This window comes from Achroia grisella, unplaced genomic scaffold (assembly GCF_030625045.1).
Source record: "Achroia grisella isolate CSIRO2021 unplaced genomic scaffold, CSIRO_AGI_Agris_v1 utg511, whole genome shotgun sequence".
Classification (NCBI taxonomy): Eukaryota; Metazoa; Arthropoda; class Insecta; order Lepidoptera; family Pyralidae; genus Achroia; species Achroia grisella.
The window spans coordinates 2,156,501-2,228,589 of record NW_026712905.1 but is presented as its reverse complement, the minus strand read 5'-3'; the positions used below and the strand labels follow the sequence as shown (position 1 = coordinate 2,228,589).

General features: G+C 30.8%; 1 protein-coding gene across 1 annotated transcript; it reads left to right on the top strand.

The window, feature by feature from the left end:
- The first annotated feature begins 18,293 nt into the window (after window positions 1-18,293).
- LOC131846564 (uncharacterized) lies at window positions 18,294-69,942 on the top strand. Its single transcript, XM_059195899.1, has 5 exons — window positions 18,294-18,467; window positions 18,956-19,145; window positions 52,388-52,571; window positions 69,122-69,327; window positions 69,716-69,942. The coding sequence occupies exons 1-5, from the start codon at window positions 18,294-18,296 to the stop codon at window positions 69,940-69,942; spliced, it is 981 nt and encodes a 326-aa protein (XP_059051882.1).
- Window positions 69,943-72,089: the final 2,147 nt, after the last annotated feature.

Here is a 72,089-nt window from a genome sequence, read left to right as displayed (position 1 = left end):
ACAGCTAATTCAAAGCGTGTAGTGAGCAATAATATAACATAATAACAAGTAACGTAATGACAGAAAACAACAAACAACATTCAAAAAACAATTAATGCTACTGTGAAAAATATGAACTTCTGGTCGCTCCGAAAGCATCGATACAGCTCGATAAGTGGGAGCAAACCGGGTAGTGAATATGTGAACTGGCTGTCTTGATGGTAATCGACACGTGCGCAGTAGCAGGTAGCATTGTGATTGGCGGCCTCGGTAGTCTAGCGGTTTAGAACACTGCTTTACTTCCTGTGGTAGCTGGTTCGATGCCTTGCACGATGCAAACATTTTTATTCATAAGTATGATTGTTTGTATGGGTCTGAGTGTTTACAAAGTATATTATGTATAAATAATTGATTATGTAAAAAAAAATGTGTCTATGTATTTATATCAGTTGTATAGTACCCATAGTACAAGCTCTGCTTACCTTGGGACTAGATGGCGCTATGTTAATTGTTCAGAATTATTTATTTATTATTTGTTAAATAAAAGTTCGGCAACTTATCGGTAACTTCTTATAGTTATTGGTGTTCATGGACGATAATTACTTACGATCTTACGTGCTCTCTTACGATCAGGCGTGCTGCTAGTTGCTTTGCCTTATATGCTATAAAAAAAAAAACATTAAAAAAACTGAGAAAAATGAATAGGATTTTCGAGTCGATTCTCTTGATTTTATCACTGTTATTATAGAACAGCAGTGAAACACTCGAGATTAGATATAACTGTAAACATTTTTATCTTTCATTGGTGCAGAATAAATAGGACTTACAATGGAATCGGCTCAATAGATGTCTTAGAAAATATTATATCAGTGTCGTTATACAATACCATGTCAAGGTTTCAATTTAAGCAAAGTAAGGTTTACTGTATTGATTTACAATCTGTGCCTGCAGATTCGTCCGCGTGTTTATAGCCTATGTGTTATTCTGATATATAAGCTATATATTATTGAAAACTTACATTAAAACCTATAGTTTATGAGTGAAAGAGAAACAAACATCAATCCATCCATCCTTCCATACTCATAAACTTTTGCGTTTATAATATTAGTAAGACTTTTTAAATTCTTAGATACCGCTAAATGGAAAAATGATATACAATGATTATAAGCGCATATTAGCCTGTCTTTCCTCAATGTTCAAATGATTTCTATACTAAAATTCGTTATTAATAAATATTATCGTATTTATAATATTAGTATTCAGATACAAAATACTAGAATAATATCTCTATATTGGAATAGTCTGCCGCCATTTTTTTAGTATATACATAGATATGGATTTTAATGTATCTCATCCATACTAATACTCATATTATAAATTCGAAATGATGTCTATCTGTCTGTTTGCTATCTGTTTACGTTTAAACGACTTAATAAATCTTAATGAAAATTCATGTGAAGATATATAATAAGATGGAGTATCTTTTAGCAAAATAATTGCGTTCTCGTGATGATATTTATGATATATTGTCTAAAAGCAAACGAAGTTACTGGTAACAGGTAGTTACATATCGAATCAATCATTGCGGACAATGAGGGCATGGATAACCGATTCGTCGGAAATTATTTTCTGTATGTTTATTTGTTTTGTTCGATTTTGTCACAACATTTAAGATTATTTTAAGATAATTCTGAAAAAATAATAAACAGGAAATAAGATATTTATATTATTACTAGCGGATCATCTTATATAGTAGTAGTTTTCCTATTTGTTATTACAACCCAATATGTATATTATCTATGAAATGCTATTTACGCATGCGTAGGTACTTTTTATATTTTTATGCAGTAAACAATGTTTAGTACATATAGACCAGTGATTCCCAAAGTGGTCTTAATATCGATCCCCAGGGGTCTATGACAAACTGCAAGAGGTTTACGACAGCGGTCATCTTATTGTTTTTACTTTATGTTTTTAACACTAAGCTTTACTACAGTTAGAAATTTACAAAAAATCAATACCAAGTAAGAATGGGGGGTCTACCCAAAACTCAAAAATATGGCAAGGAGTCTACGACACAATAAAGTTTGGGAACTTCTGATATAGACTGTAGTAGAATAATCTAATACATACACAAGTATAAAATACACATTATGTGTGTAAAGTTCCAATATACCTATTATATAATTTCTAACATGAATGTTTGTAAAGATGGATATACATTTGTTACTCTTGTACGCAAAGACTATTGGATTTAGTATGAAGTTAAAAGCACTACCGTATTTGAACAAATATTGTTAGCACATATAAATCATATGTAAGATTAAGAAACAGAACAATTTTTTAACTGAATGCAGCAATATATCTAGCAACAAAGAAGACTGTAATATAAAATATAGTATTGTATATGTAATATTACAGTATATAAAGCGTATGAAATTGGATATACATAGAATGAGAAATAATTAATATGATCTTTTGCAAATAATAATTCAAAGAAAAATGATGAAACGGTGGTGATGAACCTTTATTAGGAGAGGGCAGCAGAAGAGGACACCAGCAGAAGAAAAAGAATATTAGACCTATCATATATAACAATAGTAAAAATGACACTATTTAAAAGTTCATAATATAAATTTGTTATTTCTCTGAAAATAATTTATATTCCGCTAGTATTTTCATAATGAATATAAATTTATTAAAATTCTTCAAAATTATTATGTGTGTGGAATAAAATCATTATTATTGTTATGTGACATATGAGCTCAGCCTGACCGGATTAGAACTCTACTAATTTTTGAGACGAAGAAGCTGTCAGAAAGTTTAATATTTCAATCCAATATGTTCATTTTAATCTACAGAGTTAAAATATCAATCAATAGATTGTTAATATTTATTTTAAAACAAGTACTGCCCACTTACATTTTTATCTTTGGCATAGAAGCTAAAGATAGTATTCTAATTATATTTTAAGATACGTAATAGATTCCAATGCCTAAGTGTTCGTTATACATCATTCAGCACAAGTGTTTAACCATGACATAAATATGTTGCAAGTGCGAGATTATTGTTACGAGCGGAATTCTTAACTACATACTTGTAAATTATTCGCAAGATCCTCTATCTTGGGTTCGAATTCAACTGACATATTGTCGTCCTGTTAATTATTTATACAATACGCCTGACATAACATCACTTTGTGATTCTGAACTATTTTTGTTGTTTTAAAAGCAATTACAAAAGTTCTTCTGTGTCATATATTATTTCCCAGTTTTTACAACATTTCTCATTGACACTCTGCTCCTATTTGCCGCAGCAAGATGTTATATAGCCTCCCTTCCTCGATAGATATCGATTATCGAACACTAAAATATATTTTCAAACTTGACCCAGCATTTCTTGAGATTAGCGGCAACAGCGTTCATCCAACGAAACAAATTCTTTAGTTATATATTATTATTGTTAAAGAGTTTGATTAATTATAGTCTATCTGTACCAAGAAAATTCTAGCAAAAAGTATTTGTAATACATATATTAGGGCACCATACTGTACTTGTGTATGTTGTACATATGTGACAAAGATCTTATAATTACTAGTACATGCTTAGATTATAAATGTTTAATTCAAAATTCCCAAAATTATCGTAAAATCCGTAACACGTAGAAAGAGTATAAAAATATATAGATAAAAAATAGACAGTACAATTTAAAAATACAATTTATAAATATTGTCCAATCAACCTAAGTCATTCAATTAAGAAATATGACCTCCTTATATTAATAAGATGATTTTTTCTAAATAATCTTATCACATTTATATTGAACTAGCTTTTGCCCACGGCTTCGTTCGCGTTAATTTGTCCCCTTAGACGTGGAATTTTTCAAAATCCTTTCTTAGGGGGTACCTACGTCATAGTAGCTTTATGCATGCAAAGTCTCAGGCCGATCGGTTTAAAATTGACAAAGTTTCATACAAACTTTCATCCCCTATTTTATCCTCTTGGAGGTAGAATTAATCAAAATCCATTCTTAGCGGATGCCTACGTCATAACAATGCATGCCAAATTTCAGCCCGATCCGTCCAATGGTTTGGGCTGTGCGTTGATAGGTCACTATGTCAGTCACCTTTGAGTTATATATATTTAGATATACAAAAATAATATGAACACATCATATTAGTTTTGTTTTAGTATAAACTATACGAATCATAAAACAAACACCTTATTTTTCTTACTGTCTGTTTATCGATTGTCTTGACATGTAAATGATAAATTATCATTCATATCGATTTTTATGATTGATTGTTTCTAATAAAACTATAAATAGACAGAATCTAAGTTATTTTAGAGACCGATATGATCATTAGATATATCAAGAACTAGTCATATTCATACAGCTAAACAGATTAGTTATCACATCAGCGATGGCCGCGAGATACTCTTTAAATTGATACCAATATGGCATATTTTTATATTTATTTAATATTAATTTTATATCCTTTTGAACATAAATTACTACACTCTAGTTCTATTAGTACAATATTTATTCAAATTAACGAAATATAAGCAGTTTTGAATAGTCATATTTTTTTTATTCTACCACTTATACACTACGCACATTCATGACATGAAGAATCAGAAAGAAATTTACGTGTTGCTCTTTTAAATAAATGTTGTTAAAGAATTACTTATTACCCTTTTTCAAGAATTTTGTGTGACCAAACTGCAATAAACTGCAAAGCAAATTGATATAAATAAATAGTTACTTAAGTAACAAGATAAATCAATTATAGTTATCAGAGCAGACCAGTCTAAATAAGTAAGCACCTGTTCAAGAGTATAACGGGTGAGCCAGCCATCACTGTACTCAACCATATTGTGAAAGAGCGTAAACACAACAAATATTAAAAAAAAACTGAATAATTGTTATAATTCTCAAGAGCGCTCACAGAGAAGTAGTCAAATGAAATATAAAAAACAAGTATAAAAATAATACAATATTTATAAAAAGAATGGTGTACAAGCAATACCCATTTTACCTGCCCCGTACCACCTTGTGACCGCCTGTCTGGACATTTAATAGAGCATAACTGACTTATGAAGATGACTACTGTGTCCTAAATTAATGTATATTATATTCTTAGATGATTGAATCTTATATTTTAGAAATTTTATTTTATATTTTAATATAAAAGAATTAATTTAAAGTCATAGGTAACAGCTAGTTTCTAATAAATCATTCATCACAATACAATCACTCTGTCCCTACGCATGCATTTTCTCTTTATTTCATCTCCTTCCAGATTATGTTTTTGATATAAAAGATGATCTATATCCGTCTGCTGATATAATTTATATTCATGCCTCATTATTGCCATATTGTTCACTCCAGAGACATCATTGCATTGCTGCGGACTTACTGCATCTGGAAGTCGATATACAATATATGAATGACTTGATATGCATATATTGTAATTTACAACATAGTCTATAAGTTTTTTACTAATATAATATCCTAAATAAAAAAATTAAGTAAGATCCGTTTAGTAATTAGTAACGGTATCAAATAAACAGATACACATTCGCATGTATTATGTTTGTATGAATAGATTTTCAAACACATCTCTCTAAAGCTATGATTAATTAATTTAAAGTATGTGTAAATCCATTTGCCGTTGCTATGCGCACTTAAATCCCAATTAACTCGGCTCGTTATCGTGATACAGTTAAGTCTTTATTATTACAGATAAGGGATAGACTCATTGATTAAAGTACAAGACTCCAGAGGACATTCTACAATATCTATGGAACGTAGAACAGCTTTCCGATTATTATTATATGGGTAACAAATCTAGTTTGAAATATATGCAAATATTTGAAATGTTGCAGACGAACTTGTGCTGGTCCATTAATAGATTTATATTTTAAAAATATTTAGGCAAGTCTTTCTTGATTTTCTTCATTTTTTGAGAAGATTTTGATGATGCTTTTTTTAGTTGCGTGTGATCCTTATTCGCTTTGTCGATAGTGTAGTCGGCATTTATGAATTAGATGCAACCGAAGTAAGCATTCTAAAAGGTCATCTGTCTTTTGTAGGTACTTCAGTCACACCTAGTTCAGTTGTTAAGTAGTATGCAAGCTGTATTTAGATTGAATTGGATTAATACAGCATAACATCTTAATTCTTCAATATGGCAATGCAGAAGTGGTATCACGGGCGTCATGTGATGTCTGTGATACAGTTCATGTGTATAGGCGAAGGTTACCACTTACCATCCCATGAGTCGTCAGGTTAATTCTATATTAAGAACTATGAAGCAAGTTACAGTCATCGTATATATCGTACCTTGCCTATTAAACATTCGATATTTTACAATACTTTCTACTTGCCCATCATATGTGACACAGAGTTTTTTTACGTCTAATCTCAGATACCTCTTATGACCTCTTGAGGATGAAAAATATGGTGATATATTTTGTTTTTACTCTTTCCATAATATAGAAATATATTATGTAGGCGCCTCTATTATGTCATTAATTTGTTTTTAAAGGCATTGATAAAAAAGTGCTGCGTAATTGCACATTATATAGATTACTTCCTTATCAATAATGATGTTACACATTTTACAACTCATTACTCAATTAATATAGTACATCGGTAATTATGAAGTAATGTCAAATGCATTTAAGCATAAAAATAACTGAATTCTGCGCCGTTCTATTCGTTAATTTGTAAGAAGTAACTTAAAATATTATGTAATAATGTACTAAATTTTATTCAAATTAGTACAGTATTTTTTGCTTAAAAAGAGAACAAACATCCATCTGAATAAATTTATGCGTTCCAATATTGTCAGGTTTTATATGCCTCGATTTTCTATTGTTGTAAAAGCACAATAAGGCAACAAAGTAAAACGGGCCAAGAAAAGGTATACTCAAAATAAAACCATATGCCAAGCCATGTGGTCAATTTGGTTAAGTTCTAGAATGTAAAAAGTATTTTAATTATGGAGTATTTTAAAAATGGAAATGTAGTTTTCTATTAATATGTTGTATATAAATAAATAAGTATTACTTGCTTATCGTCTAACTGCTACCTTTCCCAACATACAAATAAATCATTATTTTACGAACTTTCATTCAAATAAATAAGTGAAAGTAAACCAATCGGACCCTGAAATAGTATCAGCCAGGCAGAAGTTAGTTTTCAGGCGCTTCATAAGTGCTTTCGTGGGGTTTTGGAGTACACTCTGCGCTCGCTCTTCATTTCGTGGGTGATGCTGTAAAGGCCACAGCCAACATCATTAGAATAGTTCCTAAATAAGTAAAGACTAAAAGTTCAATAGCCAGAAATGTTTCATTATAATTTCATTACAATCTTTTATGTAAATTGTATTTTATATACATGTTCAGATGTAGATACATTATTATAATGGTCCCAGTATTATTAATATGTAAAATATTATTATCAGATGTTATATTATTCATGAGTTCCTTAAACGTGTACAGTTAATTAACTGCGCAAAAGTAGAGGTAGATAACAATGTACTTGTTTTCATAATAAGGTATTTTATTACACTGAAATTCAAACACTATGCATAACTATTAAAAAAAATGTATGTTATATATATTTTTAGTTTATGGATAGCAAACGAGGCAAATACCCACGTGATGGCTGTTACCACTATATCAATTTACCATCTAGTCTCATAACAACCGTTTTGCAGTTTAATTTCGTTATTGTACCATTCGAAGATTCTCAAATTGATGTCGGTTTTCTTGTATCACAAAATATATTTAGTTCCTACAAAAATATATATTTTATATTACAGTAAAACAACAGAAAGACAGATTGGGTTGTCCTTACTAGACAGGACCCATTTCAGTTAAATTTAGCAGTGACCCTGAGATAATTTTAGATGAGATTTGTGTTTCACACCCAGTTCATTGACATTGCAATTGTAGTCTTTAAAAATAATTATTATTAATAAAAAATAAAATAGCCGTCTATGCTGAAATTACAATAATAACAAAATGTGTAGTATATTTTCCATTATAATAAAAATTGAGATTTTATTAAATTATGTTGGTAATTTATTCATAAAAGTCATAATTTGACTTTTAAGAATTTGAATTTTAAGACAATTGGATCTCCCATCCAAAAATTTATTTACTTTTTACGTTGAAATTGATATTTTTGATTTATAATTTTTTTTCTTAATTAATATTATATATATATATATATAATTTTAATGAAATACTCGATAAATATTTGTACGCTTCATATAAGCAGATTTTGTAAGGGCCAAATTCTTCATCTTCTTTCATTCTATCTTGTACTGTATCCAAAATGATTTTACAACAATTATTTTTTTTTTGCAAGAATTCCCTTTTAAGTAAAGGCCTCCTCCAGAGATGCCATGTGTTTATTTTCCGTGCTGCTGTAACTCAGTCTCGACCACCTGTGTGCGTAACGTCGTTTGCCCGTCTTGTGTGTGGTTTCTTTCTACAACCATCTGGTCCTGGCCACATTGTGGTCTGTATAGTCCATGTATCATCGGTCACTCGGGCTACATGCCCAGTTCACTTCCATTTCACCGATAACAAACGGAAATCCCATGGCGGGAGCCATGAACACTTGGAAACATTCTGATCTTTTCATACTGGCAACCTGACAAATCACCTGACTGCACAAGTTTTTATAAAGGAGTATCAAAATAAAAAAAAACCAATATTATCCTATAGTTTCATCATTTCATCTAGACTTCAACTATAAAATAAATAGATAAATATTTATCTATAGATAAATAGTTGGATTTTATTAAAAGTTTCGTGCATTATATGCTTTTAATCTTGGGAAACATTCGAGGTTAGGGAACACGACATACTGCTATAGAGGAATAAAAATTAATTTGTATATTTAATTTTCTTGTAAAAACCAAGGTTTATTTGGTTTGTGTGGGTCGGCGAGATAAGTGTTGTGTAAATGTTGTGGAAATTAATTGTTTATTTTAAACAATAATAATATATACATGCTAATGTAATTTAAAATGTCCTAGTCACTACTAAGTTAGCATCATTCTCTTAATACAGCAGGCATCCCTTTTTTAACGTTAGCAAAATCTAATTGTTTGAGCCAAGTATTGCATTATATTTTTTACAAATAATTTTGTTCGAAAACTAATTTTAGTGTAACGAAACCGTAAAGTTGTGGGATTGACACGACTATATTTCCTTATTTCTATCCTATTCTCGCACACACCTTTGTTATACATGCGACTATAAAGTACTATCCGTTCGCATCGGAATTTTCATCATTCTCTCGCGCGGCGTCACGCTTAACGAGAAGACAGTTGACATACAATTCTCGTCTTTATTGCACCGCTCAAGTTCCTGTTTTTGTTCTTATTGTTTGTGATCGGGAGACCCTGAAACTAAAAGACACCGCTTCGCAATTCCCGGGCTCGAAGGTACCAAACTGTCTTTCCTACCTGAACTGTCTCTTCGTGTTCCATCCTGCAGGGAGTTCTTTAGTTCCAAAAAGTGCATCATGTCAAGTCGCGTGCATGCTAGAATATTCATCCAAATTAAAGATACAGTAAAGTTTTGTGTTTGACTCAAAACTTTAGTAGACTTAATCTTTTCACTCCCACAAGATCGAGATCCATTCGCCTCAGGGTTTGAGGTAGACGAGCGAATACTGTGGGACTCCTATTGGTTTATTGCTGGTTAGAAACTAGCAGAGTATTCCTAATCTCTCTTTCCGCCGCTGTAATGACGGCGTCACGGGAATCCTAACGCGATCCCGGCGGTTGTGTCCCGATAAAGTTAGAAATTTCTATTTAAACTTTTTTCACGGTTGTTTACAATTTTAAACAATATAAAAATATATATTTATCATGATAATATTATTTAAGAGCTCCCGATACACTTGTACCATGTCGTTTTATGGAACATATTGAAATAGTAAAGGACAGTAACAAAAATTTGTCTGCCATAGCTTAACAATTAATCAGACAATAAATCTTAACAATTGAATAGACTTGGGGCCAAATAAGTAGCAATTTCATCTTTTTCATCATTTCATTCAGAAAAAAGACACCTAATTCACAACAGCCTCTTTAATCAGTAGATAAAGATTAATAAAAGTATGAGCACTCAAGTCAAGGCTTATTATGGTAAAATAAAGCATGATGGTCTAACAATCATATATGTATATATAACTGGTGTATTAACAAGTTACGATCAAAAGATTACGTGTTAATTTCTTCTATTTTGCTACAATCAGTGGATATTTAGTTTGGTAGCGAAACACGTATTCTATCAGACAAGTAGTAATGGCGGGATATAACAAATTAACACTCCAGTAGGTGATGTAATGAACTTTTACGAAATAACATCTTTTTCGTTTGGCGGGAAAAATAAGCATTTTCCGTATACTCAGTCCTCTGTGCATATATATGGGGTAATATGGGACTACTGGATCGGATTGATGAATGAATGAATGAAATGAAAAGCATTTTATTGTTCCTCTAACAGAAAGAATAATTAAATAAATTAATATGTACATCAAATATAAAAAGAAAAAAAAACATAATTATAATATAGAGGTAACAATGAGATTTATCTATTATAACATTTTTTTGCTTGATGATATATAATTTTGGGATATAGGAAATAGTTTTATAAATATTAAAGGATTTTTTCTGTATTTATTATATAATAGTGACCCGGCTTTGAATGCAATACAAATCTTTTAATTTCTCGGTTAGTTCTATACTATTAACACGCGTGTCTTATACATATAAGCCTTCTTCTTGAATCATTTTATATAATACTGAAAACTGAATCCGTAATAATAAAATCTGTTGCGTAATTTAAAAGATATAAGCGAACAGACAGCAACAATGACAAAGTCGTCGTTTTTTACTATGTAAATATTCTAGCATTTTATTATACTTATTTTAGTATTTTTATGTTATTAATGTAGTATAATTAAGATGGAGTTCGCATGGGTTGCATAATATAGTTAAGGTAAAACTAATTCGGAAAAATAATTCACAACAAGTAGTCATTGTAAATTATTTATTGTATATTTAAAAATTGTTATTTCAAATATATTTATTACATATAATCACTATACAATTTCGTTGAAAGGTTCAATCATTCGATTACCAAATCGTGTTACTATAGTGCTGTATAAGCCGAAACCAAATACGCGAGCTGAGTAACAGGAAAAGTCTGTCTTGTAATGTGTTAGAATATTATTCTAATGTTACGTCAACGGTAACAATTACCTTCATCCTCAATTTCTCACGTATTGTATAGACGGCGAAAGTGAATTACAAAACCTAATATTATACACAATGTTTAGCATTATTCTTGAAAATGCAGGATATTATTAATCTATACATATAAATAAAATTGGAGTGTCTGGTTGTAATATTGAAATAACCGTTTTATACTACATGCATATGAATATAAATACGGTTCATACACTAAAATAACATTTTTACCATTTTTGTCTGTCTGTCTGTCTGTTTGTTCCGGCTAATCTCTGAAATGGCTGGAACGATTTTGACAGGTCTTTTTTGGCAGGTAGCTGATGTAATAAGGATTAACTTAAGGTACCTTTGTAAAGTTAAATTCCACGCGGACGAAGTCGCGGGAACGGCTAGTGGCAAATAAACCTTTATTAAAATATGAAAATCATTATTATTTATTGTACATAAGCTGACCCAACATCGTCCCATCTTAGTGAATTCGCGAACTGTCTAAAAGTAAAATAGTTGTTAGGTTTTCTCAGATTTTCTAAGTATATTTTTTATTTTGTTTCGTAAGAAACTTCTACATAGTATTAGAAAGCAATAAAGAATTTTATTAACTTTAACTTCTCAACATGTGACGACATATCGTAGGATTACGATGTTATATATTCGTACCCAGTAATTTCACTGCCATATCTCAGCATTCAACCGAAACACAGAAAGAAGGTGATTTGTGCCTAACTGAATTAGGTAAGACAAAGTTACCTTGCAGACGAATTTCTATTCTAACTCTTGTGTAATAAGGTATCAATTTCAGCCAAATTGCTACATAAATGACTAGCATAATTGTATTGAGCTGGATTCAAGTCTATATGAATCTCGATTATAATTTCGTTACATGTATTTCAGCCACTCAAAGTGTATACATGTAAGTGCACGTGACCGTACTACTACATGGGACTTATAGTCAGGGTTGACACTCTTAAAACTCATAACCTTGTATGAAGAAATATAAAATCATAACATATATACATAGATACATAAACTCAATTTGGCTCTTTAACCTCGTATATTATATTAAATATAATCTACAATATGTATACTTATACTATTTGTATTTCATCATCATCATCAGTCCTATGTAGTCCACTGCTGGACATAGGCTTCTCCTAAGGCACGCCACTGGGCACGATCTTCAGTTCTTTCTTCCAGTTCTTACCCACAACTCTGTGTATGTCGTCACTCCACCTAGCTGCTATAAATGTGTACTAAGTGTACTACTATACCAATAAAAATTCTTATCTATCCATCTATTTTGATAGAATACAGATAGGATACATCTATTTTCGTAGGTCAAAACCTCGTACAAACATTCATAGTTGAAAATATCATGGTAAAAAAGCCAAAAATCTCGTATTTGTAGAGTTTGCATCCCTACTTTTGGTTCATATTATGCCCGTCACGTTGAGTCTAGTGGCTGTGTATAACATCTGACTTATCTCAAAACTCCCCTGTAAATATTACATAAGCCAATTGAATTTTCATATATGATTAGTACCTACATAAGGCTTTCTGAAATATCACATTTTATGTAAATTATATTTATTATTTATTAATTTATTAAATATTAATTCAAGTTTTTAACATTTTTTGAATTCTCAATATACTCTTACTGTTCGACGATCGCGTTGTATTTATTTTAAAGTAAAACATTGGATACTACTTGTACTATATTTATTTTACTTTATTTATTCTACTTTGTACTATACTTTACTACTTGTACTAATATATTTACTTACGCAGATATAGGCAGGCTTCGACAGATACAGCTATGGGGCTGTTCACGTACTAAGAATTCCATAAGTTTTTGAGTGAAATCAAACCGAGGGTGAATTCTTCACTAAAACTTATTTTTATAGACATGAAGTTAAAAATATTCCTTAATTATTCGTTAATGGATAAAATTACTTGTTTTAATACTTTTGTACATATTATGATTAGTTTTTGAAATGTGACGTCACGAAATTTAGCGTCCCTTCAATACCCTTCTCACGCAATGTCATTTTTTGTTGACTATCTCCTTCCCCCTCAACCGAACGATCAAATATAGCGCCAGTGTTAGTATTATTAACACTAGTTTATTGTTTACTCTTCATGATTTTTGAAATAACTAGCAACTACTGCAAACAAAACTTCTCTCTCTCTCTCTTTGCCTAGCCTCTTCCCATTTCCTTTAGGTCGCCCGCCCGTCCGCTATAAATAACGGACTAGCGAGTCAGTATGGGTCTTCCTCGTCTCTATGGGCCGGAAATAAGGTTCAAGACTTTTTTGGTCATATGACTATGTTTTCGCCTTGACATGGCCTTACCACCTTAGCCGTGTCTTGATGAGTTTGTCTTCGATAGAGCGGATTTTAAAGTGGCTGAGAATGTGGTTATTCGTAACTGTAAACAAAGTAAATTTTCGCAAACATAAAAGTTACCTACAAGTAGCTACAACGTGCAATGTTTATAGGAACGCCGATTATTGAAATACCAAACAAATATAAGAATTCTTAGCGGGACTTTTTGGAGGGTAGTTATATAGCTGCTTATATAGCTGTTGAATTTATTTAACGACGACCTCTGTGCTTTGAACAACAATCAAAACTTGTGATAGGCACGAGTTCGATTCTCGCACAATACAAATAGTACTGATGAGTCAGATACTCATTTAGAATTGATTGGGTATTAATTTTATGTTTACATACTAATATTATTAATGTAAACGTGTATCTGTCTGTCTATAAAAGTGATTAAATTAAGTTTATTTGAATAAAGGATTTTCTATCCTACTTGTTACCGACAGATTTTAATATTTGACGTGAATATAGATTATATATCGGGGTTGGGGTTTTTTTTTATTTGTACAAACTTCTGGATGGTTATGGAAATAAAAGGCTTTATTATTATTATTATTATTATTATCGGGGTTGGACATAGGTTCTCGAAAGCTATATTTTAAATTATAAATATCAAATAGATTTGAAGGTATAAACTAGTATTATTTTCATATATTTTAATTTTTCTTTCATACATTTCATACATTTTCCTTCATCATTATGTGTTTGTTATTTAGTTTTCTTATCACCTGTTTCATATTACCTTTTCGATATTTAAAACCATTTTTCTCAGGTTGCCTTGAAAATAGTGCTTCCAATAGTAAGGATTTTGTAATTATAAATGTGCCTTTTAAAATATTGTTTATGTCTTTTCTAATATACTATAAGTATTTTTTTTATTAAACAATAATTACTGTATGTTACAAATAAAGCATATGTATTATACATGTTCATAAAGAATGTTCATTTTAATTTTCTATTATTTATTCAGAACCAGTGTCTTAAAATGTAATTGAAAGTACATTAATTAATCAAAGCCGATTTTCATTATTCTTTTTTTATTATTATTTAAATTACATCTACGAGATCTGTACAATAAAAATGTATAATTCACATAAACATCCAATACACCAGACACATTAGTAAGTCATCAGACTCCTACCGAATTGAATTTGTTTATGCAGTTAAAATGGATTACGTACATTTAAAATAGAGCTGTCATTAATCAGTCTTGTAGGAGAGTTATGTACATCAAAGATAGACTCAACTAACTTAAACGATGCTATATTTAAATTTACAGTCATTAATTTAATTTTTGTTTTGCATTTCGGTTTCAGCGCATTAGAAATAACATTGGATATATATCAGTAGGTCTACACGAACTGCTCGTTGGCCACTTATATGATTATACTTTTGTTTGTTTTTTTACAATTCATATACTGCCATCTAGTCCCAAGCTAAGCAGAGCTTGTGTCATGGGTATTAGACAACTGATATGAATACATAGATAATTTTTTTTGTGAATACATACATAATATACATAGAGTACTCAGACCGATACAAACTATCATACTCATGAACCTGCGGCCATCGGAAGTAAAGCAGTGTGCTAAAACATTAGACCACCGAGGTCGACTCACAGCAGTAGCCTTTGGGTATTCAGTCTTCACTCAGTCAGTCATTCAGTCTTTCAGTCATCTGCATGGATACTTCAGTCTTTCAGCTTTTAGCAGCTTGCACAGCTCACAAAAGCTGTGTATGAATGAAATAACCTGGTCATTGTGCTTCTCACAGAAAAAAAGTAATTAAGTACACAAATATATAAAAAAAACATAATTACAAAAGATACAGTGGTTGTGTATCGGTTGTAAGGTGAGAAAAGGCGAGAAAAAGGTGAAATTATAGTATAAGAGGCATTACATCAGTCTGAAATGATAAAGCATGATTTGTATCACGGACGTCACATGATAACTCTATGCTTGCTTGTTTGTCATTCTAAATACATAAAAATGTTGTAGTACGTTTTTATGTATTCGTCATAACTAAGTATTAAATTATCATTGAGTGAATACTAAAAGAAATAGGGATACTTCAAGTTCAATATGGAATACATGTTGAACCTTTAGTACTTATTGAGGCGAGATCAAAAGCTTCATGTGAATGTAATGTAAACGAAGTTTCTCATCTGTAACGATATACGTACCTATTATGATGTCTGTAAATTATTATTAGTATATGTTTGAGAACGCAATATCAGTTCAAGTGTGATGATAAGATTATACAATTCGATTATTTTACTAAAATATCGAAAAGAAAGAATATATTTCTATCTTACATTTTTATAGGATGATAATCTTTAATAAGTTTACATTTTTAAGTCGAAATATGTGAATACATTAGGGTCAAATTCAGTCACTATAATTAAATTACGCAATAAGATTAAATCAGTCGTAGTGTGAAAGTGAAGGTATGTCAGTGGTGTTGTTCTTTCCGAATTTATAAGTTCAGTATTTTTTGAATGGATGATATTGGAATGATGCTCCCGCCTGCGCTAACGGTTTACGCTGGCGGTCTAGTGGAGGATGAGCATGAAACCGTGTCAGTTAGCCCATCATGACAAATTCACCAGGATTTCTCATGATGGTCTTTAGGAGGAATCGCGAGGTCAATCTGACGCGGTATATTGATAGCAATGAGGTTATTACTCCACATTACTAACAATGCCCTTCCCTATATTTTGCATTGAATCTTATATACATTCCGAGAAGATATTTGAAAAAATGTTAATAAAAATTATGTTATGTAAATTGTAATTTGTTTTATATCCTTGAAATGACAAACAATCTAGTAATTCACCTGATGGTAAGTTGTAAACGTCGCTGTTATACATAAACAGTACTATGACGTCGTACAACTAAATACATTTTTTTTTATGTTATACATAGAAGACACAAACTAGCGACCATCGGGAGTAAGGCGGTGTGCTAACTCCTAGACCACCCAGATCGTCCAAATAATGGGATACTGAAAAATCTGCTATATATTTATATAGTAATTTATTTTCCTTTATTCTAGCAAGTGGTATGACTCGTAGAAGAGAGGTTTGATTATTAGGTTTTTGTAGGTAAATAAACATTTGGGGTAGACAGAGATAACCGAGTGCCAATGCCCTCTATTACGATTAGTCATTTATTGAAATCAAATCTAATCTACGATCATAATATAATCTAAATTGAATTAAATTTAATCACAAATTTTTACAATGACATCATGTTTATAGTTCCGTACTAGAATAAATTTTACCTAATATTACTTACAATTATATAATTATATTAGATACCTACTATATAAATTTGTGAAATATCTAATCTAGGTTTTTGTATCACCTGGTCGTTATCATATTGCCTCATGTGACCTAATGACAAACGTCTATCGTATTGTGACCAAAGAAATTAATTATATATAATGTTATTATCTATGTTAAACACCTGGTGGATGATGTGGAGGTAGCTCTCTGGGGTACTCTGCGATAGAAAATACCCATTCACACTAAGAGTAAGTGTATATAAAGCGGCAGTGCGCTTAGCCATGACGAGCCATGAGCACTAGGAAAAAAAACTGAATGCCGCAGAAATAAGAATGCTTAGGTGGGCCTGTGTTTTTAATGGTGGACATCAAAAACAGCCACATTCATGACAGTTTTAAGGTATACCTATACTGGAGAAAGATTTGAAGAGCCGCCTAAGATGTCATGCAGCAACCATCAAACCATATGACAAGAACAGTTCGTGACAATGTAGTAGTAGTAACCAGCTCAGAAGACACATCAGGAATGGATGTCTGTTATTAATAGGGACCTAAAAAACGCCGAATTAACACCCTAGACGACCTAGGACAGTCTGTACAGACAGAAGATTGACCAGACCTGCCAACCCCAAATAAATGGGACTGAGCCTAGCAAAAGAAATTATCATCTATGTTAATTCTACAAATATTTATGCAAATCCGCTCAAGTTCGTTTTTATAACATATTTCATCGATGATGTTCCTATTGATTCTAGCGTAACATTAAAAAAAGGAAACGAAGTGGAAATTGCGAAAAACTGCTAGAACTACAGATTAGCTAGCCTTCCCAACTTCGGAAAGGTGTTTCTATGTTACTCTATATAGCTCCGTAAAAAATGTATCTGGGTATAAAGCATGACATCTTAGTTCTCTGGAATGCATGCGTCGGTAGTATCACGGGTGTCACATTATAATGTCGTGTCCACTCTTTGAATTTAAATAAGAGACTAAATAATCTCGTTATACTATAAATGGACATTTTTTCATTATATTTATTTATCATCGTTGTTTATATATATGTTTGTATGTAAGTTTGAATGCCGTCTGGAAATGATCATCAACCTGACATGGTACACGGCTAACAATGGGAATAATCACTAATTATCAAAGTAATATGGTATCAGCTAACAGGCAGTATTTCTAATTCTCTTCCACTTTACGTTATACATTTTGTGCTATAATTGCTTATAATTAATTAACTATAATTGTTCTTTGTTACAGGAATACAGTGAAGTGAGGCGAATATTATTTACATGTGAAAATTGAAAGTGTACTTAGTGAACTAGTGATGGGACCCAATGATTGAAATGTTATATCGATAAAATGTGGTTGTTTCTGTTGTTCTTGTGCGTGCTAAGTGTTGGCCACTGTCAGAATTGTAGAGGGGAAGAGAGAGTTAGGGAGTGTGAGAATGTGTGTGACCAGGATGGCATATGCAAGGTCAGAGCCGCGCTGCTGCTGCCGAAGAATACGGAGTACGTCGCGAATTTACTTATTGTAAGTACTTATTTTTTTATTGACACATTTCAGTGACTATTTTTGTATAATTGGAAGTGCAAATCGGCAGATGGCCTACCTGATGGTAAGTGGTAACGGGCGCCCGTTACCACAGACATTATGTTTTCTGTTTTTTTCTAGTTCTGAAACGGCTGATACTGATTTTAATGGTGAAAGTTCCATTGCTAACAAATAGCCAATGTTATAAGTAGTAACTCAGACTACTGGTATTTTAGAATGTTAGTTTATTTTAATTCAATGATAGGAAAGTCGCGGGTAACAGCTAGTAATAAATAAGCTAACTAGATTATCTGTTTATGAGAGTCCTTTTAATAAAATTTAATTCTTTTAATATAAAACTAATCTTTAGTAGAAAAAAAGGAAAGAAAGACATAAAGCCAGTTGTATAATTATTAATTACCGATTACCACGTGTAGTTTAGTATTTTAAGATTCGCTAGTATTCTTATGGTTATTCTTATTAAACAGGTGGAGACAGTCATAGAACTGGCAATGCAGCATGAAGCGGTTCAACAGGCCTTCCCCACCGGCCTTATATTCGAATGGACGACCTACGATGTTACAGACTGCGATGCGGCTTACGCAGTCATATCGGCCATAGATGCTTACAACGATTGTGCTCATGTATTCTTTGGACCTGCATGTGATTTTGCACTAGGTGAGTCGATATAATTTACATTTTGTCTAAATATTTGCCCAATAAGTAATACGATACGGTTGGCAACACTGAGTAAGTACTCTGTGCAGATCACTTACGCCGTGTAAGCTCTGTGATTAAAAAACTATATAAAACCTTTGAACGTGTAAATGAAAAAAAATTTTCTATACACAATAAAAAAAATACTTCGTTTAATTATCAATGACTAGCTGACCCGCGCAACTTTGTCTGCAACTTACAATTTAATTAAATAAAAAAATATGAAAAGAGATGAGACCTAATGGATTCGCCATATAGGTGCTGTATATCGTCTTTTTTTGTGCTCCATTTTCCACCTTTTCTTTTTTCTTTTGTATGTAGTAGATTATTATAATTTTAGATGTTTTTTTTATGTAATTATTATATTTTAAACGAAAACAAAAATATTATTACTATATTAGAATATTTGCCCTACGAAATTTCATATTACTCCCACTCTAGTTATCAAACAAAGATTTACGTATAATAGGACAAATGTAAGGACAAATGTAAGTACAAAATAAAACAATAATCCGAAACAAGACGAAATATACAAGCAAAATTCAGTCAACAATATCCTTAGGCTCGGTAAGCAATGTGGATTTCGAGATTGCCTCTTGTTATCTAAAATGGTCATTGACATTCCGGGAAAAATTAATTAACCACACAGTGAGTGCTTTTTTATTTAAATGTTATGTATATATGCTTGAATAAGGAGTTTTGTAGTGTGTAAAATTATTCACTATATCTATTATCATTTTAAAATGTTCAAACAGAGATCAAGGGTCCTATATTCAATAGTATAAAAAGTAGTAAATTTATTTTCAGATTTTCGTTTCATTTCTTGATGAAATTCGTTTAGATTTAAGAGTAATGCCAGTGGCACTCAATGAGGAAGTAGCCATTATTATTGCTAAAAGTTGCATATAGATGGCGTGATTGGTATCGATGGAATTCTTCATAGTTTTGCAAACGTTATAAAAAACAAAACTGTGTTTTCAAAAATGTTTAATCAATTTTTAAATAGTTATATATACATGTTAAAATGAAATAATGCGTTTAGAAAAGTAATTTTCATATATTTACTCATTTTGTTATTTTCCAGTACTTAATTACACTTTAATCAGTGCTAATACGGGGCTCAATGTTTTCAAAATGCTTTCATAGATGGCATTGTTGTCATTTGTATCGGCCTAATTAAATGTCTTTTTTATATTTTCCAATAATAAGCACTTAATATATTATTATTGTAAATTAAACATATAAAAAAAGTTTAAGTAAATTAAAAATAGCCGAACAAGCAAGTAATACTATTTCCAATAATACTTATGTATGAAGTGTTGTCATATTAAAAATAAATACATGTATTATCGATTTTTTTGAATAATCGATAACAGGTAATTTTAAACTTTCGTGTTTAATATACATTATTTAAATTATTAACCGGGTCTTAACATATATATATATATATTATTTGCCATAAAATTATTCGTGTTAAGACCCGGTTAATAATTTAAATAATCGATAACAGGATTTTATTACAGCGCATTATTCGATGATGCTTTTAATGAGTCGTTGTGAACAGTAAATTTTCATTATTTTGTATTATAGCAGTGTTCCGTTTCAAAGAACGGAATATAGTAGTACATTATTAGTGTCGTTGGTTATTTACATTTGTACTGAAAAATCGAATACATAATAATTTTAAAATATCGAGTATGAATCGTAGCTGTCTTCGAATACTGGCAACTGATAAGATTAAAATAGTATTTAAAAAAAAGAGAGAAATCGACCCTAACTCGAATACCATAAAGTTGATTTTCCTTTCTCATTAATATCATAGCAGTTTGTTTTTAACTTGCGTATGACTCTGTGGTATGATGTTTAACGTGTATTGTTATTGTACGGTGCATACATGTCAAAAATTATCTTTTAATGTAGGTACATACATTTCTTTCATACATTTCATACATTTCAAAAATGAACTTTTTATGTAGGTACATACATTTCTTTCATACATTTCATACATGTCAAAAATTATATTTTAATGTAGGTACATACATTACTTTCATACATTTCAAAAATTATATTTTAATGTAGGTACATACATTTCTTTCATACATTTCATACATGTCAAAAATTATCTTTTAATGTAGGTACATACATTTCTTTCATACATTTCATACAGGTCAAAAATTATCTTTTAATGTAGGTACATACATTTCTTTCATACATTTCATACATTTCAAAAATGAACTTTTTATGTAGGTACATACATTTCTTTCATACATCAAAGATATTATTTTTGTAGATATCGAAAGTTATGTATACAAGTAATTCTGAATGTTATCAAGTTCAAAATAAGCACACATTACTGGCTTAGATAATAGAGTAATATTACTTGTAATAAAAACATTTGTGACACCCATATGTATACAAATTACATAGTAAGTACTTACGCCCGCGCCGTGATATATAAGCGTACAGCGCATGCGCGTCGTGCGGTAACCACACCGACCGACCAATAGGAGCGCGCCTCTCGCGCATCCGGAAAGTTCGCGACTAATGGACGGTATAGTAGTAAAGCAATGAGTGTTCCAGTGACATCATTATAATATTTTCTCGTTAAGTTTTATTGTAATATACACAATTTCGTACTAAGTAACGTGTTCCCCCGTTACACATTTCTATAATAGTAATGAAAAACCTAGATCGACCCTGTTCACTTCATCTAGGATTGAAGTTTTAAGCTATTTAGCTTAATTAATATTCCTTCTTTTGAAACCGAATTTCATTTCATTATAGATATAAGAGAGAGTTAACTGACCCGTGTGTGACCTTGTTTTGCTTTATAAATTAACTAGCTGTACCCGCGACTTCGTCCGTGTGGAATAGTGACCTTTATCAAATAAATAATAAATATTTAATAATGTAACTCGAAAAATCCAAAGAAAAAAGTTTCATCGTACTAGTTTTGAAAATGACGAATTTTTTCATCATCGTCAACTTTCATCTTATATTTCATTTTACCCTCTTAAGGATAACATTTTACATACTTAGAATGTCATATTTATTTATATTTAGTCAGCAGCCTAAAAAATATTTTTAATTAAATTATAAGATTATAAATTAAAGCTTTAGCTTACAAGATCTGACTTTAAAAATGACGATATTTTCATATAGCCTTTCATTTCCCCTTTCAACCCTTTTTCGCATTAAAAAGTAGCTTTTCTCACAGTCTACATTAACTGTGTACCAAATTTCAATTAAATAAGTTCAGTAGTTTTGGCGTGAAAGCGAGACAAACAGACAGAGTTACTTTAGCATTTATAATATTTGTAAGAATATCGCCATTAAAAATAGGGGTTGGTAAAAGACGGGCCAAAATTTAGGCGTGTATGTAACATTATAAATAAATAAAAAAATGTCCATAATACAAAAAAAAAATTCAGGGTAGTCCACCCCTATGACTTAGGGGTATAAAAAATAGATAACAACCTTACCTCAGACCTAGCAAGTATACATATCAAATTTCATCAAAATGTGGGAGAAATATGGCAACTAACACTGTGATACGAAATTTATATATAAGATATAAAAATTCTCATTAGGGAAAAGAGGGGTACATCGTAGAATACAGGAGGTATAGGTATACCAGTAAATTCATTGTATAAATATGTCTCTTACACATAACGATTGAAATAAAAAATCATATAGCCCGATTTTGATACGTACGAGTATAAACGTATCAAAATCGGGCTATACGTATATTAGAATACGCGTTACAACATATCTTCGTCGAGAGAAAAAAATAGGCATGGAATGTAGAATAAACTATAACATAATATATACATTGGCACATAAGCCATATCTGCAGGGTGTCGGCTAACGATATTATACCTACACATTTACATTGAATCTTGAATCGTCCCTAATGAGGTACACGATACAGTTACCTACATATCTATTATATACCTATCTTTTTTTTAACAGATGTCATGTAGACTGAATTGACTGCCATCTATTTTCGTGCTTTGTTACTAAGCACCCACTAGTAATCCGAACTGCTTCAGATCTAGAGACATCTAGCGGCTACGTCGGCGAAATAAAATAGCCCGAAGAATAGCCCGAGTTAGGAAGGAACCATTTTCTTGTATGGGATGGGGTATCTGTATGTAATATTATGTTATCTGTGGTAATGCCTAATATATGGAGGACGATTACCTGTCAGTTGGGCTGGCCGTAAGTTAGTTTGCCATTCCAAAAAGTGTCATTATTTAAAATGTCTGCGTGTACTTCATATCCATAGGCAACAGTTTTTTTACTATTTAATAAATATTACTATAAATAAAAGTACAAATTTTTTAAATTTGCAATAAAATTTTATTGCATTTATAGAGATCTATTGAACAGGACCGATCGTCGTGGGTCGATGATTTGGGGGAGGCCTTTGTAAGCAGTGGACGTTTTCCGGACTGAAATGATGATTATTGTGATGTGATGATTCCTTCGCGAATCTCTTGGACAATTATTGTATAGTTGTTGGTTGTATAACCAATATTGTTTCTCGTCAGCCTTTTAGTATTACACAAGGAAAACTGTAAATAAAACCCTCTATCGAGCCTCGGTGGTAGTAGGCTAATAAATTAATTAATAACCCTCGACTCAAACATAGATAAGATATCACACCGGCCCGAAAATAACACGAAACGCTATCTAATCCCAAAGTAAATAGAGCTTATACTATAGGTAGTAAACAATAATTTATTACTTATTTATTTATATAGGTTTTTGGAGTGAAAGGTGGACATGTCAAGTGTATCATTTAACACGACGGCGACAATTGATAAACCTCTGACAATCCATCATCGTCTGCTTCTTCTTTATCCCATTTATGGTCAGCACTATATGTTTTCTCTTCCACTCTTCCCTGTTTGCAGTCATCTTGTTATTTAATTTTCTTACTATATCATCTTTCATCTATCTCTTTTTCAACTTTCCTCTGCACTTCTAACCATTCATATTTACATGTGACACCTTCATTAAAATATTATATGAGCCTCTGACAACCCATCGGGGATAGAAGCTGTGAAGATATATAGTTTAGTTTAGTCTACTTAATATAAAAGATAGAAGTATATACATTTGGCGGAATAAAAGAGAAAGAAATTCAAAAACTCAAACATAAAATTATTTGTTCACATAGGACCTTTTGGTCTCTTGTTCACATCATATATTTTTTCACTATACCTTCTACTACACGTCTAATTCGGCAAGCAATTTGAGCTGAAGCTGAAGAAACTAAATTGGTATATTTATTTTAATCACTTTCAGTCTTTAAATATTACATGGCATTTAAGTATTATATATGTCTAACATATTTAAAATATGAAATCCCTTGTCTTAACGTTGCACAAGGTTTTCTCCCAAATACAGGCTTTAAATAATAAGTATTTAATAAAAAAAATTACAAAATTTTAAAATTCATTAAAAGGTAGATACAAAATATATTTTATTTATATATTTCTCAATATAATACCAGTTCATTTTTCTAAAATATTATATATATATTTCTGAATATAATTCCTGTATGTTCATATTTAATTTGAAGAGTGTAAACAGTTGTCAGAGACGGATAGCTGACAAAAGCAAACTCGAACCCATATCCACATCAATCTTTCTGTCATTCTAAATCCTTTAAACCCAGTAAAAGTGCCACACACAAATGATTTTTATATATATGGTAAACAAAGTACGTTGTTTGTTTTTTAATCGATATAAATATCAATGGTATATACCATGACGTTGTATGGGATAATGCCATACGTGCTCAATATTGTCGATAAATGTATTTTAATTATTGAATTAGTATTATAAAAACAAAAGATTTGATTACTTATTTGCAAACTCTTAATAAACTATATACATATATTTTTAAAGTTTTAAAGATATTCTTTGTATTCAATTCGCTGATAATGTATTATATTATCGGAGAGGAATATTGGGTCGTATTTATTAGAAAGAGTATAAGTCGTCAGTGTCAACTGTCAATTGTTAATGGTGTAGTGAATAATACACGTAGCATAACTAAATTTATTTGGACAAAGTTATATAAAAAAAACGTAAGAAGACGATCTTAATTAATCTATATTTAATATTTTAAAGCTAAAGAATTTGTTTGGTTAAACGTACTAATCTCAAAAAATAATGGTTTGAATTTAAAAAATAATGTAGGATTGCCCTTTTTCGATGAAGGCTATTTGACATCACGCTACGACCAATGGGAGTGGAAACTCAATAAAAAATGGTACAAAATCGAGGAACATTTATTTCTTGTGAGAGCAGTCGAAGTTGGTCGGGTCAGCCAGTTTGTTATACATATTATACAGCATTTTAGGTTTCTTTTATATGTTTGATAGTTTAATACTACCACAAAGAATTACTCTTTATTTTACTCCAATTATAATGTTTATTCACCATGACATTACTCACAATAACCAACGCTCTTAACTCTGATGCCTAATCACTAGACACCTTCTACCACGATATCGCAGACAAAATCGCAGTATATACGTAATTTCTTAATAAATAGCGTAAGAAAATGCCGTAAAAATAATGTTGGAGAAGTATATTTTTCTCTGCATATAGTGACACCGGTAATGTGATAACGGAAACTACAGTGGACCAACAAAGCCACAGATTCATGAAACGAGAGTGCTCTGTTCTGTGCTAAGCACCCCATTACTGCACGCATCGTGTTACGTGTCTGCCGCACATTTCCATTAAATATTATACTCGAATAAAGGCCGAAATTGCCTAATACTTCGTAAAAGGTTTTCAATGCATATGTTGTAATATCAAAATAATTACAACTCAGGATAATTCTCACACAACACTATCTACCCCAAGTTAAACAAAGCTTCCGGTATGGTTACAATGACATGACATTACAACTGATAATAATATTCAAATAATTTTTTTGTAAAAACATACACAAAAAGCAGCTAGACTGATACAAACAATCAGTAATGTTTACATCGTGCGAGGAATCGAATCCGCGACCAATGAATGTAAAGCGGTGTGTGCTACCACACATCCCATCAAAATATTATATACGAGTACCTACGCAACTTCGTCTGTGTCACATTTTTCCTGTATTTGAATATATCTTACGTAAAAAACGATTTACGACGTTTCGACTAGGTTTGCATTAGCCGTGGTCACAAGCTGACTGGAGTTAAGACTTGGTTGTTCACCGGGTCTTACCCGGTGGACAATGTTAATAATGTGTATTAAACACGAAAGTTTTAAAAATAATATTTTTATTGTCTTTTACTTCTACTTATTGGAATAATTGATAGTAATTATTAAATTAAATATTGATAGTAATTATTAAATTAAATATTTAATAATTACTATCAATTATTCTTGATATTATTGTTTTTGTTCTCTTATTTATTAATCCTATATTATAGAATTCTTACTAAACCAATTTTTATTTCTAACCCTACCAAACTGCATGCACGAATAAATACAATGGTTTGATTTTGTACAAATAGAAGAAAGGTGGCATAGAAAAATGATAGGTCGTAAACGAATCAATTCTGGGTCCGTACAATATTTTCATTGGAATATAAATGTATGTTTACTGGTTTTGGAGGGTTAGATTCGGCCTTGTAAAGATTGAGAACCTATTTTATAAGGTTACTCAGAAAACGAATGTGTTATTTTTAACTGAATTTACTGATCCTGAAGATAAAACTATTGTTACGAAAAACCAGTACATTGTAAGTTCAGGAAATTATCGAGCATAGTTATAAAATATTTAAGTAAGTAAGTAATTATGTATGTATTTATAAAGAGAAATATCTAAGTATTTATATCAGTTGTCTGTGCCCATAACACAAGCTCTGCTTACTGTGGAACTAGATGGCGCTGTGTTAATTGTCTTATGCACTATGTAAAGAATTTAGATACTGTTTTCATTATCATTTCAAGAATGGCTTCAATAGGGTATAAGATATGCATATGCATGCGAAGCGAAGTTGGATAGATAGTATAAGAAAAAATAAACAATACAAAACACTCTAACCTAACTACCCACTCGCTTCTTATTGTGAATTCGCTTCAAAAAGTTTCAACGTTTTTGTTCGAAGAGTTTGCGGACAGATTTAATTTGCATTAGGAGTATAGGTTAGGTACTTAGGTCTTTTCCTCTATATTTATTTTAGACCTTGTCTATCACTCGCGGAATTTTAAACAATCTTTCATTCATTAAAAGCTCTTCCAGGAACCTTAAAATTAAAATTCATGGCATTATTTTACTTTTTTGTTTTATTTATTTTATAATTTGATTCTATCACTTTATCAAAGCGTCTGTAATTGATAGTGGTAGTCAATTGTGTATGTCCTTATTCTTTTCAAATATTAATTAATATGGTAAATTTTAATGACGATTTCTTAACTTTATGTACTAACTGTTACTGTTTTGTTACTATAAGATTTTTTTCATCATCTTCGTTATATGTTTATTATTATATTAAGAATATGCAGATTCAATAGTAAATATTTAGTACTAATTATAATTACCATGACTTAGAACAGATTCGATCTTTCATAACATCAGAATCAATTAAAATGAACATGTATTTAATTGAATTTATTGAACCAATTAATTGGATTAACAATAAACTGTCGGCTCACCTGATGGTAAATGGTAATCGTTGCTGACGGCCCCATGTGACATCCGTGGTAAATATCATACGCTACGGCCCATACGCATGGCTAAATATTGAAAATTGAACTCAACACACTTCTAATTTGACTACCATATACCTTACCCTTCAATCGAAGCACATGAAACTGCAGGATAAGAGGCATGAAATCTTAACCTGTGCAAGGGAAACATTTGAGTGGTATCACGGGTCACGAATGCAACGACTGTAGTGCAGTATATAGTAGACTATAAATGCGTCAGATGCGCCGTTAGCTTGTTTTTCCATTCCAACTATGATACATAATATAAAAAGTTGTACTGAGGTTTAATTTATGTAACTTTACACATCTATAGATTTATATATATATATAAATATATATACAAGAGCTCGCGTAGTGGTCGCTATTCGACAATAACTAAAATTATTAATATTAATAAGTTTGAATATTATAAGGGTTCTATTGTCAAAGATTGTATATACTTCTATAATGACACGCACTGGTAGTTACACATGCAATAAATAAAAGCACAACACACACCGTATGTATGCGTACGTGTGTGATTTCATGTATTTTTTTATACATAGTTTAAAGAAATAATAGCATTCTGCACGCCTTATCTATATAAACTAGAAGTGTTCCAAATTTCATACTCCTCCGTTTGCGAAATTTTCATATAAAGGCGCATATTTTTTTTATTTCACGTATTAATACATATATAGATTACTAGCTGTGCCCGCAATATAGTCTGCGTAGAATAAATGTAAAATGCTTCTTAAGGGTAAAATTTTTAGAAACTTTGAATGTCATATTTATTTTTATTTAATCAACAGCCTACAAAATACTTTTCAAGTTTTTAGCTTTAAAAATGACGATACTTCCATACAACCTTTCATCTCCCCTTTTCAACCCTTTATGACATTTTTTCGTATTAAAAATAGCCTATGTAATTTTTCTGGTTCTAAACTATCTGCGAACTAAATTTCATTTAAACCGATTCAATAGTTCTGACTTGTAAGCGCGATAGGCAGACAGACAGAGTAAGTTTCACATTTATAATTATTAGTAAGGATGAGACATATGTGTATTATATAGTAACATAATATTGCGTAACAGTACTAAGCACATATGATCATCTATGTGAAATAGTGTAACAAGCCCTATTAACAAGCGTGTGACATATATTAATGTGTGGGTGCCGACGAAGAGCAATCGGGACCCTTAATTAGATTTTAAGCCTTCGTTTTGTTAATGCAACCCAAATTTGTAAAGGAATCCTTGTCACACTAAACCCAAGCGGATCTTAGGATATCTATATGGACAATCTTTTTACACGATTACAGAGATTTGATTGATGGACGCTATGCACGATACACCTCTTTTTATATTACTAGCTACTCACCCTGGCTTCGCATGGGTGTACATGTATTATATATATAAACCTTCTTCTTGAATCACTCTATGTTTTTAAAAAATCTGCTTCAAAATCCAATGCGTTTAACCTACTTTTCAACATTTAAGCATACATAGGTACGGACGGACAGCGATAGCAACTTTGTTTTGTACTAGGTAATGATTTGTGTTTTTATTGTCTATTAGTTGATATAGAAAAATGTTAATTGACATTCTTCTGTTATCTGCTTAACTTATGATTTTACCAGCCTAATATATGTACATACAGTCCTTCGCTCACATCCTATATACTACATTTTCATAATATATTTTTAAATAAAATAAAAAAAAGAATAAATATACTTGTCTGCCCTAGTGTTTTTTTCTCTTATGAATGATGATGAAATGGTGCAGCCGCCTGCGTTAACTGTTTAAGCTGGCGGGGCACCAGTGGAGGATGATAAGATGAGGATAAGATCAGGTCAGATAGCCCATCGTGGTAAATTCATGAATTTATCACAATGGTTCCAGGCGGAACCACGTGGTCAACCTAACATATTACATGCAATGGGGTTATCGGTCTCTAGTGTTAAATTTCATTACTATCCGTTTGTTACTGTTTGTAACAAATATACTAACAGGTACACTATCGCATTTGTAATATTAGTGTGACAGACCACACATTACCACAGATTAGATAAACGTTTGCTCTGACAATTCATCATTATCATCTGCTTCTTCCTTATTCCATTTATTTGCTCTGACAATTGAATGGCGAATCTGTGTACAGCAGGACCGCCAATACTCACTGAAATTAATTAATATTGAAAGAAATCATAGGATTCAGGTGTTTCAGGAACTGGATTAGGATAGCTATACTTATATTAGATAGATAGATAAACTTATTGTCCGAAATTAGCCTTTTTAGCACGGTCACTGAAATTCTGATTTATTGTACAGAGCTGTCAAGACTATTTTACTTTTACTCGAGTTACGTTTTTATTAACTCCAGTTAATTTCCTTTCAGAACTTCTTTAACGACTCTAGAATCTTAATTACAAGTATTTTAATATAATTTAACTTTTTTCTATTATAAATATAGATAAATATCATTACATAGAATAAACCAAAGTCGCTGTCGCTGTCTGTCCGCCCCTATGTATGCTTAAATCTTTAAAACGTGGCAACGGATTTTGAAGCGGCTTTTTTTAATAGGTAGAGTGATTCAAGAGAAAGGTGTATAATACATGTACCAGGTGTACATATATTATACCGTACAGGCGAAGCCGGGACTAGTAGCTAGTTTATTATAAATCTAAGATAAACTACTCTAGTGAAGCAACACTGCATTATCCATATGCAAAATATTATAATATTACATAATATATCATTGCGTTTAGTTAGTATACATAAATAATTTAATAATACCTATCTTTTAGTATTTAACTATATACATTTGGTTGCGACCCAAAATTTCTTCAAGCAATTTCCGGTAAGACGTAATAATATTACCCCGTCACGTCTTTTATTATGAAGTATTCATTATGATTGGTTATTGAAATTTAGACTTTATGAAAAACATTGTAAAGTTTGAAAGTAAGAAGTTTTGCTAATATTAATGTAGTTAAATTCATTAACATCAAAAGACATAGCTATAGTTAGAATCATCATAAGAAAAGTTCTATAATCTAGAATTTATTACAAAAATATGAATAATCATCATTGCCTTGCCTATATCCAATTATTTGGCGGAGTATGTCCACTTCTCCTACTGATCATTTTCAGCCGTCATATTTGAACTGATTCTCCTTTTATACATATAATTTTTCAAAGAATTCTTGAAATAATATAATACATAAAAACGATTATAATTGCTAAAGTTTAACAAATTTTATATAAATATTTATTTAAAAAATAATTCGACAAATATAATAATCGATGAATTTTCAATAAACTAATTTTAGGGACAATATAATATAATCTTTTTCATTAATATTATCATAACTTTATTAAGTATAATTGTAGTAAATATACCTTAATAGAATTACGAATCGCATCCGTGTTCATATCATAAAATAAATATTACTATTACAATTAAATATTACAATGGAACTAAGTATAGGTATTTAGAATAATAATATTTATATAATCTGTAAGTTGATTATTCTCATTTGATGGGATCTAATTCAATTTATTGTTCAGGCTAATGGTTAATGGATGCTAATATTAGGTCCGTTATAAATCAACTTTTGCATGGACCTACCCTTTGAACCCCACCAGGTATAGCGAGGGCTATTCATTTCATATTTATTATATAAAATGACCCTTATAATAAATTATGTTCCTTCGAAACATGTAGTGGAATAATTATATTTAACCTACTTAAATAATGAGGATTATGTTTCTAGAATGTGTTGTAAATGTGATTACATGTAAGTGTAACGTATGACCGCAATTACTTCAAATATTTTAATAATAATAATATTCTTGGACAATTCATACAGCCCCATCTAGTCCCAAGATAAGCAGAGCTTGTGTTATATATGTTATATTACTAGACAACTGATATAAGTATATAGATACTTTTTTTTTTGTAAATACATACATATAGAATATAATATATATATATATATAGAAAACACCCAGACCGATGCAAACAATCATACTCATCCTCGCGACCATCAAAAGTAAATCAAGATAAATCGCTGAGGCCGTCACACTAATGATCATTTATAAGTAGTTTATACTAATATTACAAAGAGAGATCAGATTTCGTTCTGAGTAATTTTGAGTGGGAAACCACTACTTCGATTTGAGAAATTCATTCGCTGTTTAAAAGATATATTATTTATATCTTTTAAAGTAACGATATATTATTCCAAAGTAACGATATTCTGTTAATACATATAATGTTATATATACAATGGAATGTATTCTAAAGAATTGTTCAATATGATACCTACGTCTACCTTTTACCGTCGTACACCTCGTCATCTACAGGGAATTCATCCGCAAACGCTGCAACCTAAGTGGTCTCGGGCAATACTGTTTCTGAGAAGCTTCCTTCCGCGTTCACTTAGATCGTGGAATGAACTACTTGCTGAGCTTTTCTCGAGAGACTACAGCATAGGGTATTTCAAGAAGATTATATTAAGATTTCATTAGGGTCGGCAACGTCCACGTGATATCCCTGGATTCTCAAGACTTCATAGGCCACGGTAACCGTTTATATCAGAGGGACTGTAGGCTTATTTGCCACCGTCGTAGTATAAAAAAAAATGTTTGTATGTACTTTGTCTCGCCTATTTTTGCCGCCAAGCAGCCTACTTAGCAAGGCATATGTATATTATAAGATAGTGAAATATATGGAAGAAGACTTGATAATTTAGCTTTCAGGAATGAGAATTACAATTTATTACATGGAATTATATATATAATTTATGTCATAAATTATAATTTACTAATTAATGCTATAACTTATAAACTTAAATACATATTGAAGAAATTACATAGATCGTTGTTTGTTTGTCACTTCGTATATACATGTGCCTTCTTGTTTAGGAAATTTATTTTTACAGATATTATTAATACTTTAATATATATGTACATATATTTAAATGAGAGTTAATTTGATAGCCCTGTCCAAAATGTTTTAGATATGTTCTTTAATAATATATTAAAAAATTATGTAGAAAAAATATATCTTTGTAACGATAGTAAAATTGTAAATCGTAAATGAATAAAAATTATAATTATTATATAAAAAAATCCTTCCTGCGTCTTCCACGTAAAAACACGATAGACGGAACTAACATTCGTATAAGAAACCATTGACGCGAGTGCCTCCATTGAACTGTTCTGTTGGAAAATAATTGCTAGCAACAAGCAATCATCCAGTGACGTATTTGTTCAGTTATCGCTATATTAAATCTGAGTTACTTGGAATATTTTTATATTTACCGTTTGGAAGTCAACCTGTTGGCAAGCTATATGATAGGCAGTGATAATTGTTATTTTTGTTAACTATATACGCAATAATTGAATTACTGTCTTTTTATGTATTTGGAATGTCAAATAAACTGATGCATCACCTTAAGGCAATTTTACATTTTCGTATGACGATTACTTCTGAGTAAAATCCGATGTTTTCTCGTGGGAATTCTCAAAACTATTTTCCTATTTTTCCTTAGGAATTTTGATACATTTATTACGCTAATTGCAAACCTACGCAACCCAAGGACTCCGACGATGATGACGATAACTGTAAACAGACAGACCACCGGCTGATAGTAAGTGGTAAATAGTGAGAAAACGCCTTTCCACAAAGTCTTCCACACCAGAAACCTAATATGACATCACAAGGTTTACTAAATTGTTTTTAGCGGGTAAAAATCTTATGCACACCCCTCTCACCCCACCTAGGCACCCAGGGTGTGTCAGGGTGTGTAAGCAAAATATAGTAAATATTTATGTTACTAAGGTTATGTTTGTTTATGTAAAATATCATGTTTCTGAAATCAGTGAACTGTTAGTTATTATGTGTCATTCAGTTCCATTTGATATTATCGAAACTATACATCTGTAAGACATATCTTAGTAAATTTGATGTAAATACTTGAAATATACAAGTTGTTGTAATTGAGTTGAGTTTTCATAATCAATACTTGAAACTTAATAAATATTTATAAAACCACTCGATTAATTTGTTTAAAATTGTTTTGAGCGTTTGTGAATTGTTATTTAAACGAAATTTAATTTAATATGAAACAGATAACCGGGTACTGTTGTGGTGAATGTTACAAAGTTTGTTTACAAAGATGGAATTGAAATGCAAAATGCTTCTAATACTATGTATATAACAAATATATTTATATCGTGTATATCAGAGTTTATGTAGACTGTTTTGGGAAATTACGATACTTTACGATATTGAAACGTTCAAGTGAAGAGCTTATTCGTTCTTAAAAGGTCGCTGACGTACTTTCAATTCACCTTAGTTGCAGGTGCTCATGGGCGGCGGTAATCACTTACTATCAGCTAAGCTGCAGACACGTTTGTCCCTCTGCTATAGAAAATCTTCGGATTGATGCAATATGTTGTCCATTATCTCAATTGTTAGGAATAAAATATCGTCGTGTGTTTTTCCAGATTTTTGTAGCCATGCACAACTACATTGTGGAATCACCTCACAGCAATAGTATTTTGAAACCAGAATATTGATTATTTCAAGAGAAATTTTTGTTTTTTGTTTCTTAAAAAGCTGGCAAATCACATGCCATTCCCTGATGTTACATGATGTGTTGCAAGCTTTCTATACAAAAATAAAAATAAAATCGTAAAAAAATGTTTTAATTCAATTAATTCCATTCGTATTGTGGCACATGTTCATATAATACCGGTACCGTAATATTCAGGGTACAGTCTCAACATAGCCCCTATGAGGGCACGGCAAATTTAATACAGGTACATTATATGACGCCATTAGTGTAGGTACCTAACCGTTTAAGAATTTATTAGTTTTACCCGCGGTTTCACCTGCTTACAATTAGCCTGTGTTTTCTGATATATAACCTATATTATTGTAAACTTATATCAAAATCCGTAAAGCTTTTGCGTAAAAGAGTAACAAAAGTCCATCCATCCAAGGTCCATCTAATATTATATGTATATATATGGATGGATGTTTGTTACTCTTTCACGCAAAAACTGCTAAACATATTTTGATGAAACTTTACAGTAAAATAGCTTATACACAATAATAACATATAGGGTGTAAATTTCATGCGGGTGAAACCGCGAGCACAGCTAGTATTACATACATTTTGGACGTTTATAATATTAATAAGATTATTGAATAAATGTGTTTATATATAAATATCATCTTACATCACTACTATTATATATAAAAGCCTATTCCTATTGAGAAAATATGTAACCAATTTTCGAGTTGTTTCGGCAATTTTGTAATTAATTAATAAGCGTAGCGAAAAATTCTTTGAAAAACTTATTATTGGATGTTTTCAACATTGGATTGGTGAGATTTCTTTCATCGGATTGAATGAACCTTTTATTATAACTTGTTCGTTTATTTAAATTTATAATTCAATAGATACCTAGCAATAATCTGTAGACTGAATGATATAAAATTGAAAATAGGATTGAACAATAATTATTATCGCAAGTATTGGTTACACATTGTATTACTATTTTTAAAAGTGGTGTCTATCTATTTCCTATATTATTAGAAGAAAATTAAACGGGACTTAATAAACTTTAATGATTACAAAAAATATAAATCTCATTAAACATATGTCGGTCTAGTCTAAACTTAGAAATAGAAATAGGTACTAATATAACATTAGTACTATTATCCCAGATGAGTTAGTCAAGCAAGGAACTGTAGTCATCAGAACACAACATTTGACAAACAAACAAATCCTATAAGGCAATCCTTGTTAGACAAATGATAGGAACAACGTTAGAGTGTATAACTGTATACTCATTCGTTTATTATAATAATCATTCCTTATATACTACTTACTTACTAAGTACATTATTCATCCTTACAATCCAACGTTTTAGAATCGAACTCGGTACTTAAATCAGAAACTATTGGAGATCATATAAATTCAGGTCCAAGCTCTAGGTAATTTGATTCGACTACAGAAATCTTATAAATCAGTGCCTAAGTGCCTATAAATTACTCATGGCCTGAGCGTGGTGACATTATTTTTAGATATGTCTGTTTCTAGAATTATAGTCTTTTATGATATTTTACTATACATTTAAGGTATAAATGTTGTAATTTTTTGAAGTGTATTTAATTTTGGTATTACTGTATTAATTAATAGGTATACGAGTACATGTTTACTAAATACTACTGTAATGCATTTAGTAATCTACAGAAATAATTTTTATGACATTTATATTGGACTGGCTGACTCCGCGAACGTTGTTTTGCCATATAAAACTATTTAAAAATAGGGGTTGATGGTAGTAGTAATAAAATAAATATATATTTATTAGTACAGTTTTTTACATAGTAAAAAATTAAAAAAAATTTTAGAACAAATGAAAAAAAGAATTTTGGCGTGAGTCACCCTTAACGCTTAGACCCCTAAATATAAAAATTAGTTATAAATCTCTTCTGAGACCTATTGAATATACATATAAAATTTCATCAAAAACGGTCAAGCCATTTCGGAGGAGTATCACGAAACCTGTGACACGAGAATTTTATATATTAGATTAATCTTCAAGCATATCCTTCCAAATATAAAACAAATTTCCCAAATCGGCTTACAAATGATAGCTTTCTAAGTGTATAAATGACATAAAAAAGCAACTAATTTGAACAGTTCTTTTTTTAAAATTCAATAAAAAAGAATACAATAGAACCCGGAACGTGTGTGATGGATTCACATTCGTTAGAGATAAATATTAATATTTATAGATCAAAGGATCTCAAACTGATCTGATATTAAATTGAAAATCCCAAATAGATTGAAATCGAACAGCCGATAGAAGCAATCTAGTAATGTAAATTAAAACAATGCGAAAGCATTCGCAGATCTGTTGAAATTATATTGGTAGGCAGCCGTCGCGCGTCGTCTGATGGATAATGCTCGTCACCGAAATTCCATTACGCCACATTGATCACATCACTCTGTAAACTCGGAATACTAGCTGTGCCCGCTGATATCGGTCGCGGGGCGCATGCAACGGAAGTCCTCAAAATAAGAATAATTTTCCCGTTTTTGTAACATTTTCACTGATGCTTCGCTTCTATTGGTCGTAGCATAATATTATATAGCTTAAAGCCTCAACACAAAAATATTTTATTCCAATTCGAAGCAGTAGTTCCTGAGATTAGCGCGTTCAAATAAACAAGCAAACAAACGAACTCTTCACTTTATAATATTAGTATAGATTGACAGCGTTTTACAATATCAAATAAAGCTTGTTTTTCGTACGGCTACCTAATATTAGAATGTTTGTGAATACATGTAGGTGTATTTTACACAATAAAGTTTAAAAGCAAAGACGTCAAATAAATTTACGTTCCAAAAAAGAGTTCATGCTCACATTTTAACCCTTTTATAAACTGGTAACAGTGTTATTGATTTCAATGAAAAATTAGGGTACCTATATTTTAGTTTTAACAAATGAAGAACCTCAAATATTGGCTCCGGGTATAGCTGTGGCGGGTTGTCAGTCAGTCTATAATAAAATTCACTTGTATGACCGCATTTTTTATTTTAATGCTCGATTTACATAACAAAATGAAATTATGGCTTGTTTATATAAAATGCGCTAACACCAGTAAATGCAATGTTACCTATTTATGTTGATACCAGCAATTTAATGTTACCTCCTTACTGGGAGTTATATTAGTAATAAAAGAACATTATTAAACGGGAGGCTGACTTATCTTGGATGTCTTCACTGCGAAAATAACCATTACATTTTATATCTCTATTAGTTTATATTTATTTTATACTTAATTTAATTTTATTATTTAGTGGTGGTTTCATTTTAGGAATACTAGTCTGTCTCGGCTTCACTCTTAATCTATATCACTCTGAAAGAAGGTACTTTTCAAAGTGATAGTAATTTTTTTAAGCTGTGCAGTAATTCCGGATTCCAGTAAAAGTCCCTAAATAATTCTAAGATTAAAAAAAAAGGCATTTCCTCCCTCTGTTATATAAATATTTGTGTGAGCAGTGCATTTAAAAAAATAATAAATATAAATAAAACAAAATAACACTGTAAAAATCTATGATTCAGATTAAATATATATGCATAAATATTAAGCATATGCAACTATATTGTAATTAAAAAAAACTCATATTTAAATATTTTCTTCTTACGATCTTTTTATTCTCTTAAATTTAATTTGGTTTTGCTTACGTTTCAAAAGAACAGTACAAGTATGGATTGAATTAAAATTTATATTGAGATAAGACTTCAGTGCAGATCTGCTGTTGTCGTTTAATCATATAGAGGATGACTGCTGTGTAGTGCGCAATACATTATTATTTCGAGTGCGTGCGAAGAGCATGTGGGGGTCCATTCCCGTTATTCGTTTTTTATGACATCCTGCAAGATTACGCTTTATTGCTTATAACTATACGTATGTTATTACGATATCTAGATTTTTTATGATACTTTAAGATCAAATACAAAGGTTTTTATTATAAGGAAATTAGTATGTGACCAACACCTGATAAATCGAAATATACGTTTATCTAGGCGACAGTGTCTACAAAATTAAACTGAACTGACCTATATTTAAAAAAATGAAAAGTGCATAAAATATCCTACGTATATGTATGTACGAAATGGTTTTTACTTTGATTGCTCAAAATTTATATTATTAACAGACAAATCTAAATCTATAGATAAACACAATGGAATGAACCTCCTTTCCTTTTTGAGTCAGTCATAAAGCTGTTGTTAATAGTAATAAATAGCAGATATATACTAGAATTAGAGAGAGAGAGAGAGAACGAATTTTATTATCATATAAAAGTAAAAGATAAAGTTTTCATGTATTAAAGAATTTATAAATAAGAATATATCCGATATAATCTACTCTTAAAAATATTATATATATAGACATAGGGAGTGGTATTGACATTATGTTAATACGTACAAAACTCCCAAAGTTATGAGTTATGACTTACATGAGGTAGGCCAATAGTATCTTCTAAAGAAATATGTTGTCTATATATATACTCGCATATAAGAAAATGTATTGTACAATGCTGTTTGTTCATAGAATATATGCGAAACAAACGATTGCTGAGGAACTCTATTAAGGTAATAGAAACATTATACCATATATAAGTGATACAGAGGTTAGAATGTTTGTCAGTTTTGACTTAATAAACTGAGTTACAAAAATCTAATTGTGAGATTGTCACTCATGTTATATATACTCTGATAGGCTTCACTTAAAATTTTGTGTTAGTTTTATTCCAATCAACATCGATAAACAAAAAACTTAGCTAACTATTACTACCGCCAATAACTCGCGAGTTCATGCAAAAGAAAAATATATTTTCATAAGATGTTAAAACAATAAGAAAAAAATAATTCGACAAACATAGATAATTTAAATTTCAACAAAGCAAAAAGACATTTCGTGTTCATAAAGTAGCGTAAAACTGAAATTATTTAATTTGTAACAAACCTATTAAGGACTTTTGTGTTACGAAAATATAATCGGATGCCTCCGGCGGGGCGTTGATTATCCGGAGATAAAATAATCCACGGATTTAGACCCACTTAGAGAATTAATGACATAAATATTTCATAAAAAAATGTTTTAATTTCTTATGACTTTATATCATATTTGTGTTGTTTTATTTGGCGGGTTCTCTTTCGCGGAATTAGTATTTATAGTTATGTTCAGAATTTCACGAAAGAAAGTATATCTTTTTCTTAATTTTTATAGAGCATAGAGTTCTATGTCAACACTACACTCAAAAGGTCGTGACTTCAAACCAAAATCCGAGAACAATAAAAACTTGTGTGTCAATTTATATTTCTAACTGACAATTCTGGTAACATCGATAAAAATATAAGTGAATGTGCGGTAAACAGATAGTATATATGAATCATATAAAGGAAGCTTTTGTTTTTTCTGTTTACAATCGGATTTATGAATGGAATATTGATATTTAACAATGTATATTATGTTATTGTATTGCAAACTTCTTGGCTACGAATGCAAAAACATGTCATGTCTATAAATTAATATTATGTACGAATATTATAATATTATGTATATTTTCCCCACATTGGCTTGTGGTGATATAGGCACGGGGTAAGGAAAACAAACATGTCCCTCGTTCACTTAAAATAACTAAACTCTATGAGCGAATATTTGAATGAAAAAATATATTATATTTTCTTAATATTCCGAAGATCTCACAATAATTTTCATTGGAATAGATAGATAACAGAATATTATATTTAATAATAAACACGCCATAAAAAATATTAATTCATAATAGAGCACATACAATCTGTCTGTGAGCAATAATAATATAACACTGGCGTTATCATTTTCCGCCTATATTATTAAATAAGGTAACAATAAAAATCAAAAAAGTTTATCAGTACATAAAACTATTAAACAGAAATAAAAAATAAACTTACAAAAATATGAAAGCAATGTATTAGACACTTTTCACGTGACCCAAAAATGTGTATATACAATATATTATGAGTGTAACAACACGTGATTACGATCACGTGAGTTTTATAGATATAAATAGAAATAAATTGCCTAATATTTGAAAGCGTATGCTTCAGTTGGGTTGCACTTATTTGCTTATTTATTTGGCCTTCAAAAAGTCTTATTATAGAGTAAAAAACTGGAGTACAATAATGCAAAGCTCGCTAGACAGCTAGTTTACAAAATAAGTTAGAATGTTGGACATTAAGTTTTGTATTGCCAAAGTTAGATAGAAAGAAATAAAAATAAGCTATGGATAATATTGGCTATTTCAATTGATGTTTTTTTATATCATCACGAGAAAATGGCCAAATGAGTTTCATCGAAATAATAATAACCAGTACTAAGCATAGCTAGTATTTTTAATGTAATTGAAGACATTAAAAATACAAGCTAATTTAAAAACTGATTTACTTTTTATCTGAATAGCTCGAACAAAATTTTGTATTACGCTCTCTTTAATATAAATTGGCGTAAGAAGAAAGTAAGGGTATTCATTAATTGGATTGTTATAATGTATAAAATTTACACGCGAATGAACTCTTTTATATCCATTTTCATTTCATTCTATAGTAGGTTGACAAATTCGACTTCTTGTAAAGACAACTTGGTTCTATTCGAAACTTTTCAGAAATATACAAACTCTTCGTTACATTTTGAACTTTAATATTAGTTATAATTGGGTTGAATATACTAATTCATATACTAATTCAGAAATTTTCTTAGTATTTTGTACAGATAATTTATAACTAAGAGAGAAATGAAGAAAGTTAATGTCCAAGATTTTTAAAGTTTAATATCAAAGTAAAATTTATGGTATAGAATCTAATATACTAGACTATTAACTGATCCAGCAAATGTTGTATTGCCATTATATATTAATATCATTTTTACGAAAGAGGCGTTTATGGAAGAAGGGTGAAATTTTACGTTGTATATATTTGTACAGCTGAATAATAAAAATTACAAAATAAAAAGTTTAGTCCAAATTATAAAAGAAAAATATTTTTGATTGGACAATTATAACTTAGGGATATGAAAAATAGATGTTGTCCTATTCTGAGAATATGTACTGACTATAAAAAGAATCCGTCAAGTCGTTTCGGAGAAGTTTTGTTATAAACACTGTGACTCGATTTTATATATTAAATGAATATAATTATATATTTTTTAATTTAGCTTGAATGGCAATCAAGTTCACTGTCTTCGTTCTTGGTGATAAGTGGGAATAGTTTTCTATATAGCTACATGAAGAGCCATGGATATTTCGTCGTTATGTATTACTCGTAGTATCCCTCATGCGTTGCCGTGGCAGCATACTATGTTACATAACCATAACTTGAAGTTTCACTACCATATCTCACCCTGCAATCAAAACAGCTTACATAGAAGCTGCTTTACAGCAGACTGAAATGGGTGAGTCAGAGGTACCTACACAGATGACTTTTTCTACCTTTGCTCTGGGATTTGTAAAAAGTTCACAGTCAAGATGACATGGAAGTATGAAGTAAAATATAAATTACATTGTAAGACATGGTTCCTCTATTCCCATATATTTCTGATGACATTTCTGATGATTAATGTGTTATGACTGAATGCCCTATATCACAACTGACATATACAAACCGAAATACAGCTTGCTGAGCAAGTTGTTGGCGGTAGAATTTGCTGATATAGAGATACTCAAAAAAACTATTAGTATTATAATAAAAATTCACATGTATGTAAATCAATACAAGGTATTTATAATATGGTCAATTAGAAATAAACAAAATAAATAAAGACGACTATGTACAAAGTCTGACAATTTGAAAATTGAGTGATTTTGTATGTGTGTAATTTTTGCTCTCTTGGAACTAGTTTCTTTTGTTATATTTCCGTTCACGTTTGAAGGCATCGATTATTACTTTCTATTTTGGGTGGCGATTAGCTTGTTTACCATTCTAGTCCCCAAAAACTACGCCTAAAACTTTTTAATTGAAACTCATTCATTTCAAATGTTTACCTATCGAGTTACCCATTTCCCACAGCGTACAAGATAACGTTGTAATTTCACAGCAATTTATTACCAATTAATAAACTGAGCAACTGGAGCCTGCTATTGGATTGATTGGGTTGAAGTTAGTGTGTAATTACATGTTACTAATCAGTAATAATAATAATATACATAATATAATATATAATATCAAGACAATTCAAAAATATAGACGCCATCTAGACTCGAGTTAATGTAGCTAAAGTTTATGTTATGGAATAATTGATGTAAATACATAGAAAATACACACATATTATATATAGAAAACACCTCGATAGATACAAACAATCATACCCATGAATTCATATATTTGTGCCGTTAGAAGTATAATAATTATTTTATTAATACACAATTTTTTTTTACTATTATTCTACACTAGACTCAGTATTAAAATAGCTTATTTTTAGGAAAAGGATAATTGAAAAATTCCATAAAATTAAATTGAAAGTGTGTATTTAGTAAGAATACATTTTTTCTTGACTGTACACCGCTTATATTATATATGTAGTACACACTCTATCCTGAGGAGATAAAAGCCATCGCTCTTAAGAATATCCTTCAATACTTGTCCCTGACGGGCCTAAGTAGTGAACTCTAAAAAGGGGTATATTTTTCTTAATGTACACCACCTCTCCACCTAAACCATATTACTAATCTCAATACAAGGTGTCGTACTCTTGGACTTAAGATAACTTTGACCTCGTGCTCTTTTATAGGAGTGAGGATGAGAGACCGCATCCTTGGCTGCAAAGTATCGATGCTTAGTATTATTTATCTACAGGTAATACAAGGAGAATTCCTTAGCTTGGGACTAGTTAGCGCTGTATGAATTGTCCAAGAACATTACTTTATATACATATAATTCTTTTATTACTATATACGAAAGTAGTTCTTTTTTTAAAGATACTGCATTAATAAGTAAATATATTTCAATTACAGTTACATAAAGATGAGGAGTACCTAAGCTTATCAATGTCGTATATTAATCCATCACGTTTAGCTTAAAATGTCTAACAATATTTTAGCATCAAATTTACTTTTCTTTTGTTAGTATTCTTGGCACTTGTCGGGTCAGAGACATTATAAATTCTTTTATTAAATGGTCAGATACAATTTGTAATAATACCTTTTCTGACTGTCACAAAGTTTTTGCGTTAATTTTCGTAGAACTTAATAACTATGTGTTTATATATGTAGAACATCATGGTGAATATAATACCTGATATGCACATATTTCGCTGAATATCTAATGTTGAAGTTAATTCTTGATTCTATAATATATATCAGCGTATCTACCGACATATACCCACTGTAGTTTCTTATCGGTGTTTAAATTATCGGAGTGATTTTTTGGTACCAGATTTGAATTCGGGTAGTTTGGTGTAGTATCTGGACCACAACGGTACCTTTCATTTCTAGTTTCAAATATATTAATTCTAAACTTAAGTACTAATACCTATATATATATACCTGCAAAATGTTGGGGAGCAGTTAATTTAGCTTACATCTATAATTCTCTAATGATTCTTATGCAAATCACAAACGGAAGTCAGACTACTGCATTTACAACTTTTTTTTGCGATAACCGATTACTCATTAAACTGATTTTTATAACGTTATAATATAGTATCTAATAACTATCTAACTGTCGATGTGTATAGCTTTTATAATAATAAAATTCATAGATAAAGATGTAGTGACTATCTTGGACAGGTATGGAACCTTTCACGTATTTCTGCCTAAAACTTTATCCGGTATAATTTAACTTTCTCACATTTGTCTACGTAAACATGAATGCTATTTACTTCTTGGAAACAAGGCCTACTTTATTACTCATTTACATTTTATTTTTATGTGCTGTAGCGAAGGCGCTCTGAAGGGCTGTTTCCGAGCTATGCTATACGCGTTTTATTAATTATTGAAGTATAATAATAATTGTGTGAATTTATTTAATGTATTATACCCTTAATAATTCATACAACGCCATCTAGTCCCAATGAAAGCAGAACGTGTGTTCTAGGCAACTAATATATGTATATAACTAGTAGACCCGGCCACGCGTTGCTATGGCTAAGGTTCTTGAATAAAATAATATTGCGACTATAAATTTCGATGTAAGCTATCCTATCTTTCAAGTTGGATCAAATTGCACACAATGTACAAATGAAATTTGCAATAGGTTCAGTAGTTTAGAAGTCCATCGCGAATAAACAACGTGAGACGTAATTTTTATATATAAAGATATATATAGCAAATCCCAGACCGATACACACATCATACTCATGAATAAAAATGTTTGTACCATCCGAGGAATCATCGCGATCATTGGAAGTTAAGGGGTGTGCCAAACAGCTAGACCATCAAGACCGTCATGTTTATATGATTGTTTAAAAAATTGCTTTATCCGTAATCAAAGGAGACTTTTGCACTCTGGTGAACTTTGTTCAAAGTCATCTGAATGGGTAGGTATGTCTATATTACATCTGCCGTTGAGCAGCTTGCTTTTTTAACTGCGTTTTCGTTTCAAAGGTGAGCTATAACAGCGAATTTGTATGGTATGGAAGCATGATACCTTAGTGGGATGGCAATGAGTGAAGGACCACTAGCAGTATATGGCCATATGAGTTTTTTAAGGTTGGTTCATGTATTGATATAGGCTACTATTACGACTTTCTACACTATTCTTGTATTATTCAAGTGTTTTAAAGGACTTTTATTTATTTATTTATTGAAACTTTAATGCACAAATACACAAATAAAGGGGCATGTAGCGGACTTAACACCTTAAGGCATTTTCTCCCAGTGGGGCAACAGTAGGGCAAATATAGATTTACGTGGTTAGTGCATTTAATATCTTATATATAAAATTCTCGTGTCACAGTTTTCGTTCCCATACTCCTCCGAAACGGCTTGACCGATTCTCATGAAATTTTGTGAGCGTATTGAGTAGGTCTGAGAATCGGTCAACGTCTATTTTTCATCCTGCTAAATGTTAGGGGTAGTCCACTCCTAAATTTTTATTTTATTTTAAGGCAAAACAACGTTTGCCGGTACAGCTAGTATACACATAATTTAATATGCCAATTTAAAATCAGATTAAACGAGTCCAATCATATATAATACATAATATTAAATATTTTTATTATTTTTAAGTAGTGAACAATTCTTTTATAATTCCTTGATAATATGCATATTGCATAGTGAGTGAAAGTTTAAAATGATAGAAAATGCTTCTGTTATTACATAAATAAATTGTTAAAGTGACAGCACTTATCCCGATGCCTTTTATGAAATTGGCGTAAGACTGACGTTTGACGTATAACGGTGCTCAGTGAGGTATAAAACGATATAGGTATTATGTTATCGCATGTAAACGATATACATCAGTATATTGCCGCGATAAAATTGCAGGAAATCGCGTGTACCCGCCCGCGTATTTCGGAAGCAGACTTTAAAAGTATCGAGTGATTATTTTATGGCTGTCTAGGCAATAAATTACAGTGGCCATAATAGAACGCGTTAAGTTACTGTTGGAAGTGAAAAGGTTACTTATAGGCACGAATGTATACATATAATGTAGATCATGCATCATTATCACCATTACCTTGCTTTTATTTCTTTACTTGATGACCTCGGTGATCAAGCGGTTTGGCGCTTTACTTCCGATGGTCGCAGGTTCGACTCCTCGCAATATTTGTATTCATGAATATAATTGTTTACTTGGTCTGGATGTTTTCTATGTATATGATGTAGTTAGTTACAATAAAATATATATCTAATAATTTACATTCAGTTGTCTGGTACTCATAACACAAGCTCTTCTTAGTTTGCGACTAGATGGCGTTGTGTGAATTGTCCAGGTATTATTATTTGGGATCAGTGCCGTTTATAATTTTACTATAAAGTACATTCGGTATTGATTAAAATTTTCATGACTTTAGACAGGTTAAATCTTTGAAAAGATCTGAATTAATCGAAACGAATACACCTCGAATTGAAGATGGTATTTTCATTCCCTTTTCATTTTACTTTTTTAACTATTGAGTGTGTCACCATTGACTCTAATCTCTAATGGAAAATGATGACGATGTCGAAATTAAAGTACGGGTTCCCAAATAGCCCATTTGCTTTTGCCTTAAAAGGGTCTAGGTTATACAAGTATAGAAAAATCGGCGCAGAGAGAGAATTTTAAACTTTAACCGTACCTAATGTTAGAATTCACATCATTATTGTAGAAAAAATCCGATATTTTAAAAATATATTAAAAGAAGGTAGTTTTTAGTACTAATGAAGTACCCAATGTAAAAATTATTACGAATATTGTAAATAGCGTCATCTAGTATTTATAGACCAACCTACTACACTGACTTTGGTCTATAAATACGGAGGTCGGTAGTTGAATAATCCTCTTTGGTTGGGTGAGCCGCGGCATTCAGTCGACGAGTGCAGAGCGTACCGGTTGTGTTTTGGATACTAAAGTGAATTGTATTAGGAATGGGTTCATCCCGGTCTTAGTTGAGCCTGGGGGGAAGCTGCAAGTAGTGAAGGCGAGTGTTAATGCATTCTAAAAGAGCTCTTGAAACCTACACCCGTGTCACAAGTCACGGGCGCTACTTGGGGTTTCCCTTGCGGTAGCCGGCTTCAAAGCCTCAGTCGTCCATCATAATTAGTGCTTCTTACACTAAGTATAAAGAAAAAAATGTGAAAGCACTTAGTATGAATATATTGATACTACAGCATTATTTAAGGTTTATTTATTTTATTGTAACGTTTGAGATTGAATAGATTAGATTGAATTGCGTTCTACAATACAGAATGTAAACCAAACCACCTGTTTTGTGAATCAGAGATAAGATGTTGTGTGTTTTATTTTTGCTTACTTTAGGTTGAGTGCGTATAATAACGAACCAATAAAGAAGTAAACTATTTCAATTTTAGATATTAATTGTTAATAATAAATCTTAAATATTCAATCACCGTCAATTCAATGAGATCAATAGGGACCGTGATTATAGCTTATTTATGCACCTAGTTAATCTCTTTCGCTAGATATTCTAAAAATATAGGCATTTTAATAAATACTAGTTAATATTATTAGGTACATTAGTTGTGGAATAAAAAGTATAATCAATCTCATTTCAAAATATGTATATTGGTTGTTAAGAAACAGTTATGTCTTATGTACAACTCTGATGAAATCAAGAATAAATTGTATTTACTGCGTATAACCACTGAATATCTCCATCAAATGCCAATTATACATTGGTGACAATTAGAGAAATTAATTAATAAATTACGTTGAGACTCAATTTATTATATTAATATTTACAGCAATGTTCTTTCAATATATCATCTAAATAATTGATTACTTTTTTATAAGTCAATATGCATATCGTCTTCGCTCAAGTCTTAACAATTTCAAACTTATCGTTAAGTAATAATACTCGCCTTTAATTAAATATTAATATTAAATTAAATTAAATATTATATTTAATTAAATTAAATATTATATTTAATTAAATATTAATATTTTATTAAGCCGTTTATTTAACTTTATTAATGTGCGATGCATTTATCGATACAGATTTATTTTCATGTAATATATTATAGAAGTTTTATAAAATTTTACATGGCAAAAAATATTCATCGAATTCACAATTCCCAAAGATATTTGTCCATAAACTTCCTTTCAGAGTGATATAAGAAAATCTTGAATATTACTCTCAGCTTCTTTTTACTAATGCCGACCGAATTTGAGATCATGTTTTTTTATGAAATTGAATGGAAATATTATGATTCCATTTACCACAGCGGCATCTTTAATATGGTATTACTAGCGTTTCAATCTTACCTCTCCATCTGAGTGTCAACCTGTGGATATTTTGTTAGAGAATTAGTTTTCCATTTATGTTAGGGACATCTATTACCAATCTAAAACATCAAAGTGGTGTTAAAGGAGAAATTAATTGCTCCAGATACTCGAGGACAGTGTCTGTTCTTATACAACCGTTTTCTAGATAATTAATTAGACTATGTCATCATCAAATGCTTGACAGTCTTATAACGGAGGAATTTAATTGAAAATACTTAGAAACCAACTTATATTTCTGATAATGAAGATCTTTTATGAAACACTTTTACTATACTGGTATTTAGGTCATACGGCAAATGTCAAATAATGAATTACATTAACTTAATACATATAATGTATTTTAGATATTAAACTTTAATATCTATTTTAGATACCCATTTATTTTAATTACTGCATAACTACAATGAGCTATAAACTTTCAATATGTATGTATAGTATAATATTTTTTTAAAGGTATTCTCTATTTTATTGTCACCCTTTTGTCTTATTGGTTTTTAAGTATGATTGTCCTTTCTTTTATTTCTCTTTTTATCCATTCTTCTTTTTAATACTATACCTAAATATATATTCGTGTTGTTTTTTACTAAGAAATTGATTTTCTGTGCTCTATATAATATTCTCTTATTGGTAAACATAATGGTTGAGGTTATCTATTTTTATCAAAGAGATATCCACATTTTTAATCTTGCATGTATTTAGAATTATTCACTTTCTTTATAAGGTGAGCCTATTCTTTAACATACGGTTGTTTCGAAGGTTCCTTTTTCAAGTCGGTTGAACAATGCAATAAAAATGGCTTATGATAGTTATGATCATGATTAATTTTTTTGGTGGTAAGTGGTATCCGCCGACTCTATATATATGAACAGCATCAAGAACATCACCATGAGTGCTAAGATGGAATATCCTGTAATTTAACTACCTTATCTCACTCTTCAACCGAAGTTTACAAAGCAAATTACTTAATCGGTCGAATAGGTAAAATTGAGGAACCCACACAGACAAGTTTCTTCCATGCATACCTTCGCAAGAAGAACACTTCCCAAACTGAATCAGTTGTGAAATTCTGATGAAATTCTATTTCTATGAAATTCTGAAATAAATATCATATTTATCAAAATCTCCATCATTTTTCAATGTTTGAATATTTTGGTGACATATAATGAATTTTTTTAATTAATCTAAACTAGTCTCAACCTAAGCAGCCTGTGTAGACTATACAATTAATGGATATACTTTACATTTTTTGTAAATACGTACATAGAAACCATCCAATATTATACTCCTGAATGTTTGTGCGAGGAATCGAACCGGAAACAAATTGTGTTCTAAGCCTCTAGACCACCGAGACATTACAAAGGATTCAATAGTTAATTTCAGTAATTAAGAAGAATGTCTGTGAACCGTTTCATTTGAAACACATAACTTATCTCTGAAATAGTTGAGAGAAGTTGCTTCTAACTAACTTCGGTCATATTCACGAGTTCTCGACAACAATTAGTAGTATAATCGATTCGTAATCGTAGTTAATAATCGTATACAATAACACAAATTGTTACAAACAAAGTATAAGAACTTGAGGTAGATGGAGTGTTTTGTTATGACTTCAATACTTTCTACGAGTATATGATAGATTAGACAATTGATTGACAGGCTGATAACGATGTTTTGGTAATACATAAGGGCGCATGATCGATTCCGTTGTTAAACTTCTTTTGCACCAAATGTTTTTATCGAGCAATACAATGACTTTATCATATCCGGAGATTTGTGTTGCAATTTCCTTATCCGGTTCCGTTAGTGTAGGATTAATGTTATTATCCGTATTATCAATAGTAATCCTTGCGAATGAGAGTGTTTCTCTGACTATTGACTAATAATAATAATAATAATCATTCTTCACAGATAAACAAAGAACAATAACGGACTAAATGAAAATTACAGAAATTTCACTTAAAGATATTTTTATATTTATTATTAATAAATATAAAAATAAATACAAATAAATGTATGCATCATTTATTTGTATTAGCCTAAGTGTTTTCCATATATATTATGTATGTATTTACAAAAAAAATATATGAATATTTATATAAATTATCTAGTACCCATAACACAAGCTCTCCTTAACTTGAGACTAGATGCATTGTGTGATGTCCAGGGATATTATTATTTATATGATATATATTTTAGTATTCTCACTTTGATCAGGTTATAGATTTGTCTATTTTTATTATAATTAATGTAAATGTAAACTATTACTCATTCCTCAAATTCCTCTTTCTCAATTATAATTGGTTTTAGTTAAACTGAAAATCTTTTGAAAATGTATAACCCTGTTTTAGAAATTAGATTGATCTTGATTGGGTTGGCATCCTATAGCATCCCTTCTCTTATGTAATTTATTGGTAACAGTCTCTCGGCTCGGATAGCTGAGAGTAGCGATTTTCGAAGGTTTCAATATAATAAATTTGTTTCCTACTCTGCTGTGTTTTAAATTATCGAAACGAATACTACAATATTACGAAATTATGAATATATATTTTCATAGATATTTTTTTGTTAACAAATATATATTCATGGATACAACTGTTTATATCGTACGAGGAATCGAACCCGGTACCGTCGAAAGTAAAGCGGTGTGCTAAACCGCTAGCCAACCAAGGCTACCATAGGTGACTAAAATTATTTATAATTTAAAGAAGGAGTAAAATTAATACATTTTGTTGATTTTTATCTAACTAAAAAGTAAGTTTCAAGATAAAGCACCTAAGTAATAGAAGTATAAGCTTACACAGCTTATACTTCTATTACTTGTACAGAAATGGATTTGATAGAGTTACCTACACAAATTTGTATAAACTCTCGATCGGTAATTACTAGGTTACGAAGCTTTCTCATCTCTCATTTTTATAGCGTTACTATATAACAGACTGGAGACAATAACTGAAACAAATTTGGCGCCAGAAAGTCAAGGCTATGTGAGTGTTTCTGACGACATGCACACGTAAGAACTAACATTCGTTAGACTTCATTCATTTAACTTGTATGTCTTCAATCAACTCTTTATTACATATGTACCAATCTTATCTACTAGATACTTACTGATGTAAAAGATAAAATATACATGAAGTAATAGTTATCCTTACTAATATTATAAATGCGAAAGTAAATAAGTAAAATAACTCAGTCTGTCTGCCTGTCTCAGTTTCGGATGAAATGAAATGAAATTTGATACACAGATAGTCTAGACCCTGAGAAAGGACATAGGTTAGGCTATTTTTGAATGCGACATAAAGATTGTAGGGGTATGAGAGTTTTTATGGAAGTATTATCATTTTTAAATCTGGAAGTGTTATCAATTTCAAACTTATTTTTTAAGATGTCGATTAAATATGAATAAATATCACATTCAGAGTTTTCAAAAATGTTACCCTTAAGGGGATAAAAAAAATTGGGCATGAAAGCTTGTAAGCAAAATGGACATTTTTAAAGCTAGAAATGGTAACTTTTTCTTTGCCTTGTTTGAAGGTCACTATTGATATAGGTATTATTATAATTTAATCAACTTCATTTTCATAATTCTATACAATATCAAAATTGGTAAATCGGCTATTTCTTTTGGAAATCGATTATATATAATACATTATATTAAATGGTAGTCCCTGTTTAATAGATTTTGCTATTCTTTTCTTCTATAACAAATTTCTTGTGTTATAATGTTGTACATCTTGATTTTGTTTTAGATTTTCCTTGTTTTTGTGCATGTGTAACAATGAATGAAATATATAGAGTGATACCACCGTCATAATTTTATGTACCGTCATGAATTATGAATTATAAAGTTTTTTTAAACTTTAATATTAAAAAAATGAACATATTCCTCAAATAATCAAATCATCAAATCAATCAGCATTACATCAAAATATCATCTAACTAATTGTTATTGTACATTTCTTTTTCAGCGGCCGTAGGAAGAATTGCCAAATTCCTTGGCAGTACTGGCACGCCAATCATTACTACCGGCGGTTATTCATTCGATTTCGTGAAGCCGAAACAAACATGTCTCGATGAGTTCTACATGACTGTCCGGAGTGGTCCTCTCGGGTTCAAAGACGTGGCATACTTCTTAATAGACATTATGAGACAGTAAGTATGTTTATTGTATAAATATAAGGGTGCCTTCCAAAATACATGAAAATGTTTAAGGGTTTGTTCAAATTTAATCATTCCTATTCGTCAATGATTTATTAATGTTCATCTTGATGTTTAATTCTTTGTTTTTTGAACATTTGATCGCAGGTTTGTTAAAATTTATCATTTAGGACCGAATGCATTTGCCATTCGGGGTAAAATAGGGATTCTTAAAATAGTGAGTTATTCCACTTTGGTAACTCTTTAATACTTTCAAGTATTTGGGAATGCTATCCAAATTTTTCGTAGTAGTCTAGATTTAGTCCAATGAAATAAGATTTTTTTATAATCAACGTAAGTACTATCTCTGGAGGAGGATTCCGATTCTTAACACTGAATTCCGGACATCGTATAAAACGGGTAAGTTATGTTTGATTGAAACCGCTTAAGGCTGATTGCGCCTCACTTGCGGCAATATAAACATTTCTGTCAAAATTGTATTTGGAATTGGTATCCACTATTTGCTAAATAGATCCCGTGACGTCACGCCTTATTCGTGGAAATTTAATGTGTGTGTAATTTATACGATATTATATTAAGAAAATAAATTTATTACTTAGGTATGTTAAATTGTTACTAGTACTACTAAGTATTAGTACTACGAAAGTACTATTTAATAATGTAGCTTATTACACTGTTAAAGAATATCTAAAAGATATTATAGTGTGCAGGTTTCGTACGTACCTCTGTCATTTAAATTACCAGCCTATTTATGTATAACAAATATAAAGGGTCGGCAACGCACACGTGACACCACTGTTGTTTCAGGCCTCCACAGGCTACGGTAACAGTTTATCATCAGATGGGCCGTATGCTTGTTTGCCACCATCGTAGTATAAAAAAAAATTAGTCATACTAGATTTTATTACACTACTTTAAATTCCCATGAATTTATGTAATTGAAATTCTAAAATTACGTTTCATTGATGTAATATTTTAACCTTTATAGACAAATTTATATTATGCGCTTTATTTTGACAGTTTTGTTTGTATTTTGCATATGAACTACACCAAAGGGTACACGGTAATGGAGTATATTATAATAAACTTGTATTTATCTCTTTAATGACAAAGTAGGCTTATTTACGAAATAGTCTCTGTTTTATGCAGTAATATTGTACCTACACTTGTAATATTTCTGTCGACAATTGAGACCCTTCCCTTAGTTTACGTCTACTTATATACGTCCACTAACATAGATTTAAGTTAAGTGTAAAATCAGTCTACGTCCCGACTCCGCGTCGACTGGACGCGTTATTAATAAACCATGTCGCACACTACCATTAAACTTAATAATGTTTAATAAATAGTTCTATCATTTTACTGGTATACTTATTACCTACATACTACAATAAATAATATATTATGTAGCGCCACCTCATCACAACATATATAACGCTACAGTGATGAGGATACCAGCGCGCTTCAATATCATTATATTATTTTTTGTAATATACAGTAAAAAGATATGAAACGTCCTATTACTTTAATCTCTGATGATGAGAAATTGCTATTGTCGCAACATTTCAACATTAATTACATTAATATTATCACGCGTACATTTCTAGGAAAATATTCGAAATTAAAGGCGAGCATACTATTACTACAGGAAACATTTTTAAATAATTAAAATGCCTAACTTATCTAGTTACTCAATTTTAAACCTATATATGTATGCATGGACTTTTTATTGCACATGTAACTTAAAATAGTACATAAATTATAAAATTTATTTGAGAACCACCCAAAGTTTTGCACTGATTGAGGTCACTTCTAGCCAACTTACCGCTGTGACTTAGTAATTAAAGCTAGAGTAGATGGAAAATGTATATGTGTATATTCATTTTTATAAATATCAAATATGCACGATTCAAGCTTAGCTTTATTGTTTTCAGTAATGAGATCTGCTATATTAATTTATATTATACCTTTTTCTTTTTCTTATTTTTACTGTAGGTATAGTTAAAAAATGTATTCTATCTGTCTACAGTTTAGGGTTATTGTCGGTTGACATTCCGCGAGCAGTTTGTTTGTAGATTGTTAACTTGAGTAGTTTCACTGTGAGCACATTTGTCTTATGTTTTCCTTCGTTAATTATCCTTCATTAACGCAGACGGTTAATGTATTCAGGTCTCAAGAGTTTCCACTGCGGTTTGCAGTGGGAAAAGCTTCCTTTTGTTGTTATTGTAACATAATAGGAAAATATTTTGAGAACGTATGAATGAAAATTTATTCAAATAATATAATAATCTCAGGACAATTAACACAGCACCACCTAGTGGGTCTAGGTCTAGTTAAGTTAGCTAAAGCTTATGTTATGGGTAATAACTGATACAAATACATAGTTCTTTTTTCGTAAATATATATATATTATACATAGAAACACTCATACCGAATACAAATGTTTTATACATGCGAGGAATCGAATCGTCAATGATCTTAATATAAGAAGTTTTGAATAGCCATTTTTATTCTACCCTTCATCCAGATTCAACCAATGAATGATTATAGAATTTGTTGAATATTCAGTGTTGTTCAACTTTGTGTTCGATATCTATATATTGGTCAGACTTATTTCTGTTCATAACAGTTTATTTTACATGAATTCCAGCTTGAATGAAAATGAGATTCATTCATTCATTATTTAAGAGCCGCGCTATTGTCGGTGGAGCTATTGTCATTTACCACTATTTTCCATCAATCTTTTTAATAATTGTGGATACAACATAACTCCAGTGAGTATGAGATATTGGGATGAAATTACAGAAAAAGCCACCGATTTTAGAGCCGTGTGAAGTTGCTTCAACATTAAGTTACGCCTGGCTAGGTGCTTGTACCTAGTGGCAGCGTTCGCAAAGCAGACACTTTTTTAAATTTCACACAGCAAGTAGATGCGAGTAAATATACAAATAGTCCTCTAAAGTTAGTCCTCTTAGTTATTAGGAATGGCAATGCTTGAGTGAAGTCATCGGCGTCACAATGTATTTTTTTTAATGCTGACAATGGAATGGTAACCCCGCCTGCGCTTACTGTTTACGCTGGCAGGGCACCAGTCTGATGATAAAATAAAAAGCGGTCAGGTCAGTTAACCTATCATGACAAATTCACCAGGATTTTATCAGGATGGTTTCCAGTAGAAACCGAGTCGACGTCAACCTGACATGGAACCTTGCTAGTAATGGGGTCAACAGTTCACATTACCTTCCCCCGTCACTGTGTATTTTGAGGGTCAGCCTCTGCTGTCAAAATCACTTTTAGTCGGTGTATATCCAAACTATTTCTAATACAATCATTGGTTTAGAAATATTTTCCATACATACACTTTCCAAAAAGTCATATGTGCGTGAGGACTCCAGCTTCAACTAATTCAGTCTTCTAACATTTTGCTTTATAAACTTTGTTTCAGTTGAAGGATCGAGATAAACAATTGAATTTAGAAATTGAATATAAAAAAAATAAAGCAGTTTTAACCATTAGTATCAATTGAATGAACCGAAAGAGATTGTTATCAATGTATGGGGATTGAAATTATTATTGATTATGTTCCACGTAAATCTGTGGGAATATGATCAACTTTTTTGCCATTTATTTCTAGTGTAGCACACCACTTGACTACCAATAGTCGCGAGTTCGATTTCTCTCACGGTACCATTATTTGTATTCATAAGTATGACTGCATTGGTCTGCATGTTTTCTATGTAATATGTATTTATTTACAAAGTAATATATATCTAAGTAAAAAAACACAAGCTCAGCCTAGTTTAGGGCTAGATGGCGCTGTGTGGATTGTCCAGGGTTATTATTATTATTATTTCAATTACACAAAATAATAGGGTTTTGCTTGCGGATAAGGTAAAATTTGGGGTTTCCAATTATTATGATTGTCCACAACCAATTTCGGTCAGACTGTCTGTTTCAACTCCATTACTCCATAATAGTGATTTAGTAGTAATCTTGCTAATAAATATTAAACAGGCACTCTCGGATTGCATTATGGATTTATGTGCTTTATTTCACTTGGTATGTATTAGAGGTACAAATACCTATGAATTTATTATTTATAACAGGTTAAATTAGTATATAATTTACGAATTTATGAAGATGTTTCACACGATAATAAATATATAATAATTGATTATTTATTTTTAACTGATTTTACAAAAGAAAGAAGGTTCTAATGTATCCGCCATGTATCTTTTTTTAGTATGTTCAATGATATTTTAGTTAATACAGCATATATCTGATTTTATATTTATAACTGACTTTAAAAAAGGTACTAAGTTCGACGTCATACATTTTTTAGTATTATATTGATATCTTCTTTATTAGTGGATCGATTTTCAACATTGTTTTTTATTTATTTTATGGAATTTATATTTACAACATAAAAATCAGTATTTTTAGTAATTTGTTATGATGTATTGACAGAATAGACTTATAACATCAGTAACTCATAATCGAGTTTCAGTGGGTTGAGTCATTTCTGATTAACAACTTCCTAAGTCGATTAAATATAACTTTCGCTATTCGACCGAATGCCAAGGGGATTTGAAAATCGAATTAGCGACAAAAAAGAATTTTATAGTATTTTTAAATTCAACAAAGTTGCCAGTTATAAATAAGAGGTATATATTTTTTTTATAGTTTTCAAATATAATTAAGAAAAATATAATGTAGAATACGATATTTGAATTAAGAATGTTCTTTTTTTTAGACATATATAAAAAATTTATGCATGACACAATAAACAGACTATTGGTTTATATTTTAAATTAAAGATTTCCTTTTGTTTCGTTATCATATATCGTTTCTATTTTTTTTTTAAGTTTAAGTAACAAGTCAAATAATCTGTCAGCTCACCTCGCTGGACATCACAAAATATATTCAAGTAACTTAGCCATCAGACGCTTCCAAAAATAGAAGTTGTGTTCTCTTTGGACGCGTCAAAGTTTTTTATATCGTCACTGGATTTCCTGAAAAAGGCAGATTTTCGATACTTATAAATTATAAAATAAAAGTACCAAGGTCGCCCGAGGTTGGTCGAGCTGTGGCTTTCATAAAATAGGTTCGTTGAAACTTTTTATCAATCGTCATTGTTACGCGAGATTTTCACAAAGATTTTCTTTTTTTTTCTTTTCGACCTCGCTTTCTTCGGTACCTTAAAATGAAAACACAAATGTTCAGTAAATATTGGAGAAGGCAATTTTTGCTTTTAATTTTTGTATAATTTCGTGTAGCGACGTCATTTTAGGGTTCTGTATTTCAATTAAAATAATTATTTAATGTTTTATATTTCATCAGATGGTCTTTGAGCAAATTATAACTTCTAAAGTTAATTCTTTTCATCTTTTGAGAGGATTTGAAACATTAAGATTTAATTATCCGAGCTGAGTATAGTCCCCGTGAGTAAAATTGTCAGATAAGTTAAATTTTTAACTTCAATTTGTAATATTTTTGTATCTGTTGTAATAAAGCTTACAACAGATACAAAAATATTTACTCTTCTATTACTTTTTAATGCCTTATTTATGTAATAGAATTGTCATATTATTACTATTATACTCTGCGACTGTCCGTATTCGTATTAAATTTTTATCCGTTCTTTCATTGTACTTTACACATATACCTATTACATGTATATCGTTCACAATGTGTGTTTTATATATTTTGTAACAAAATTGTTTTCTGTCCGTAAAGAGCGACCGATTTTGGTTATGTTCAATCTTATAATGCTGTAATTTATGTAATTGAATCTAGTTCCACCTTCTCTGAGGCTTTCTTGTATTGTTATGTTACTCGTAGATAAATATATTACGGTTTTCAAATTACTGTACCACATTTTAACAAATGTAACTGAAATTCAGCTGCTGATTATTATCTTTTTTATGCATTAAGTTTTCTTAAGGATTTAATATTTGTAGGACTGAATGTTTCGTTTTATTTTTAACTAGCTGTTCCCGCGACTTCATCCTCGTGAAGTTTTTTTTTTTTTTTCTAAAATAAAACTAGCCTAAGTTACTCCTTATTGCATCAGCTACCTGCCAAAAAAGTTCCGTCAAAATCGGTCCAACCATTTCAGAGATTAGCCGGAACAAACAGACCGACAGACAGATAGACAAAAATTGTAAAAAATGTTATTTTAGTGTATGTACCGTATTTATATTCATATGCATGTAGTAAAAAACGATTATTTCAATATCACAAACAGACACTCCAATTTTATTTATATATATAGATTATTCTAACTTATATATTACATGTAAACATATTAAAAATTTATATGACTGGTATAAAAAATATATTACCTAACCGTGATTTGATCATATGTAATAAAATTAATTATTACATATGATTAAATCACGGTTTCAGTGGTCTAGCGGTTTAGCACACGGCTTTACTTCCGATGGTCGCCGGTTCGATACTTCGCACGAATCAAACATTTATATTTATGAGTATGATTGTTTTTATCCGTCTATTTATGTTCTATGTATATTATATATGTATATAAAAAAAAGTATTTATATCAGTTGCCTAGTACTCATGCAACAGGTTCTGTTTATCTTAGGGGTATGTAACGTTATGTAAATTTTCTTCTTATTATTAAATATGAAATATCTTTTTTAATTATTTAATCATAATATCTTATTTTAATAACAACATCCTTACTTATATATAAACGCGTAAGTTTGTGAGTATGGATGGAAGTTTGTTATAACGGATTTTGATGAAATTTATAGTAATATGGTTTATAAATCAAAATAACATATGTGCTATATATTTAACGCGGGTATAACCACGGGCACACACAGTTATTTATATAATTAGGTTCTTCTAACTGGAATATTGTACTACCAGAGTTTCACCTACATTATCTGTAAGTATGTTTTGATGGAAAACAATCTTAGCATTTCAAGGCTTTATACTTTACGTTCCGTTTGACGTAAATTTGTTTGAAATGTAATGTTATCCAATTAAGGGATTTCGTTCCTTATGCATGTAACAATCTTAAATTGATTCTTATAAGAAATTACATTTGTTTTGCGTTAAACGAAATTTATTCCTTAATTAGATTTATGATAACGAGTAGTTATATACATACATATAATGAGTAGTTTAATATATATTATCAAATAGTAATTTTGTTTTAGAATTTCGGTTTGAATATGAACATTACAAAAAATGTTATTGACTGTAAGCGATTACTTTGTAAATAAATACTTTTCCAAGAAAACAAGTGGAGAATATTAGGATGTGTTTGAAGTGGAGTCAGTCGACATCGTCAGCGTAATATTAAATTTGTTAAAATTAAGTTAAGCTTAAGTTACTCCTTATGACACTAGCTATCTGCGAGTAAAAAGTTCCATTGAAATCGCTAAAGCCGTATCAGAGATTAGCAAGAACAAACAGACAGCCAGGCATTTTTTATAAATAAATTGTTTAATTGTACCGTATATATTGTATAATGATATATATTGTACTGTATTTCATATCCATTTATTGAAAAGCTCTTTAAAGAAAAAAATTAAGTTACAAACGCACATTTAAATTTTATTTATTTGTAGATTAACGACGATGGTTTCCAGGGTAGACCGCGTGCAGTTCAGATGTTAACATAAATACTAAATAAACCATTTAACCCTATAAATAGTCCCTTCTCACTAAGTGGATTTCATATTACATTACAACCTGTTTATGTTCTATATATTAGAATGAGTAGGAAAATATACATATACAATAAGATTTGCAGTATTAAAAATATTTATAATAATTTTCCTTGTTATTAACAAAGTCTTAAGTTTTACAGCCGCTATGAGAAAGGTCTGTTAGCCGAATGAAATCCTGTAATGTAATTTTATGCGCCATTTTGGACATTTGCTGAAAGTTGTTTGCATAAACTGAAGTACCCCAGTCTCATTTTTAAATAATCCTATAATTTGTTTCTTCAAATAATATTTATAAGTATATTTTTATTTTCAGAAACAAATTATCTTTTCTCCGTTCAATCACTTTTATAAATATGTCTATATGATTCGTATATATTATCGTCATTAATTCTATTACTATTGTCCATGAATAACTATATTTTGATTGAGCACATTAATATTATGAAATTAGGAGTAATATACATCTAGAAATCCATCCTCAGAAATATCTAACAACTTAGTACATAGATAGGTTATATCTGAAATTAAAACATAGGGCAATTTTTGTTCCAATTAACTCAGACAGGAACTGTCTGAGTTAATTAATATAAACTGTCTGTTTGTAGGTTGAGCAAGATACAGCTATACATTTTTTAAAGACGTTTTACATTTTAATTTTAATTAATCAACATTATTATTAGTAATATTTGTCAATATTACTTACTCAATAATTATTATGACTTACAAGAACTAAAATAGAATACAATAGGACAAATATTCATTCAAATAGTCTTAAATTTAAGCACTTTTGAATAGTTATACTTATTTTTTAGCTACCGCTCATTCAAAAAACTATCTCATTACAAAAAGAATGATCAAGAAACTCGCGTGTTGCTTACATTTTTAAGTTGAAATGTGTGAATACAATCTATGAATTAGCACTAATTGAATTAAGTCGAAATATTAAACACATAACTAACTGGTTGAGTAGCCAAATAATAGCAAACTAATATAAACAATAAGCAAAGTAGATGTTACCATATATACCTATACTATATATAGACTAGAATAGAGACGTATCACAAATAATAAATAGCAATTTTCTGCTTTGAACTTGTGTCACGAGATTCACTCGGAATACAAGAAACTGCCTCTCGCAATTTCCAATATACAAAATGTATTTATTGAACAACAAATACATAGAGTGGCACTCGTAGCGTATCGTATCATAATTTTATGGAGGATACACGCATTTAGCATTTTTACTTTGCCCTATTATTATATTGGATTGAGTTTTTAGATGTATTTTGGACAACCTCGGTGGTTTAGTGGCTTCACATTCTTCTTTACTAACGAAGGGCGCGGTTTCGATTCTTCGCGTGGTGCAAACTTTTGTATCGGTAAATTGTTTATATCGATCTGGGTGTATTCTATGTACATATATTAAGTATATATTTACAAAATGAGCTATGAATTTATATCAGTTTCCCTAAAAGAAGGTTTGCTTATCTTGGGACTGGACTGGATTTGGGACGCAAGACAATTCTGTCATGAGATATTATATCTAATATCTGAGAACAATATGATAAAGATAGATACATAGATTGTTTACTACAACACAAATTCAAATTCACTACAACACAAAGTCAATTCAAATTTAGCTGATGCAAACAAAATTGGGCGTCAATTTATATTTATACAGAGTTAGCCACTCTCCGATGATGGCAACAACGCGAACAAAGTAACGTTTTGCCCAGGTACACTCACCAGCTATCATCACACCACTATCATTCTATTCAAACATGCCATTTTACATTTTTTATAAGCACAGCGATACGTTGTCATGTCATGTATTGCATTTATCATAACATCAATGTTTAACAATGCCTCTGAAAACTAAACTTGAAAACTAAGTATATAAACTATAAAAATATAAACTACCCCACCTGGGATAACAGTCGTGACGGTATTAAATAATATTATAAAATAAAGGTAGCGTTTTAATATAATTCTACGATTTTTAAATAACACAATCTCGTCTAGTGAGATGGATCCTAAAAAGGATCTTAAAATGTCGAGATTTCAGAATGAAAATATAGAAGAATTTATAAAGCTCTATAAAGATGAAATTGGTGGTTTTCTTGTGGTAGATTTGTAGGTATTTCGTTCCGAGTTACTTTTGTCTCGCAATAAGTTTTCAATCGCCGCCTACAATTGTATTTATATTTTTATGTATTATATCATCTGGTGTACCTACATACACTTATGAGTATGTGATAGATATTTCATTATGACAATATTATTAATCTTTACATAGTACATGTCGTAGTAAATGTCGTCGCTTCCGTTGTCTGTTCGCTTAGATCTTTTAAAGTACGCAACGGATTTTAATGCAGTTTGCATTTAATAGATAGAGTAACTCAAGAGGAAAGTTTATATGTATAATACATGTACAGCCGTGCGAAGCCGGGGCGGTTAGTTATGTATAAATGAATGAAGAACTCTAGACAACTGACGGGCCCTCAAAGAATAAACTAAATAGAGTTTGTAGTAAACGTGTTTTTCTAAACATCGAACATACTGGTTATACAATTTTTTTAAACTGTTTTAAATTTAACACGGTCTATATTTATACGTATAATTAGTAAATCACCCAATTTTATAAATAGAGGGAGCTGTATTTGGTATGAGTACACTCCAGAAACACTGCATTTATGTTAAATATTCTGTTTTCTATTCTGTTTCAAACCATATATCTTATTTCAGAGTACCATATACATTTATGAGTATCCGAGCTAAGACGGGGCAAGTAACTAATACATAAGAAACTATGTCTGTGTAAGAGAGATAAAAAAACAGCCGTATTGGAAATCTACTTAGGTTAATTCAGTATGAAACAGTTTAATTAAAATAATCTGAAAAAGTCGAACAAAAAATAAGAATACATGCAAATATATACAATTTCCTTGTTACAGTTGTACGCAACTTTAATACGTTAAAGTTATATTGAAATCTTTAAACTTGATCAATTTAATTCTGTCGACAAGAAAAAAGACGGGATATCTCCAGTTATCTACAGATCGCATAATGAGAATTTCGTTTCAATTCTGCCAAGTTTTTTCTTTATGAATCCGAGTGTTTACCTTTTCGGTATCTTTTAATTGTCTATAGTCAAGTGCGATGCCAAGAAAATTGTTTATGGTTTACATTGATATTTTTGACCGAGACATAGAGAGAGATTTTATTAATAACTCGTCTGAATGGTTACACCTATTTCAGCCGCCAATCAGCCATTGGGTTGAAGAAAAATATGTAGTAATTAAATTACAGAGTATATATGGTATATATCTTTATATATATAAAAATTACGTGTCACGTTGTTTGTCCGCCATGGACTCCTAAACTACTGAACTGATTGCAAATTTGATTTACACATAATGTGCAATTTGATCAAATTTGAAAGACAGGATAGCTTATATCTCAATTTATAGTCGCAATATTATTTTATTCAAGAACCTTAGCCACAGCAACGCGTGGCCGGGTCAGCTGGTGTATATATATATATTAACATACCCATCCACGCGTCTATATATATATATATATACTATAGTAATATACGGTATTTTTCATGTCTACTGTTACCATTTTGCTAGCTTATTTATTTATTTATAATTCTTTATTTTCCAACATTAAAAGTAGGTACAAATAAAAATATATTTTATAAATGAGGTCATAATTAATACTAGCCAATCTATACCAATATTATAAATGCTAAAGTACATCTGTCTATATATCTGTTATCTTTTTAAAACTAAACGTTTCGTAATTAAATAATTGCATAGTGTATCTAAAAAGCAGACAAAGTCACAGGTAATTTCTAGTGTAGAATAACATACCTACGTGTAGTAGGTATCACTTACGTTTCTTTCACATTAAAAATGTATGAAAACTTAGTTTACTCGTGTTCAGAATTCCCATCACGCGCATGTATAAGAACCATTACTTTTCAGGACATCTAATTTACCCGAAGTCAACTTATATGGCGATACGATACGACTCAAGGGTTGGGTTGCATAAATTATCTTTTACTTGATCACGAATCGACCGTACTCGATAATGTGACTACGCCCGTACTCTCAAAATAAGTAGCCATTGTGTGTATCTCAACGACGTCCTTGGATATAATAACAATTGTAGTAATAAATAACCCTGGACAATTAACACAGCGCCACTTAGTACCACGGTAAGCATAGCTTGTGTTGTGAATTGACTGACAACTGATGTATTTTTAAATAATTCCCCTCCGATCCAATTCAAACGGGGATCGATATTACGACGGCCTGAGCCGAGGTTCGAACCCCTAGTGGTGCCCTCAGATTAAAGTCGTATCCGTCAGGCAGTCTTTCTGCGGGTTTGGAGTGCTATCTGCACACGCCCCCTAACGTCCGGTGAAGCTGTAAAGGCCAGCTGCGGCAAACAGCATTAGAGTAGTCCAAAAAAATAAAGTATGAATATTCCATCATGACAGTTTAGATCTCTGACTCTAATGAAGAATAAAAATCTTGATTTTTTTTTAGGTTAATTTATTTACATGTATGATATTCCATCATTGCAGTTTAAGCGTCGGTCGGGCATTCGTCAAGTTGAACGCATTTTTGCACAGTAACAAGCCGAGTAGTCGCAGATCATTCCAATATTGCCGATAATTTTTTTTAGGACTGCTCTAATGTAAGAGTAGTCTAAAAAAAAATACATACATTTTTTATTATTATTAATGTAGCGACCAATCGAAACACCACCGAAGCCGTGAAATTAAAATTCATCTTACTAATATTATAAATGGGAAAGTTTGTTCGTATGAATGGACGTTTGTTACTCTTTCACGCAAAATCTACTTATCGGATTTTGATAAAACTTTACAGTAACATAGATTATACATCAGAATAACACATAGACTATAATTTAAAAAGATATTATGTAAATTGGGCGATATATAATAATAAGTGTGCAGACGAAGTCGCTCGGGTCAGCAAGTAGTTTAATAATTATTATCATGTCAAATCATTACACAGTATAAAACAGAGTCGCTGTCGCTGTCTGTCCATCCCTATGTATGTTTAAATCTTTAAAACTACGCAACGGATTTTGAAGCGGGATTTTTTAATAGATAGAGTAATTCTAGAGGAAGGTTTACATATATTATAATACATGTATACCCGGGTTAAGCCGGGGTGAGTAGGTAGTTTTAATTACAATATTCACCGTAATATAACTTTACTATAAAACCTATTTATAGCTATAAAGATGACCTTTTTCCAAAGTTGCGCAATTTGTCTCACTTCGCCTTTGTTTAAAATAAATTCTCCCGCCACGAGGTTTTTTGCTGTACCATTCATCAGCGGTGTCACATTTGGGTTAAAAATAATTAATAATATTCCAAAAATTGTTTATAAACTTATGCAAAAATGAATTGTGCTTAAAAGCGGCTTATTCACTGAGCCAACTTTGTAATTTATCTTCTTTTCCTGGTATTTTTTTATTAGATATTAATAAATTTAATTATAATATATATACATGTGTTTGTATAGCTACGTACAATCATCATTACATACTATAGCTATGTATTGTTGTATACAGCCCTTAAATTTTCATATTGTTACTTTTGAATGCAAAGCAAACGAAATTTATAAATAAACCCACTACTACTGAGGCCATTTGTGTTCGATTACTAAGCCAGGAAATATTATCATTTATGCGGGTAGTTATTACTAAGAATTTGCTACTTCTACCGCCTCTATTACACATATTTTGTTAAGTACTTTTGTAGTTGTCAGTCAGTTCTTAGTAAGTAGATTTGATATGTCATGAATAAAGATATTTTGATTTTATTTTTGATTTTTACTACTCTTACCACTAAAAGATTTATCCAATTATATATTGTTTTACAACAATATCAAGCATCTTACCTTCCTAATAACGTCCATAGTTAATAATACTCTAGATCCCCATTTAGGAACAGTCCTGAATTCACATCATACATATTATTATCATGTAAATGACGTTGTAGGTAAAAGCCAGTCATAGTGTATATAAAGTTCTCTGAAAGCGTAACACTTGATGTATCCAAAAATAGCTCGCAGGTATATTATCTATAAGATTACATTAATAAAAACATACGGCTTTAATTCCTGTATCTTTGTACTGTAGATACTAATAAAAAAAATGTATTTTTTTTTGACTTAACAGATTTACTGGACGAAAAGTGGTCTTACACAGAACGTTGTCTAAACTTGCGAAGAGACTTATAGAACGGCTGAAGCCCAACTCCTGATAGGACGTTAGTCTGTAGGCACCGATCCCCTATAGGTGCCCTAAGACTAAAGTCGTATTTAGAACCTATGCATTAAATTGCCGTTATTTCTATCTCAGGTGGAATGAAACAGAGAATAAGATCACAGGAAAAAATTGTACTAAATGAAAAACCCTGCGGAAGACAGATATTAGTACCATATATATTCTACTACTAGTGAGACAATATAGGTATATCATGGAATAAATTAATATATATTCTATTCAACCATCATAAACGGTACATAGGCTGTAATAATCGTGGTAAACGGTTACTGCTTATGTACTGACACTGCAAATTAAACAAGCATATGGCTAAACTAGGCCTACACACGACAAAAATCTACAGATTCTGCCAAACTGAAGAGGAAACGCCACTACACATCCTATGTGGTTGTAGCCCACTCACGCATAAACGAAATATCTCCTTTGGAAAGTTTACACTCTTTCCCGAGGAGATAAAAACCATCGCTCCTAAGAATATCCTTCGATTCTTGTCCCTGTCTAGGCAACGAACTTTGAAAAGGGCGAGCACAATACATCTATGTAGGTCGAAGTGCAACAGGTGCTACAAACATCTGAAAATAGCCCAAACAACCCAATTAAAAAAAAACATGCCTATGTATATATGGATGCCTGAAACGCCAGGGTTTATAAAGTATGTATTGGCAACCCTTAAGAAATCTTAATACATATACCCTTCCTGAAAAACCCTATGCTATAATCTCTGGAGAAAACCTCGCCAGGTAGTTCATTCCACAATCTGAGCGTAGTTACGTCATACAACGCTACCATACTGGTATTAACAGTTCAGAAATGAGATCTTAATGAGATTTGACATGTATTGTATTATGAGTATATGTAATATATTACTTTGTCTATCATAAAAGCAATTTTTTTAAACAGGCGAATCTCTGATAACAGCTAAGGGAAAGTAAGATAAGAAACAGTTTATTTATATTAGGCATTTATTTAAATGAAGAGAGAAAATAAAAATTACATAATTACAAGATCTGTTAATAAAAAACAAACATTGATATTTAAAATATACAATAAAATATTTAATAATCATCAAGTATCAATTATATGTTTTTTTAATGTTCGGTACAAGAAATAAAATCAGTTGATTTTATTCTTTTCTTTATTCTGTAGATTGCTATTAACCGGATATAATTTCTAAAACCATAAGCGAAATAACATTATTTTAAACTATACTACTTTCATTGACCTTTTATTTATTTTTGTTAATCTTATATAATATTGTATATTGTGTTAAAATCATAGATGAAATAATTCAGCGTATGTTCACTAAAGTTGCCCTTTTAGGCTTATCGGCCTTTATTAGGATTTATCAGCATTAACTAAAGTGGTCTACATTTAATCTGGTTATATAGTTCTGGTTAACTCGCCCTGTCCTATCGACCAACCTTCACGCTAGATCCTTTACGGCATAGGCAGAGAGAATCGAATCTAGGACTGTACTATAATCTTCTTAATATTATAATCGCGAAAGTTTCTGAGTATGGATGGATGTTAATTACTCTTTCACGCAAAAACTACTGACCGAATTTTGTTGAAACTTTACAGTGATATAGTTTATACATTAGAATAATACATAGGCTATAAATTTCATGTGGGTGAAATCGCGGGCACAGCTAGTATACGTAGTATACCATATATTGCAATATCCCGAACACAGTTATTCCCGTCAATGTACTTATATATAAAATGAATATAATAATTCTGTACAACATGAAGAAAATGCTGCAATATTGCTGCTATTCAAGTGTCTAAATAGCTACAAGGAAAATTAAACTTAAACTATCTATTATTTTGGATATTCAATTGTTTTTAACTTATGTATAATACCATAGTCAATTTAATATCAAATTTAATTTTTATTTTTTTCTCGCCCTTCTTTTTTTTAAGGTATACCTATGGACTTATATAGTAGTAAATAATTTACCGAAATAAGTGTATGTAAACCTCCATACATTTTTTTTTATTATTAACAGAGACTATTTCGTAGTTTATTATGTTTAATTAAGTATGTATATAGGTACAAGTAAATAGTACTAATGCTAGATATACTTGAAAAAAAAAACTTACCTATTGTACTTACTTTAAAACTTTCTTAAATTATAAAATTGAACAGTATTTTTAAAATATTAATCTAAACAAAAATTACGTTTCAATTTCTTTGTAAGCTAACTAAAATAAATTAGGTTATCATATATATCATGTACTTGAAAGTACCCCATAATTATAGGTACCTACGTACCTACTGGTAGTCTGTCGTTCTCCCGTCTGATAGAGACATTTGTTTATATCCGAGATAGTTAATATACCTTCAATTATAAATGTTAAATATATACTAAATAATAATAGATACATATTATGAATGAATTATTTATATAATTATTAATTTATACATATATGCATATTATAAAAGTTTTTCGCACGGTTTTCCTGCACGTTTGTTTTTGCACTGACACGTTTTTTACCGCCATCTAGTTACAACTGGCGGCAACTGCTGCTCATTACGGAGCCGGAGGCGCAAGTTCACATCGCCGGCAAGTCGACTTGCCATCTGATGATGAAGACATTCGCCAACTATTTGAAGAAAGAAAACATTACCTACATCCCATGGGACACAACTTCCGACGGCGGAAAAAACAACACAGAAAACTTGAAGATATATCTCAATTACAGGTATACAAGTAAGTGCTTAATTTATTTTATCTCCGATGCGGTATTAATATAGGTAGGTATACTGCTTAAAATGGTAAGTAACAATAATTTATGCTTATATATTTTTATTATATTAAGTTTATTTAATGCCTGCTGATAACAAATAATAGAGGGCGCTGTCAGTTATAATATTTTAACTAACACAATATTTTACATAATAATATTCAACATCTAATAATATCCTTATTCATACAGCCTTAGTGTTCAGTATGTTGTGTTATTGCAACCACCCGATAGATGGCACTATATAAGAAATTCAGTAAAGCACTGCTTAAACTACGGCAGTGTTTCTTCTACTCGATAATAGATGTCGCTAGTAGTAAATCTTGCATTTTAGATTCGAATGGAGCCGGGCAGTTTTGCTTTTCGACACCCCCGCCTACGACGAATACCTCGGTGGTAGCGGAGGATTTTTATTAGCAAGCACTATACATACATATTTGATCATCGAAGGTTTTACTGTGGTCGCCAAGGAATTACTTGCAAGCGAGAGTCATGAAGACATGCTATTAGTAGATGTAGGGAACGCATATGCAAGTGAGTTTGGTTTGAGAAGTGTGTACCGTTGTTTTGGTTTTCAATGACACTAGCTTACAGCACCACAGTTGGTAATGAGTAGGTATATACTACATGTAACAGAATTAATTCAAAGTAGTCAGTAATTAGGAATTAGGAAGAGTAGGTACTATGTTTATTAACTATATAAATAAAGTTTCTTTTTTCTGAATAGTTGTCGCAAGTGAGATTTTTTTACCACCCACGTTGTTGTTCCTTAGGATTTTGCATTATGGGGCTACATTCTTACATAAACCAGTACTTATCTTAATTTGTTATATATTTCGGTTTTATTCAAATATGTACGTACGTCTACATATAATACCAGTGGTGTAGTCTGTGAAGACCATAGTCATAGTTATTATTTTTTATTCTATCGCTCGTTCGGTACTAGTCTTATCATAAGAAGAACTAACAAGAAACTTCGAGTGTGCTCACATTATAAAGGAGTATTGTGCACCCTCCTGCGCTAACGGTTTACACGGGCGGGGCACCAGTGGAGGATGACAAGATGAACATGAGGTCAGGTCAGTTATCTCACCGTGGCAAATTAACCAGGAATTTATCACGATGGTTTCCCGGGGGAACCACGTGGAGGTCAACCTGACATGGTACATTGCCTGTAATGAGGTTATGAGTTCACATTACTAGTCCCCTTTCCCCCAGGACAACGGGTTATGACTACGTAGGCTTGCGACTGGACGAGCAGTCTATGTCCATAAGTGGACTGATGATGATGATTATCATTACATTTCCAGAGAAGACGTAAGGCGTTAATCATACAGCGTATTCGGCACGGGCCGTCAGATCAGAATTTTATAATGTGACTCCACCCTATTAACAAATTGTAATTGGTATTATTAAAATAGCTGTTGTTAATTCTGTTACATGTTGTATAATAGGTATGGTCTTCTGTACCGCGATATTATAAGTAGGTACGTACTTTATTTTCTATCAGGTAGTGGTAGGTGTCTAAGTTTTTAAAATTTCAAGTCATACTTGTGTAATACATATATCATAATTAGTAATATTTATGACAGTTGGAATTCCGTTATTGACATAAATTTAACACCTATTGAAATTAAAACAATGTCTATTAGGTATATAATATTTTAAACTATTATATATTTATAATATATATTAAATTAGTTGACTTATAAGAATTTTAAAATTAACTGATTATGTTAATTTTAAAATTCTACGTGGTTTTTAGACCAACTTTATTGTCACTTTAATGGGTTGAAATATCTTAAAAGGATAATTTGAAACACTTTAATAAGGTTGTTTTCGATATACGCGGTAAGTCAGTTTAGAAAATTTCTTGTTCACTGAATGAGGGGTGCCGTAGAAGATATTTTTTTTGCACTTTATTACGGTCCCCATAAATAAAAGGTTTTTAGGTTTTTTCAATTAATTTAGTCTCAATTTTTGCGTAGTTCATAATCATAAAAGTTTTAATATCATATATTGCTATTCGTATAAAATAATTTTATTTTCAATTAGAATTTATTGCAAATTATTGGTTCTGGGTAAAAAATAATTGTTATACACAAAAGTTTGCCTGCCTGATATCAATAAATTTAATGTCCATTTCATATAAAATTTCAAATACGGTAACCGATAAAGTGCGAAATGAGTTTGTAAAATAATTAGAATTCATTGGAAGTGATAATAAAGTTGATATTAGGAAAAACATATTAGTTCTAATAAAAAAAAAATAGTTTATTTTATTCATGTAGCCATCATTATTTTTATTACAGCTATTTTATATTTTGTAAGTGACAGAGCACTGCAGAATAATCTTAGTGGGTTAAAGAGGTTTTAGCACTTATGAATTCGTATTCATCTCCATGGATGAATTTATTAATTTGTGTGGATTTTTCACATGCACGTGTTTTTTTTCCTTGCACCAAAGTACACCTTGTTTTTGACTACCGCTATAACCCGTATTTACGTGAAATTCGGCTGCATATGAAAGTTTCCTTTGCTATGTGCTTTTATTTTGTTCCAGAAATGTGTTTTATTAATAAAACTTATAAAAAATGTGATTATATTTTAAGATAATAATTTTCTTCTATTTTTAAAACTCAATACTAATATTATAAATACGTACCTAAATGTGTGTGTCTTTATGTCAATTGGTTAATTACCATTTCATAAAAAATCACTGTCTTAC

Excerpts from the sequence above, each read along its gene's own strand:
- LOC131846564 (XM_059195899.1), top strand. The coding sequence starts at position 18,294 with ATGTGGTTGTTTCTGTTGTTCTTGTGCGTGCTAAGTGTTGGCCACTGT. Across the intron at positions 52,572-69,121 it reads TTAATAGACATTATGAGACA|TTACAACTGGCGGCAACTGC; the intron begins GTAAGTATGTTT and ends ACCGCCATCTAG. Across the intron at positions 69,328-69,715 it reads TCTCAATTACAGGTATACAA|TTTTGCTTTTCGACACCCCC; the intron begins GTAAGTGCTTAA and ends GGAGCCGGGCAG.